The sequence below is a fragment of the Chelonoidis abingdonii genome, chromosome 8 (genome assembly GCF_003597395.2).
Source record: "Chelonoidis abingdonii isolate Lonesome George chromosome 8, CheloAbing_2.0, whole genome shotgun sequence".
In the NCBI taxonomy this organism is placed as follows: domain Eukaryota; kingdom Metazoa; phylum Chordata; order Testudines; family Testudinidae; genus Chelonoidis; species Chelonoidis abingdonii.
In genome coordinates, this window is record NC_133776.1 from 59,787,392 (window position 1) to 59,855,873 (window position 68,482).

The following is a 68,482-nucleotide window of genomic DNA, read 5'->3' on the forward strand; positions in this document are numbered from 1 at the left end:
AAATGGAGGGGCTTCCAGGGCCTTTTATATTCTCTCACTTGTGGGTGGAAACCCCTTTGTTCTTCTGTGCAAAATCACAGCAACAAGATGGAGTTTGTAGGCTCCTGGGCAAGTCACATGTCCATGAACGATTCAGCTTTTTGGAGGCCAATGCCATTATTTACATGTTAGTTTGAACATTCCCAGGAAAGCTCAGATGTGGATTAGTGTCTCCCAAAGTCCATTGTCAGTTAAGTGTTTCTTGACTGGGCAATTACTCAGAATAGTCCTTTCTCAAGAAACTGACCAGATGCTTCACTGATGCTACTTAGAATTAAACACATTGAGATACAAGTACATAGCCAATATTCATAACTTTAAATACAAAAATGATACACACATACAGACAGCATAATCACAACTAGCAAATTACAACCTTTCCATAGACACCCGACTTGACCTCCTTTGTACAAGATTTGGTGCAACTATAGGGCCTTGGTTGTAACAATGATCTATATGGTCACAATTCATGTCAATAATGTCACAAGGATGTCTTAGTGGAGCAAGCATCAGGTCTGAAACGTCTAGGTGCTCTGGAAAAAGAGACTGAAATCCAGGCAGGCTCAGCTCTGCTCCAGGCTTGATTTCTGGGGGTGCTTTTGCATCCAAGGCTCAGGTCACCCCAGCTTAGCCTATCATTCTTCTCAGGCAGGTTGTTGGACGTAATTTACCATGGGGAGGTCTTTTAGAAGAGACTTTAAAAAACAAGCCTGTTCACTGAGGATCCCTGGGCAAGATTTGTAAGAGATACTTGAGTATTCTACTTGGAATTTTCTCTGTTGATTGTGTTCTGCTGCAGGCTGTGCCTTGGCTGGATCTCCCAGAGCACCCAGAGGCTGGCTGTATAGAGCGGTGCTGTGAGGATATGATTTGTAAAGTGCTTTGCCCTGAGGAGTGCTAGCTGAATCTAAACTATTCTCATTAAAGCGTCATGGGTACACTTGAAACTTCAAAGCGCTGCCATGGCAGCGCTTTGAAGTGCGAGTGTGGTCGCAGCACGTACTCCATATCCTGATGGGGTTTAGCTTGCAGCACTGGGAGCCGCGCTCCCAGCACTGCGGCACTGTTTACACTGGCACTTTACAGGGCTGTATCTTGCAGACCCCTGGGGGGAGGGGGGGTTCACACCCCTGAGCGAGGAAGTTGCAGCGCTGTAAAGCGCCAGTGTGGCTAAGGCCTCAGTGTAAGGCAGAGAGTGTGGGCTACATAGCTGGACAGCAAGCGATTGCAAATCAGGACTCATGAGTTCAGTGTCTGGCTCAGCTACTGACTTGCTGTGTGAGCCTAGGCAAGAGATGTAACCTCTCTGTGCCTCCCTATATACCCAGTTCACAGGCTTATTCTGAGGCTTGATTAATCCTGAGGGCAGCATTCTGAGATCCCCCAAGGAAGGGTTCGATATGAGTGTGAAGTTTTAGAATGCTCAGCAGGTCCTGGAGATGGAGTCCATCCCAAGTGGCTATAGTTATAGCATGGAGTGTGCACCACACACCACAATTCTCTGGCTTCTCTTCAGCAGAGAGCTGGTAGTTGCCTTTATATACTACATGCCCACTGGAGCTCCTGACAGCTACTCAGGCAGCCTTGTCCCTACACCCAGATTTCCAGTCCTGCCCCTTCATCTTCCAATTTCAGATTGGTTGGTTCCAGGGGAACTACCAGATACAACACTGGGTGCTGTTAGCAATGTGCCAGACTCCTGCCAGTGTGCACAGGCACTTTCTGAGGTTACCTATAAAACTGCAGCAGGGTGGAATGTGACTGGCTGGGTTATCAAATGGATGATCGGACCTGTGGGTTTCTTTCAAGTGGTGGATGTGTGTGAGATGTACCTGATTCTGGTCTCACTTGTACCAGTGAAAACAAGGAGAAATGCTGAAGCCAATGCATTTCTGGTGTCAGGTTGATCAGAATCTGGGTCTTCATGTTTGACAATTGCACAATCATTTATCTGTGAGATGAGAGTCAATGGGACTTAGGCACATCAACATTCTGCCAGTAGAACTACCGATCTGAGGTTCTTACATATTGCCCCATCAGGGTAGTATCGGTGTGCCTCACAATCTCTAACAGCCTCACAACCATGGTGAGGTGGGGCAGGGCTCTCATTCCCATTGTACAGATGGGCAGCTGAGGCACAGAGAGGCTAAGTGATTTGAACATGGTCACACAGGATGTGTGTGGTGGAGCTGGGAATTGAACCCAGCCCAGAATAGCTAATCACTGGAGCATCCTTCCTGTGTCAGTTAAGGTATCATTTTTCTAATGAAATAGTTATATTGATAAAAGCTGTAGTGTGGGTGCCTTATCTTGGCACAGCTCATTCCCCTGCCTTGATGGGAGTAGCTCTACCAGTGTAAAGCACCTTTTCACCAGTGCAGCGGCATCCACACCAGGGGACTGTACCACTTTAACTATATAACTCATTAAAGTGAGAAAACCTTCTAGAGTAGGCAAGACATCAGGCTTCTAAATCACTTGGGTGTGTTTGCAACTGTTACTCAGTGGATTAAATCTCCCAATCTGTCACCAGATGTATTTTCAGTCCTAAAGTAGAAAGAAAAAAAATAGGTATGGTGGCTGCTGTCTCCAGACACTTATCTTCACTGGAAGAGGAAGACAGGCTAATTGAAAGAAAAATGAATGGCGTAACAGAGACCAGCCATCAAGGATAGTCATACTTTATGCTGCAAGCTTAGAGTCTGATGGGGAAATTTCCATTGCCCATTAGGGTATATGACAGCTAAACATATGACCAATACAGGACCCAACTCAACAACTTTAGAAGTCAAGGTAAAAGTATTTATCTAAAATTCAGACTTAAAGCATCAGGCCAATCAGGTCTCTGCCCTGCCTAACCATGCCTAACCCTTGATATCAACCCAGATTAAGAATTAAAACTGAATTCAGGTGCAGCAAGAATAGCTGATTGCAAACAAGCAAAACTAAAACAAAAAAGTCGACTCTTGGCAGGATACAGAACGACTGGTCTATAAGCAAAAAAAAAAAAAAAAAAAAAAAAGATATTAACACACAGATTTGGTAGTTAATAGAGGTGTGTGAAAAATGAGAGTAAAGACATTTCCCAGTGTTTCTGAATTTTTTTCCCTGTGGGTTTTTTAAATTAAAATTTGAAATATTGACAATATTTTTTTATTCACAAAGTAGAATGCAGAAATTTTCCACCAGCTCCACTGACTCTGTGTTGCACTCTTGAGTCCATGTTTATCATTGCCGTTTGGCAGGTTACTTAAGTGCCCAGCTGAATGTTAGAAAAAAAAATATTAGAAAGATGGGGACGGAGAGAGAGGAGCAGAGCAAGAAAGAGGCACTCTCCCTTTCTCCCTGTACGTGAGCAGCTATTGCAAAGAGAGCTAGGTGAGATACCGAATTTGCTAATGTGATCTATTTCTCTAGCACCTTCTGTCTGAGGCAGGGCTGCCGAGAGCAGGTTAGGACCCCAGTGAAAAATTTTTTTCGGGCCCCCCAGCAAGGGAGGACTGGCTAAACAGGGCTGACGAAGCCAGGTCCTGGGCCCCTTTCCGGACCACCAAGCCCAGTAATTTGTACTGGCTTTCCCCCCATCTCATTGGTCCTGGTCTGAGGATTTCAACGCAATTTACAGTCATTAAAGAATTAATCCCCATAGCCTGTTACCTGTGAGCTAAATCCATTTTATTATCCCCATTTTGCAGCTAGGGAAACTGAGGCACAGATCATTTACATGACCTGCTTAGACTCTTACAGTGTTTCAGTAGCAGAACTGGGTATAGACCCCACATACCTTGACACTCAGTTCTGGGCTTTAACAACTAATGTGTCTCATTTGGGAAGCTGGCACATGCATGGATTTCTCGCTGGTGGGAATTTGGAAGGATTAATCACAAAAGCTGGGGAATTACCCGAGTCCTATGCTCAGTATATAGATAAGATAGCTAATGGTGTGTGTGCTTTATTCAACAGAAGCATTAACAATGGAAAAAAGACAAAAGGCTGATGACATTTCAGTGTAACCTTTGAACAACCAAAGTTTCCGAGGAGACATACAGGGTTTCTCACTTTCTTGAGCTATATCCATGCTGTGCTCAGTTAGAAGCATGTTGCACAGAATTTTCCAGCAGCTATAAGATTAACGACAACAGTAAAATGAGGCATGCCTTGTACCGGTGATTAATAATAGTCATGCCTGGCACTGAGAGACAGAGAGCAACTGCCAAGGCTCCTGTGGTTTTATTCAGATGGGGTGGTGAGGATGTGGGGGAGGCTTCTTTATATTCAGTCTCAGTAGCCGTGTGTTTCCAGGACTTAGCATGTCAGTGTGCAGCGAATTTGCCCGTAGGCCAGGGGTCTGTCTGAGGAGGCTGATCCAACTGCCCCAGAGCTCTGTGTCTGTGCTGGAGGGATTCTGTGTGTATTACAGAAGGCATCATATATGCAAGTTTGAATGGGATCATCACATGTGACTGCTGATTCAGGGTCTGAGATGTCGAAAAGGAGCATCGATACTGGTCCTGCTGTAACATGGCAGCAGCTCTGCTGCCACTTGGGCTCAGGACTAGGCTAAGGCAATTCAGGACCCTCGCTGCACCATGACGCGGGGAGTCCCGTGGCTTCACTGTGCCACCCTATGCCATTGCCCTGCCCCTCATCTGCAGGGGCAGTGGCCTTCCTCCCTCCCACCAGAGCTCTATTCTCTCCCTAGGAACATCAGACAGGTCATCTGCCCCTCACAGAGAGGCAGGCTCCTATTACTTAGCCCAGCAGCTGGGGTGCTGCTCCAGGCCCAGCCACACACACAGTCCTCTCTCGGGCTGCTGTTTGCGGTCCCATCACCATGTCTGAGTGTCTTTAATATCGATTTGAAAGGCTAGGGCTGTTCACACCCCTCAGAGCTCACACCTCTGAGAGCTCTCAGTTCACCCCTCTCCAAGCTATCGGCTTTGGGTTCTGGGTTCATACCCTTCAGAGCTACCGGCTCTTGGTTCATGCATCTCAGAGCTACCAGCTCTGGGTTCACATCTCACAGAGCTACCAGCTCTGGGTTCACACCTGTCAGAGTTACCGATTCTCACCCAGACATGGGCAGTGATTAAAGTGAGGGCCTTCACAGGGGATTGCAGACCCAGACTGGGTTTTTTTTTTTTATGTTTGAGCTGGATGGATGCTGCCTTGTTCTGCTCCACTCAGTGAGTCAGTTCTGCTTCCCCATCAACACATTCCATGACACCCAGCCCCAAGTGCTATCTCCCCACTGTCTGACAGGGGGCTGGGAGTACTCCAGGTTCTGGCGAGGCCCCCCAGCAGTGGCACTCCTCCACCAATAGGGAGGGAGTAACCAGAGCTGGGCAACTTGGGATGGAACCAGAGTCTGTGTTGATGAGGAACAACACAGGAGCCCACGCACAAGGTCACAACACCACTCATTGGCCCCACCACCTCTCCGTTACTTACGGTGGGGTGGGTCCAGAGGTGGCTCTAGGCATTTTGCCACCCCAAGCACGGCAGGCAGGCTGCCTTCGGCGGCTTGCCTGCAGGAGGTCCCTGGTCCTGCGAATTCGGCGGCAGCCTGCTGAAGGACCGCTGAAGCCGCAGGACCAGTGGACCCTCCACAGGCATGCCACCAAAGGCAACCTGCCTGCTGCCCTCGCGGCGACCGGAAGAGCACCCTCCCCCCCCGTGGCTTGCTGCCCCAGGCACACGCTTGGCGTGCTGGTGCCTGGAGCCACCCCTGGATGGGTTGGGGTGCACCTCTGCCAATGGGGAGGCAGTAACCAGAGCTGGCAGTATAATGGTGGATCCCCATCCCTGCTGGCATGACAGAGGAGTAGCTGCGCCAAATTTGAGTGGTATTGGACCTGTTGCATGGGGTCTTGCTGCGCCCAATCTCTGCCTCTGCTCCCTCAGGGATTACTTTTGGCTAAATGGATTAACACACACAACATCTTCTGAAATGCTAGGAGTTTTAGACAGAAACAGCTTTGAAAAAAATCCAGTAGCACAACACACCTTGCAGCAGAAGAAATTATGATAAAAGACAGGACGGTAAGTTAGAAACCTCAGTACATATGAGTAATTCCAGCCATGCAGAAACTATTACCCAAGTGTTTAGGACTGTGTATTATATTTTTAAAAAAATTGACTTTTGTTGATCATCCAAAGCTAATAGTCTTCAAGAGGCTGATGGAATTGAAATAGGTAGAGTTCTGCAAAGCAACATGATGCTGCAGACATTAGTGGTCATATTGTTCTAGAAATAAAAAAGAAACTTGTTAGCTACATAAGGAAAGGAAACTAAAACTATCTATTTTGATGACAAAAACATGGCCATCAGTGATGTTTCTTCTATGCTGATTATTTATCTATGTGGGCTATTTGGGAATGAAGCTAATCCAATTGCTATACTATTTGGTTTGATTGAGCATAGTGAAATGACAGCTGAGGATATCAAAGGGGACCTCCTGGCATATTTTGAAAGTTGTGGTATGGAGAAATCTTTTCTTCAACAAATCTGGGGAAGAATATGTTTTGATGAAGCTTTCAAAATGTTGGGGATAAATAGCAGTCTGGTGAAGCTAGAATTAACCATCTTGATTGTTACCTGGCATTGTTGGCTCACTGACTTCAGTGGCTGTTGAAGATACAGTTAATGAAACTTCTGGTGTCAATCGCTTCATATTTTTGGTAGGATCTCTGGTATTTACTTTACAGCCTGTCACTAAAAGACAAGCGAGCCCTTGAAAGATATGACAGTGAAACTGGATCCAAATTGCCAAAGATTGGCAAAATTCTTGACACCCATTGGATGGCATCAAGTTCTAGAACCGCAAGTGCCACCTAGAACTCCTACTCAGCTTCACATAGGCACTTTGAAGAAGCCCCCCAAGACATATCTCAAGACAATAGAGAGAGAAGCAAGTATGATGGCCTTAAGACGAAGACTGGATCTAATGCAGTTTTGAAAGACTTGGGAATGATGAATGATGCTCATCTAGAATGCACGGAACTAGCAGAGGTTTACAGAAGAATGATGTAAGTAATGTGACTGCACACAAGTTGTTTCTTAAGCAAGTAGACCTTTTTAAAGCCGTGAAAGAACAACCAGGTGATTATTTATTCAAAGCGCAAAAAGCAGCAGAGGATGGCGTGTTTCAGACTGTTTCCATTGTGGAAGGAGGAGCCACAAGAAAGAAACTATTTGCCCCACAGACAGACTCAGAGCTCATAGCCAGTATAAACGTTCTTGATCCAGTATATTGGCCAACTGGAGAACAAAGTGCTTTGCATGGAGAAAAGGAAATAAAGGAAATCTGCTGTCAGTTTCAGCTGTATGTTCATGAGATTTTGCAAGCCTCCTGAATTTACAAAGATTTTGGAGTGAAACTATGTCTTGATGCTCTGAAAAGCCTTTTAATTTGTGTGAAATTACTGCCTGCCATCACTGAACATGGATTTAGTGCTATGAACAACTACTTTCAAGATCATCCATTCATGTTCACATACTGATGTCCTGCAGGTGACTCAAGCTTCATGGTCCTTCTGTACCACGATTTTAACAGTGTCTGGCAAGAGGAAGACATTCTGCAGCTCAGAAGAACTGTATGAACTGGAAGAATACATCAGACAATAATGCTACTCTTGAAGGACTTTGGAAGTTGTTTTGTTAGGTTATGTTGGACAATCTCCACAATTAGCCAAGGACAGTAGGTTAAAATTTAAAATTTTAAACTAATTACCACTTCATTGCAGGGGTGAATTGATTTAAATTGAAGACATTTGAATCACCAATTTTAATAATTATTTTAATCAGCAAGTAGGAAACCTTGATTAAAATAACTATTTTAATCTTATTTTATATTTGTACTTTTTAGTTATTTTTCTAAAGAAAGGTTAATTCTCATTGGTTGGTAAGCATTAAAATATAATGATTTGCACCTAAATGTAGCCTTAACACTAAATTTGATGCTTCTTTTTCTAACCAGGAGTATACACTGTATCTATACACATTGATTTAAGAAATTATATAACTTAACTTACACTTACTCAGATTCTTATTTTTCACATTTTTATAATGTTACAAAATCTGATGCATTTCTTATTTACTAGATGATGATTAATTTTTTACTTGCGTTTTGTGTCAAAATCTATTTGGATGGAAATTGAAATTCAATTAGAAATGTTAAATAAAACTCTTAAATGTATTGGATACAAAAGAAAAAAACATTTATCAAAACATGTTTTGCATTTAAAACTAACTGATTTATTAAACAAAATTTTATCTATAGCTAGGGAATTTCCTGTTCACCCTACCTCAGTGGAAATTCTGGTGCCCATCTCTCCCTGCATTTAAAGTCAATAACAATAAATAGGTATGGTTTTTTTTATGCAGTAAAAATTGAATGTGATTATTATGTAATAATTGTATACATACAATTGTGACTTGTCTGTATCAAGTGCATAAAAATCTATTTTGGCTGGGATCATGAAGGTCTCCCACATTTTTCAGGCCACTTTAACTGTATTGCCAACCCCAGAAGTTCAAAAATCAAGAGACTGGCCCCCAAATCAGGAATTTTTAAAAAAACTGATTATATTGTGATTTTTTGGGATCTGTCGTTTGATGTCTGAACTTGTTCTGCCTGTCCCCCTTGCATGTGAGCATCCGTGTGCGTGCATGTGTGACAATCCATGCTGCCCACTCTCCAACATTTATTGGGTAGGGTGATTTGGCCCTTGCTGAAGGAGCTCTCACCCCACATCCTTCCCCCTCCTTCCCAGGTGTCTCAGAGCTTGGTTCCTGTGTTACCCGTAGTGGGAAATTCAACTCCCCTCCTGCCCTTCTCTGTTTGCATTTTGGCTGACATCTCCCTCTGCATGTTTGGAACCACTGCAGGAGTTTGATTCACCTGCTCCGCCCTTCCCAGAGAAAAAGCTGGATTTGGTTTAAAGTAACACATCCCAAAACACAGGCTTGCACAGAATCCCAGAGCCGTCTGGTGGCCATATTGACTCAGACCACAGGCAGAGTGCTGGGGTTCACCACACCCACATCTGTTTGCCTGCTAGCACTGATAAGGTTCAGTCTCCATGTCTTTCCTCCTGGTTCCCAGAGGTATGCCTTGACCTTCTTGTCCTGGGTGAACCAGAGGCCTTTGTCCTGGGAACCAAGGTCCTATGGCCCCATGCCTGCCTCCCACACAAGCAGCCTTCTCCACATGGCCTTCATGTCTCTGGACCTGTAATCAGTGACCACTGTGGCTATCTCTGCTGGACTATCTGTATGGCGCTGTCTCCTCAGCAACCAGCACATCCTGTAGGAGGAAAAGGGATCTTTCTTCACTCCTTGTTTGGAGGGTCTACCCCATCCCGCCTCAGATCAGATGAGTGCAGCATAGCCACCACCTCCGATTGCTTTGGATCAGCAACAGACAGATTTTGCTGCTCACAAAACTTCAATGGCTGTTCTTTCTGCAGGGGTTCCTAATTCCTGCTCCTGTCTCTCTTTTTGCTATTCTTTTTTCCAGAAAAGATTTGAGATACTTGTCTCTGTGCTTTTCCTTCCACGGTACTTGCTCTCATTGCTGTTGGCACTTATTCACACTGTCACAGATCCCACAAACACTACCACCATATTAGAATCATAGAAGATTAGGGTTGGAAGAGATCTCAGGAGGTCATCTAGTCCAACCTCCTGCTCAAAGCAGGACCAACCTCAACTAGATCATCCCAGCCAGGGCTTTGTCAAGTGGGGACTTAAAAACCTCTGAGGAAGGAGATTCCACCATCTCCATAGGTAACCCATTCCAGTGCTTCACCATCCTCCTAGTGAAATAGTTTTTCCTAATATCCAACCTAGACCTCCCACACTGCATCCCCCACTACTCCTTGTTCTGTCATCTGCCATCACTGAGAACAGCCTAGCTCCATTCTCTTTGGAACCCCCCTTCAGGCAGTTGAAGGCTGCTATCAAATCCTCCCTCACTTTTCTCTTCTGTAGACTAAATCAGTCCAATTCCTTCAGCCTCTCCTCGTAAGTCGTGTGTCTCAGCCCCCTAATCATTTTCGTTGCCCTCTGCAGGACTTTCTCCCATTTGTCCACATCCTTTCTGTAGTGAGGGGCCCAAAACTGGACACAATACTCCAGATGTGGCCTCATCAGCAGGCCCACCCAGAGTGGGGGGCAAGTAGGGTTATTTGCCCCAGGCCCCGGGCCCCCCATGAGAGTTTTTCAGGACCCCTGGAGTGAGTTCCTTCACTCACTCCAGGGGACCTGGAAAGTTCTCACAGGGCCCAGGCCCCCAGAATATCTTCCGCTCCGGGTCTTTGGCAGTAATTCGATGGTGGGGGGGTCCTTCCGCTCTGGGACCCACCGCCTAAGTGCCCTGAAGACCTGCGGCGGAGGGTCCTTCTGCCCCAGGACTGCTGCCGAAAAGCTGGGTCTTCGGCAGTAATTTGGTGGCGGGGGCCCCCGCTGCGGGTCTTCGGGGCAATTTGGCGGCAGGTCCCAGAGCGGAAGGACCCCCCGCCGCCAAATTACTGCCGAAACTGGGCCCCCCCCCCAATGCCGAGGACCCCAGGCTCCGTGAATCTTCTGGGCAGCTCTGCTCACCAGTGCCAAATAGAAGGGAATAATCACCTCCCTCAATCTTCTGGCAATACTCCTACTAATGCAGCCCAATATGCCATTAGCCTTCTTGGCAACAAGGGCACACTATTGACTCATATCCAGCTTCTCATCCACTGTAATCCCCAGGTCCTTTTCTGCAGAGCTGCTGCTTAGCCAGTCAGTCCTCAGCCTGTAGCAGAGCATGGGATTCTTTCGTCCTAAGTACAGGACTCTGCACTTGCTGAACCTCATCAGATTTCTTTTGGCCCAATCCTCCAATTCGTCTAGGTCACTTTGGACCCTATCCCTACCCTCCAGCATAACTACCTCTCCCCCCAGCTTAGTGTCATCCACGAACTTGCTCAGGGGGCAATCTATCCCATCACCAAGATCATTAATGAAGATGTTGAACAAAACCGGCCCCAGGAACAAAACCTGGGGCACTCCACTTGATACCGGCTGCCAACTAGACATCAAGCCACTGATCACTACCTACTGAGACTGACAGTCTAGCCAGTTTTCTGTCCATATTATAGTCCATTCATCCAAGCCATACTTCTTTAACTTGCTAGGAAGAATACTGTGGGAAACTGTATCAAAAGCTTTGCTAAAGTCAAGGTATATCACGTCCACCCCTACCCCCATATCCACAGAGACAGTTATCTCATCATAGAAGGCAATCAGGTTGGTCAGGCATGACTTCACCTTGGTGAATACATCATGACTGTTACTGATCACCTCCTCTCCTCCATGTGCTTCAAAATGGATTCCTTGAGGACCAACTCCATGATTTTTCCAGGGACTGAGGTGAGGCGGACCAGTGTGTAGTTCCCTGGGTTCTCCTTCCCCTTTTAAAGATGGGCACTATATTTGCCTTTTTCCAGTCATCCGGGACCTCCCCTGATTGCCATGAGTTTTCAAAGATAATGGCTCTGCAATCACATCAGCCAACTCCCTCAGCACCCTTGGATGCATTGCATCCGACCCCATGGACTTGTCCATGTCCAGTTTTTCTAAATAGTCCTTAAACTGTTCTTACACCACTGAGGGCTGCTCACATCCTCCCCATACTGTGCTGCCCAGTGCAGCAGTCTGGGAGCTGACCTTGTCTGTGAAGACTGAGGCAAAACAAGCATTGAGTACTTCAGCTTTTTCCATATCATCTGTCACTGAGTTGCCTCCCCATTCAATAAGGGTCCCACACTTTCCCTGACCTTCTTGTTGCTAACATACCTGTAGAAATCTTCTTGTTACCCTTCACATCCCTTGCTAGCTGCAACTCCAATTGTGCTTTGACCTTCCTGATTACACCCCTGCATGCTCGAGCAATATCTTTATACGCCTCCCGAGTCATCTGTCCAAGTTTCCACTTCTTGTAAACTTCCTTTTTGTGTTTAAGCTCACTGAAGATTTCTCTGTTAAGCCAAGCTTATCGCCTGACATATTTACTATTCTTTCTGCACATTGGGATGATTTGTTCCTGCGCCCTCAATAAGGCTTTATATAAATTACAGCCAGTTCTCCTGGACTCCTTTGTCACTCATATTAGCCTCCCAGGGGATCCTGCCCATTAGTTTCCAGTTGTTGCAGTTTCAGAGGAACTGCACCTATCTATGGTCCACTCCAGGAGTGCTCCATCAGGTCTTGGGTCTCCAGCCATCACCTGTCTTTGGACAGGGACCCTTTCCCCCCTCCCTTCTGACAGTGGGCTTTAAGGGTGCACAGCTCCTGGCCTTATGCTGTGATATCCCCAGCGAGCCAGTCTGTCCCTAGCCCTTGGGGAAAAATCAGCACACAGACCCTGATTGTTGGGCAGTGTATTTCCTGCAGTTACAAGTCTCCACTCAGCACTTTCTAAGCAAGCACATTTATTCTTAAGGTAAAAGCATTACAGAGAAAACCTAATAAAAACAACAGAGTTGAACACATGCTAAATATCAGGTTTAAGGTCTTGCTCATTATCTTCAAAGTGCTCCATGGCTACCTAAAGACCATCTAAAGCTTGAGGACAAAGAATATGGTCAACAGCTTGGTTCCTCTGTTCCGATGGAATCCTAGCAATAGGTGTGAATCTTGTCTTTGTGTTAGACACAACTTTCTCTGGGGGCCAGTCCAAGACTGTTGAATGAACATCCCCTAGGGGCTAAGGCCCATTGCAAACCTTCTTGCCTTCTGCTCTCAGGGCAAAGTGCATTTCTTTGACCGGCTTCTCTAACAGAAACACATGGTAACAGGTGTATGTAACAAAACCACCCCATCCCAAACACTCCCCTAATGACACGTTCAACTCCACATACTCTTCTCCTTCTGTGGAGAGCATGAGAGAACAAATAGCACATGACAGATGTGTAGTCACATTGCTTAATGTACTACTGGCAGGCACTCATTACTATGGAGATTAGTATGGTCTAAAAACCTATATAGAAAGACAAGAGAAAACAGGGGAATCAGGTTTGGAGGGATGTTGGGGGCAGGAGGTAGGCTGAGCGGGAGTACAGGGGTATGTAGGGATTAAAGGAAGGCAGAGGAGTGCAGAGGAATGAAGGGTAGGAGGTTGGCTGAGGGAGGCAGTGGTGAAGAAGAGTGTCTCTTCTGAGCAGCTGGGGTGGGGGGCAGTATTGTCAGCTCCTGTGAACTGATCATACATCACGGGATTTTAGTGCCTGCTGGAGAAGCTGTCGCAAAGATGGGACCCTGTGATTTTCAGGGCTGGGCATGCTGGAAGAAAGCCTTGGGGCTGAGGACAGAGACCTGCCCTGCCTTCATGTATGACCTAGCACAGAGAGGATCCTGGGGTCATGGGCGGCAGGGGAACAGGGAGTTGGGGAAGTGGTGTTGCTAGGTGCCAAGTAAAGAAGTCTGAGGGCAGGAGAAGGCAAAGGAGTATTGCTGCTATGTGTGGAATAATGGGGACTGACCAGCAGTTCTCCTAGCTTAGGGGTGAGGGGAGGGTGAGTGAAGTCTCCAGCTGAGCAGTCAGGGAGAGACATGCACTACAGATTGATATTTCACCCTGAAATCCTCCCTCTCCTCTCACACAAGCAGAGGAGTAGCAGGGAGTTAAAAAGCCAGGCTGCAAAAGCCTGATTTGATTTAATAGTAAAATAAAATAAAAAGTCCTCAGGATATTTGGGGCAAGCTCATGATTTTTGAGGATCTGACTCTGGATTTTTGGTCTCTTTAGGTTTGCAGTACTGTAGGCCCAGGGGACATCTACACAGCAAAACCTCCCCCAGCAGCGAGTCTCAGCATCCGGGTCAACTGACTGGGGCTTGCGCTGCAGGGCTGAAAATAGCAGTGTAGACCTTTGCATAGGCAATGAGTTATATGGGCCTGTGGTGCCCGTGCTCCACCAATATTCAGGAAGGTGGGCCCGGCTCCACCAATGTTTGGGCTTATATTTTCAGAGCAGTTCCGTCTATAGGAAGGATTGGGGCAACCACCCTGGGCCCTGCGCTTTCGGGAGACACGGGGTCCAGGGTGGTCTCGGGGGTTAGCGGGGGGCCTGGTTCTGGCAGCAGTGAGTGACCTGGCCCAGCCCACCCCATTCTGTTCCTCTCTGCCCCACTCCACCTCTTCCCAACCCTGCTCCGCCCATGCCCTGCCCCACTCCACCCCTTCCCCTAAATCCTGGCTTTCACTCCTTCCCCTGAGCGACGCCGGGAGCTGGCGGGGCAGAGTGGAGCAGCGTGGGCTGGGACCCATTCTGGGCACCACCAAAAATTATACAAATCTGGCGCCCATAGACCTTTGGGTTGCAGCCTGGCCTCAGACCTGGCAAGTGGGGTCCCTAGAGGGCTTGAGTCAGCCCTGGGGTGGGTTTGATTCATTCTGGCCACAGCTCCTGAAACAGCAATGTAAGGAGACAAATCAGGCTTGTGTGCACTCTGACTCATCTTAAACCCCTTGGTTTGGCTCTCCATTGCTGTCTGCTCAGTGATCTGCATGTTGACTCCTGCAGTTGCCAGATCAAAGTACATAGGAAAAAGCAGCTGAAGCGAGCCCTACTCAGAAAAGGTAGCTCAGAAATATTGTACAGGGTATTTTTATTACTAATACTAATTCTGATAAAACTGAATTGCTGGAGTGCCAAGAAGCTAATTGTACTGGCCTCAGAGAAAAGAGAAAAACGTCCAGAAAGGCAGGGGGGCGGCTTTACTAGCAATGACTGACTAGGAAATGGTTAATCAGTATTTAAATTTCTAGAAAGGCTCTAAATGAATTTGTGTATAAATCACAATGCTGCAGAATTAAGTCCTGCTCTCTCATGCCCTGGCAGGGTTAGAACAAACGCCTTCACTCATTAGACTGGGAGCCCCTAGTCACTCTCTGTTAGTGCCATTTCTAGTCCTGAGACTGTGTTTCATTACCCTGTCATTCAGCCAGGCCTGAGTATTGTCAATGCTGCACTTCTGGGAAGACCTGCATAATTCACATGAAGGCTTCAGCATGTGTTAGTAATGCAGCCATCCTAACCCCAGTCTGCTACAGCCTTGAGTCACAGATTCTAGGACTGGAAGGGACCTTGAGAGGTCATTGAGTCCAGTCCCCTGCCCTCATGGCAGGACCAAATACTGTCTAGACCATCCCGCATAGACATTTATCTAACCTACTCTTAAATATCTCCAGAGATGGAGATTCTACAGCCTCCCTAGGCAATTTATTCCAGTGTTTAACCACCCTGACAGTTAGGAACTTTTTCCTAACGTCCAACCTAAATCTCCCTTGCTGCAGTTTAAGCCCATTGCTTCTTATTCTATACCTTGGAGGCTAAGGTGAACAAGTTTTCTCCTCCTCCTGATGACACCCTTTTAGATACCCAAAAACTGCTATGCATGTTCCCTCTCAGTCTCTCTCTTCCAAACTAAACAAACCAATTCTTTGCCTTCCTTCATAGGTCATGTTCTTAAGACCTCTTAATCATTCTTGTTGCTCTTCTTCCGCGCCCTCTCCAATTTCTCCACATCTTTCTTGAAATTCTGAAGTGCCCAGAACTGGACACACTACTCCGTTGAGGCCTAACCAGCACAGAGTACTGAGGCGAAAGAAGAATGACTTCTCTGTGCTTGCTCACAACACCTCGTCTCTGCATCCCAGAATCACGTTTGGCCTTTTTTGCAACCAGCACTACGATCTGTTGACCCTCTATATTAGGTTGTGGTCCGCACTAAACCCCTTAGATCCCTTCTGCATACTTCTTCCTACGAGAACAGTACAGTCATTCTATCTGTTATATACTGTGTAGAAAGTGATTGTTCCTTCCTAAGTGCAGCACTCTGCATTTGTCTTTGTTAACTTCATCCCGTTTATCTCAGACCACTGATTTCCTCACTTGCCAGGTCATTTTGAATTATGACCATGTGTTTATCTCTCTCCAAATGCAGTTTCATCAATCCTCTTCTCATAGTTTAACGGTAAGTCAAATACTAGCAAACTTAAATGAATGACTTTCTATGCCATATCTAGGAATTTGATAAGATGTGAACACAAGCCCCAAGAACAGTCCATACTGCGGTTCCTCAGGACACAAAAACAGACCCCTTGCGGAACCGCACTTGTTCCCAGCCATTCTTGCCCCTTCTTTTTCTTACCGTTACTCAGACAGGAATTTGGGAACCATTTAATATACTACTCTCTGAGTACGGCTCAATCCATTCGCAGTTAGTACGCACCACTCAATGTATAGTAGCCCCAATTCTACCCATTGTGTAATTTTGCCTAGTTTACTCCCACAAGATATCAGCGCAGACGATGTATCAAAAATGCCTTTATTAAAGTTTAGGGGTGAGACCGACATTCCGCCGCTTCTCCCTTATCCACAAACTCATTATCCTTCAAGAAAGCTATAGATTGGTTGAATGATTTGTCTTTACAAATCCATTGCTCTATCCACAACCTCAGGTTTTGAAGGATGACTTTCCTTAGATTTACTTGCCCATTATCATCCCTAGCACGAGTTAAACTAAACTGGTTGTGTTCTGGTTGCTTTTTATTTCCCTTTTTATAGATAATGTGCACGTATATACCACTTTTCCAGTCTCTGAATCTCTTCCTGTTCTCCCATGATTTTCCAAAGTAATAGCTGAGGCTCCAGATACCCTCTTATTAGCTCTTTGAGTATTCTAGGATGCATTTCATCGGGCCTGGTACTGCGGGCCATCATAAACTTTTCTAAACCGTGATTTTTAGATTGTTCCTTTTTTATATTTATCTCTAAACCTGACCCTTTCCCACCAATAATAGACATCACGTATGTTAGGCGCATTGTCCTTCAGACTTCTCAGTAATTCCGACCAAATCAAACAATATTGCATCTCTAACATCTCTGCCATTTTCCAAGTTTCCTGTACTGGCTAGTGGGCCTTTACCCTTGTCCGTTCGCGTTCTCTCCTCTTGCTTCTAATTTTGATACGCAAGTCGCTCTTAGTTCTTCCCTTTTTCCCATAGCTAGTGAAAGAGCTGCATTTGCTGCCTTTTCGCCCCTTTTCTATCTTGCACTTCCTGCTTCGCAGTTTTCTACCTTTCTGAAATAAAAAGTTGTGTCATGCTTGCATAAGCGACGAACTAACTAAGTTTGAGGATATTCTGGTGCCCTGCTGGTGTTAATTTTATCGCCGACACGCATATCGAGGATAGTTGAAGTCCCCCATCACCACCAAGTCTTGGGCTTTGGATGATTTTGTTAGTTGTTTAAAAGAAGCCTCATCCACCTCTTCCACCTTGTTAGGTGGCCTATAGTAGACTCCTAGCACGACATCACCCTTGTTTTTTGCCCCTTTTAGCCTAACCCAGAGACTCTCAACACTTCCGTCTCCTATGTCCAGCTCCACCTCAGTCCAAGTGTGTACATTTTTAATACATAAGGCAACACCTCCTCCCTTTTTCCCCTGTCTATCCTTCCTGAGCAAGCTGTACTCATCCACACCAACATTCCAATCACGTGTATTATCCCACCAAGTCCCACCCCCACGTACCCCCATGCTTTGTATCTGCATCAAATCATCTGCTGGGAAGCACGCTGGTGTAGACGCCTCAGAGGAGCATCTTGAGTCTTCTCCTTAGGCTGGTTCTCAGGTGCTTTGTAAATGTAACCCTTCTGCCTGTCTGAGTTAGCAGCAACAAGGGCTGTGTTCAGTATCTAGGGGTTCCATTTCAATAACACAATGCAAAACTAGCTCAAGCTCCCACCCAGTGACCTGGGACAATTACATACCACCCCCCGGGTGCCTCAAAGAGGCAATACTTCCCCTCTCACAAACACAGAGTCTGAGTGTAGCAAAATCCTTTTAAAAAAGGAGGGAAACAATACGGCATTATGGTGGGGAAACGTTACAAACAGGATTCATAACACAAACTATGAGCAAAAGATTCCCCCCCGCCCAAGTAAGTTTGGCAGTATCCTTTTCCGCTCAGGGTCTTAAGTCCAACACCCCAAAAGATCACCCCAAAAGTCCAACACCCCAAAAGTCTCTGTCCCTGGTCAGTGCAGCCCCAGAGTTCAAAAGTTTATCTGCAGAGTTTTACCTCTCCAGCCTGGGTGGAAAGGGGGGGCAGAATGGGCACGTGAGATATTAAGGAGCACCTTACATGGTCCAAGGCCAACTGCCCCACCTCTCCATGGGGTTCTGCTGCAGCCTTCACCATGAGCCACTTCACTCCGTTTGCCCTCCCATGGGCTGCTCCAACCATTCCACAAACTGCTCTGCTCTGCCAGCCACTTAACTAGTGGGGGAACCTGAAGGTATATTATTAACACAGCACTCAGTGATCTCAGCTCTTAGTAATTTTAGCTCTTTAGTGATTTCAGCTTGTAGTAGGGGACCCCCAGTGCTGGTGCACCATTGGCCCTAAGCAAATTCAGCACAACAGCCTGTAACTAGATCCTTAATAGCATCAAAATTAGCTGCATTATTTAACAAGAGGGGGAGAAACCACAACTAGTATTTCAAGAACACAAACACACCTGTCCCCAACTTCTCTCAATTCATTGGGTTTTGGAACCCATATCCCTTGTCTAGCGAGTGCTACTTAGTTGATGGTGAGTCTCTCTGTCATAAATCAGTTCCACTGGCCTTGATTCACATAATCAGGGTAACAATGCTTTATTCTTCCTGCCCCAATAACAGAGAAACTGGGGATCCCACAGCTGCCAAAGTGACCATTTAGGCAGCTGTGGGTTCATGCTAGGCGGGGTGGGTGTGCCTATGCAAACAAGACCAGCCCCTGAAGTTCTTTTCCACAACTTGTTACAATTCACACCAGATGTCAGGGTAGAGCTCATCCTGACTCTGCTTACATCAACAAATATGAAGCCATGATGGTCTAAAATAGCCCAGCCAACTCCCACTCCTTCCCTTAGCCATGTAGGCAGCAGCTGTAATACCAGCTGCTGGCAGCCTGAGCCACAGAGCTGTAGCATGTCACTATCACTCTGCTTAGTACTGATTGGTAGAAAGGGTTGTCCAGTGGGGCAGGCACTGGCCTAGGAGTCAGAAGACTGTGTTCAAGTTGCTACTCTGCCCCAGACTACCTGTGACCTTGGCTGAGTCACTTAGCCATTCTGTGCCTTCCCCTCACACAATGAGAACAATGTTTCCCTAGCTCACAGGGGTTTTGTGAGGGTTACTATATTACAGAATGTGAAGCACTCAAATACATCAACACAATAGATAGGTTAATAGAATAAATCCCTGACCTGTTGGGCTTTGCAGCTTAGTGGGGTAGTAACTGCAACAAATTTTTCACAGATGCTGTTTCAGTGGTTTGAGCATTGGCCTGCTAAACCCAGGGTTGTAAGTTTAATCCTTGAGGGGGCCACTTAGGGATTTGGGGCAAAAATCTGCCTGGGGATTCGTCCTGCTTTGAGCAGGGAGTTGGACTAGATGATCTCTTGAGGTCCCTTCCAACCCAGATATTCTATGATAATGTTTCCATTTCTGAAGTTCCTGGCTTGCCAGCCTGACAAAGGGTCTTTTCATGAGGACAATGGAAAGTCTCCAGCTAACTGTGATACAGCCCCTGCTGCAAATGTCCCCACTGAAGATTTAAATAGCATATTCCCCCTGGTCACAGCTAAGTTGGCCACATGGCTAGGTTTTTACTGGCTTGCTGGTTAAAAGCTTTAATGTGCTGTGTTTTTTTCATGTTAGAGTGCTACAGCTCACACCTAAGACTGCATGTCTGTCATGGAGGTCATGGAAGTCATGGATTCTGTGACTTTCCGTGATCTCCATGACTTCTGCAGTGGCCAGTGTGACTGTCCAAGCAGATCAGGCAGCCTCTGGGTCAGCAGCACTGGCCACTGCTGGGGCAGTTTGGGTGTGGGAAGGGGTTGGGGTTGGGGCTGGGGTGAGTGGTTGGGGTGCGGGATGGTGCTTACCTCTGCAGGAGGCTCCTCAGAAGCAGCTGGCATGTCCCTGCAGCTCCTAGGCAGAGGGGCCAGGGGGCTCCATGCGCAGCCTGCACTCCCAGGCATGAGCCCCGTAGCTCCCATTGGCTGCGATTCCCAGCCAATGGGAGTTGCTTAGCTGGAGCTCATGGCGGAGGCATTGCAGGGAACTCCCCTGGCCTTCCCTCCCACTAGGAGCTTCAGGGACATGCAGAGCCCAGTAGGGAACCTGCCAGCCCAGCCAACTCTCCCCACCCCCAGCACCAGCATGGGTCCCAGGCCGTGAGCCTCTCACCATCACCCCTCCTCCAGCACCAGCAGGGGTCCCAAGCAGCGTACTGCCGCCCGCCCTCACTAACACCAGCCGGGGTCCTGGGACGCGTGCCTCCGCCCGCCCCCATCAGCACCCACAGCACCCCTGAACCGCCCCGCCAGAGTACTCACAGCCCAAGTTTTAGTTAGGGGTATATAATAGAAGTCATGGAAGGTCACAGGCTGTAAATTTTTGTTTACTGCCTGTGACCTGTCCATGACTTTTATTAAAAATATCTGTGACTAAAACATAACCTTGGTCCAGACCAAGGTCCAGACTGTGGCACCAGGCACCAGGTTCACACCCATGGTCCAGACTGCAGCACCAGGTTAGGATAAAGTAAGACAAATGCTAAAATAACACAAAAATGTGTGTATGTGTATGATCATTCTCTAACACACTTTAGTAATAATTAGCTGCATCAGCACAAGGCCCCTTTCTGCTGGTGGGTGAGGACTGGCCACTGGCTGGTTTTCCTGCCTTTCAGCGGTTCCAGTGTCTGCTTTTCCTGTATCTCAGAGGTGGAAATGCTGGTCCAGTGCCTGTGGAAGTGAGGCTGAGAAGTGCTTAGAACAACCACGGGCATTTCAGTTCATTGCATTGACTCTGGTCCAAGCAAGCCCTAATGAGCCTTTCCTCTGCAGTTGTGGATGGGAGAACTCTAGCGACCTCTGATGGGTATAAGAGGCAAAACAGAAAACAGGGAAACAGTGTAGGCCAGTCCTCTGGATTAAGGGGCATTGGCCATGTGCAGTCAACGGGGTGTGGCTAAATCAGCAGATCAATCAAATTTATTTCCTTTCTTGTATGTCTCTCTTGCATCCATTTGTGGCCAGTGGGCTTGGAGAAGGAGAGCCCAGACCACGCTGTGCTTGTTGAAAGATTTGGATTGCATTAAATTATTTTTGCAACCCCCCCCCCTCCCACCCAGGTCCTCGACTCTCTGACACAAGTGAGAGCAGCCTCAGGGCATCTCTATTTTATACTGGCTCCCCAAAGCCCCCAGGGGCCTGTTCTGGCAGCTGGAATAGGCAGGGACAGAGGGACCCTGAGCCATGCCACCTTTTTCCAGCCGCACACTAGCATTTCTGTGGAAGATGAGAAGCCACTACCATTGGCTACAGAACATATTAAGGTAGCTCTATGGGATTGTAAACTGTCACTTTTAGAGTGGGGGTGGGGAGGAGGGAAGGGCATTTCATCCTGGTCCTTCTTACAGGCTAGGGGGTTCTGTGGTGAAGTGTGTGATCAGAGATTCAGAGTCATTCTGGGAAAAGCTAGATTAGAAAATCATAGAATTGTAGGACTAGAAAATCATAGAATTATAGGAGGTCTTCTAGTCTAGTCCCCTGAATTCAAGGCAAAACTAAGTATTATCTAGACCAGAGGTCTCAAACTCAATTTACCTTAAGGCCAGTGACAGACCTCAAATCCTCCCAGTGAGCCAATGATGTCACTGAAGATGGTGTTCGGAAAATAAAACGTTTATATTGTATTTTTTATTTCAAATTTCTTAGAAATAATAAAACTGTTATGCAACTTTATACAATTCTCCTCCTGCCAGAGTTTTTAGTGTTTGCCAGACACCTGGCAACACTTCAGTTCTGTCAGTTTGTTGATGTTTGGCCTCAGTGACTGAACAGTTGAAACCTTCAGGATTGCAGCAAGATGTGCATCAGATAGTTGTGTTCGGTATCTTGACTTGTTTATATTCATTGTGGAAAAAACTTTCTCACAAATGTAAATACTGCCAAACAAGGACATGATTTTTCTAAAGGTTTTGCAAAGATTTGGGAAAGATGGTAGTAGCTGTCTGAAGAACACTGTGACATCCTCAGTTTTTCTAAATTTAGTTTTTAAAGATGTGTTGCATTGCATATCAATGAGTTCCACTTGTAAATCACATGGTGCTGTTTCCACATAACCATAAAATGGATTAGCAAATATATCGAAGCTTTCTTTGTGCTTTCTGAAATCTGCAAACCATTGATCAAATTCCTGCAAAAGCAGGTCAAGCTTAGTAGTGTATTCAGAATCACTGAACTGTGTGTCAGAGCTGAGCTCTTCCACAAGTGATTTGCATGCTGGGAAATAAGTGAGATTCCCCGGAGAAATCTGATTTGTCCACAATTTTAGTTTAGTTGTGAATGCTCTCACGTTATCATACACTGCTGTCACACCACCTGGCCTGGACCTTGCAGCTTCAGGTTTAGGATATTCAGCCCTTGTGTTACATCAACACGGAAAGCAAGATCTGTCATCCATTTGTGATCTTCAAACTGTGGTACAGGCATCTTAATTTCTTCCATCAATCTTTTCACCTCTGTTTTCAATTCAAATAATCTCTTTAAAGTAGAACCCCTACTTAGCCAGCGCACCTCAGTGAAGTAGAGCAAGTCACCATATTTAGATTCAATTTCCTCCAAGAAAGCATGAAACTGTCTGTGCTGCAAGCTCCTGGAGTGAATGTAATCCACACATTTCACCACAACGGACTTGACGTTGTCACATTTCAAAGATTTAGTGCACAGTGCTTGTTGGTGAATGATGCAGTGTAATGTTGTTTGTTGCTCAGTGTTTTGCTTGGCCATCTTTCTTTGTACTAGTGCTACCAGTCCGGTTTTTTGACCAATCATTGCTGGAGCCCCGTCAGTGGTTAAGCCTGCTAACAAGTGCCATGATGGCAGAACGTGTTGTGCCAGTGCTTCTGTGAGGCAGTGAAAAATTTCACTGGCCATTGTTCTAGCGCGCATTGTTGACAAGCTGAGCAATTCTTCAGTTACTGCAAAGTTTTCATCAACACCTCTCACAAATATGGCAAGCTGTGCACTGTCAGTCAAATTGGTACTCTCATCAAGTGTGATTGAATATGTGTGGAAAGCTGTACTTTTCTCGATGAGCTGCCCATCAATATCTTTAGAGAGCTCAAGAATATGCTCTGCTGCCATATTTGGAGATAGGAGAGATGTTTTCAACAATATCAGCTTATCAGGACATACAATCTCACTGACTTTAATAAAGCATTGTTTAATAAATTCACCATCAGTAAATGGCTTCCCACACTTAGCAATCATTTCACTCATGACATAACTTGCCAAAACTGCTGATTCTGACTCTTCTCGCTTTCTGAAAAAGCTGCTGCTGCTGCTGCTTTGCTAATTCTTTTAACAGTTGTAAGACCATCTTCTCTCTCTCTTCTCCCTGATATTTATCATATTGCTGTGCATGTTTCGCTGTGTCATGTTGTTTGATATTGTAGACTTTTAAAACAGCAGTTTTGTCTTTGCAGATCAAGCATGAGGCAGTCTGTTTGTACTCAGTGACAAAATAATCAACAGTCTACTTATCTTGGAATTGGCGGTGTTTGTCATCAATTTTCCCTGTTTTAGGTTGAGACATCTCTCTGTAAGGCTGTTTACAAGCAAACTGTGTGTGTGTGTGTTAGTGAGAGAGAGATGAGTTCTTATTATCCTGGCACAATGGGTTATTATTATCCTTGTGTGACAGCTGGGGAACTGAGGCTTTGTCCAAGGTCACACAGGACATCACTGGCAGAGGCAGCACCAAGAATACAAACCTGGTCTCTCAGGGCCCACCAAGCACCTTCACCAAGACCATCCTACCTGAGGCAGTTCCTGCTCCAGTTTCCCACACTTCATGCTCTGTTGTCAGCAGGACCTTGCAGGCTGGGCCTCCTTGGGTACAAAAACAGCTGAGGAGGAGGCACAGTCATGTCTGCCCACTGGTCAGATGCAGGGGTGAGGAGCATGGTTACTACTCTAAAGAGATGGGGCAGGGAATGGTTCTAACCCTCCCTGTGTGTCTGGCATGATGTTCCCATCAGGTTCAGTGCCTCCTGGTGCTCCTGCTGAGATGGCCCTCTCCTACACAACCTACCAACATTACATGGGTCAGTGGGTAATAAGTAAATGTAAGCCGAGTCAGGATGAACTCTACCCTGACATCTGGTGCTGAATTGTGGCAAGTGTGGAAAAAAACTTCAGGGGCTGATCTTGTTTGCATAGGCATACCCATCCTGCCTTGCATGAGCCCACAGCAGCCCAAAATGGTCACTTTGGCAGCTGTGGGATCCCCAGTTTCTCTGTTATTGGGGCAGGAGGAATAAAGTGTTGTTACCCTGATTATTTGAATCAAGGACAATGAAACTATTTTATGACAGAGGGTCTCACTGTCCACTAAGTAGCACTTGCTGGACAAGGGACATGCGTTTCAAAACCCAGTGACTTAAGAGAGGGTGCTGATTTTTCCTACATTTGTATGTTGGGGCTAGTTTTGATTCTATTAGGAATCTAGTTACAGGCTGCTGAGCTGAATTCACTTTGAGCTAAGGATGCACCAGCATTGGGGCCCCTCTACTACAAGCTGAAATTGCTAAAGTTACTAAGAGCTGAGATGACTTAAGTGCTGTGTTAGCTAGTGGGGAAGCCTGAAGCTATATTGGTGAGTGGATCAGTTTGTAGGGACAGCTGGAGTAGCTCATGGGACAGCTGGTGGAGTGGAGCAGTTAGCAGAGCAGTTTGTGGGACGGTTGGAGTGGCCCATGGAACAGCAAGTGGAGCAGAGCTGAACAGTTTGTGGGGAGTATTGGAGTATTGGAGCGGCTGGTAGAGTGGAGCAGTTCGTGGTGAAGGCGAAGCAGAACCCCATAGAGAGGTGGGGCAGTCGGCCTCGGACCACGTAAGGTACACCTTAACACCCTGCGTGCCCCCCCCCCAGGCTGGGGGGGTAAAACTCTGCAGATAAACTTTTGAACTCTGGGGCTGCATTGACCCAGGACAGAGACTTTTGGGTTGTGGGACTTTGGGTGATTTTTGGGTTGCTGGACTCAAGAACCAAAGGGAAAGGACATGGCCCAGTTTCCTGGGGTGGGTCTTTGCTCATGGCTTGGTCTATGAACTCTAGTTGTGGTGTTTTCCCAGTTTAATGCTAATGTCATTTACCTCATGTTATTAAACATTTTCTGCTACATTGACACTCTGTGCTTGTGAGAGGGGAATTATTGCCTCTTCGAGGTGCCCAGGAGCGTGTATAAGATTTTCCCAGGTCACTGGGTGGGGGCTCGAGCTGGTTTTGCATTATGTTGTTGGGAGGGGACCCCTATGTACTGAACCTGGCCCTTGCTGCTATCAACTCGGCCTGGCAGAAGGGTTACATAAATAAAGAACCCAATTTCATTACACAGACCTGCAGTGCCAACAGCTAGAAAGAACCTTTCCTTTCTTCTTATTTTCACCTTATCTTACCTGCAGGCATCAGGCACATTGCCTCCATGCAGGCACCATCCCCCAGAGCTTCCATTGGCCACAGAGTCAGTGCTCGGAGAGGGGGGATGGAGGCAGCATGTCCCCCTGTGCTGTCATTGGAGCATCACAGGTCACATCACTCCCAGCTCATTTCCCACCTGTTTCCCTCACTCCCTTGGCCTCATGCTGCCCCGGCTGACTCTGCCTGGCCACTAGTGATGCTGCCTTCATGGCTGACTCTGCTCGGAGACTAGTGATGGTATCTCTGGCCCTCTCCCCCAGCCAATGGGAACTGAGGGGGTGGTGCCTGCAGCAGAAAGAGCTGGCAGCGTGGCTGCATGGGTCTCACCTCTGCCAGCAACAGCAGGGATAGGAACCACTTGCAGGAAGCCGAGCTGTCTGAGGTGAATGTCCTCTAGCCACAGACCTCAAAAGTTTTATGAATGATATGTTGGGTCCCAGGAGCAGCAGGATGGAGCAACGTTGGGGGAAGGGGCATGTGAATCTCTCCTGTCTGCTCTCCTCCTGCCACCCCACCTCATCCGGCAGTCACAAGGGCCAAGTGAAATAAATTTTTAAAAGTTTCCACGGGCCACAGTGGTGAGGCTCTCAGGCTGTAGATGGCCTACAGGCCGGGACATTGAGACTCCTGATCTAAATGAAGTGGTGGAGTGAATTGTGTATTGCCTCCTTAGGGAGCAGCTTGCTTTGTCTCTCTCTGTTTTGGATTCTTGTGTGTTACCATTCTGAATTCTAAGAAGTACAGAAGTGCTATGTTGCAAGAGTATTTATGTCTTTATCTAAATTTTTTGTGTGTACACAGCCATTTCCAGAAGCCTTTTTTGGCCAACTAAACTCGAATACCCCAAGCTCATCTCTCCATCCTATGTAGCTGCTTTGTCTCTCTGTGTTGCTGGTCTCTTTGGTGCAAATTCAACTGTGATCATATTTGTAGGTGACATCAAAATGAGAGGGATAGCAAAACATGCAGGAGGAGAGAGATTTTTCCCAGCTCTGAAATAAGGATAAAGATACTGACCCATCTTTGTAACATGATTTAAGATCTACAGATAGAAAGTATTATGGGAGTGCTCAGCACTATTATTATTAATTACTTATTAAAGTGAACGGAAGGGTTTGGAGCAGTGGGGCTTGAGACCATGAGACCACTAGCAAATATAATGATCTTCATCCAGAGAAGCGACGTGAACAGCAGAAATGTATAAAACAGAGGATGTAACCGGGCAACCACAGATGGCACATTCAAGCCTGTGATAAATGAGAGTCGGGATAGCTCCTTTTTGTGAACACCCAGCCAGCCAATTAGCTATAAAATCCCTCTTAATAGCTGTTCTCTATTTGCTTTACCTGTAAAGGGCTTAAAAAGTCCATAGGTGAAAAGAAGGGAGTGGGCACCTGACCAAAATAGCCAATGGGAGAGCTAGAACTTTTTAAATTGTGTAAAAAAAACCTTTCCCTTTGTCTGTTTGTTGTTGTTCTCTGGAGAGAGGAGACGCAGAGCAGGAGCCGGGCTGAACTCTGATGTAGGAAGCTTTAAGCCAGGTATGAAAAACCATCAGATCATACCTAGAGATTACTTACCTGAAACCCCAGATATGTAAGAAAGTCAGGGAAAGTCTAGGAAGACCCGATTAGGGTTATTTCTTTTTTTCTTATTGTCTTGTGGACTCCTCTGTGCTAATCCCAGGTGCTTTTGTTTTGCTTGTCACCTTTAAGATAAACCTCAAGAGAGCTATCTTGATGCTTAATTGTTGTAATTTTTTCTTCTTTTTGTTTTTAATAAAATTTACGTTTTTTAAGAACAGGGCTGGATTTTTGTGTCCCTAAGAGGTTTGTGCATGTTGTTTAATTAGCTGGTGGCAACAGGTGATCTCCTTTGTTTTTCTTTCTCAGCTCTTCCCCGGAGGGGGCGTGAAAGGGCTTGAGGGTACCCCACAAGAAGGAATTCCCAAGTGTCCCTTTCTAGGTTCTCAAAAGGTGGGTTTTTTTTGTGCATTTGGGTGGTGGCAGCATCTACCCATCCAAGGTCTGAGAGAAGCTGTAACCTTGGGTGTTTAATACAAGCCTGGAGTAGCCAGTATTAATTTTTAGAATCCTTGCGGGCCCCCCACCTTCTGCACTCAAAGTTCCAGAGTGGGGAATCAGTCTTGACAAAGCCATTTCATCTTCTTATTACCATCCACTAGTCCTTTCTGTTAGGGGCACCATGCAATGATCCACTCACTGTTTGAGCAGTGGGTTCAGTTCTAGGAATAAGGGCACATTGAGGTTGTTTCTTTTTCCCAAATCTGGACACCCATCTGAAACCATCTCCTGGGCACAAGAGTTGGATAAGTATTAATCATGTTTGCCAGAAGCATGGAGATCACCCACCTGCAGGCCACAGCAAGCTCTGCCAGCAGCGTGCAGTGTCCTGTCTTTATTGTACCTGACTTTTATAGGGAGCCTAGAGCCAGGCCTGGCGCTAGGGTTTTGAGCACCCTAGGCGGACGGCAATTTCGCCGCCCCGCGCGCTGGTCCCGCAGCTCCAGTGGAGCTGCCGCAGTGGTGCCTGTGGAGGGTCCGGTGTGCCTGCGGGCGGTCCACTGGAGCCGCGCGAGCAGCCAACCGTCCGCAGGCACGACTGTGGCAGCTCCATCCAAGTTGCGGACCAGCGGACTGCCCGCAGGCACCACTGTGGCAGCTCCACGGGAGCTGCCTGTTGCCCCCTCCGGTGGCGCCCTGACCCGGGGAACACCCTGGGCTGTCGGCTGTGGCAACGGCGCCCTGACCCATATTACAGAGTATTAAAACACTGATCAGGGAAGCCTCATAACACCGCCATGAGGAAGGGAAATATTAGCAGCAATTCACAGGTGGGGAAACCAAGATAGAATGGCTAAGTGACATGCCCAAGTCAAGTGCTCCATTAGCAGCCCTGGACTTCTGACTCCCTACCCTATCCTCTAATCCCTGGAACATACTCTCACTTACTTGGAGTCCTTTTGCAGAGCAACCAGATCAGAGTGCCAAGAATGTTATGTCAGTTGCAGTATGGGGAGAAGCACAGCTCTCCTTCGTATAGAAAGCTCTCCTTCCTGCAGAGGCTAGCCTTTCACTGACAGCCACGCTGAGAGGTCTCTCCTAGAATGTCTCTCAAACTTTTTCATCCTGTGTGTGGACCACTTAGTAAGTGGACATTCCTCCCAGAAAGTCTGCTAGAATCGAGCCCATAAGAGTGACTGAATATTCAGAACAAATACAAGACCCTTAGCACTGGCTCGTGTCGAGTCTGGCATGGGCAACATCTTTGCAAGCTCCCCTCAATCACAGGCCTTCAGTTTTACCTCATTCCTGATCTGCAGCATGCCCTGAGATGCCAGTCCTGGACCTCCACGAAGCAATACCAATGCCCTTTCCTCTTGGCCTGCAGCCCTCTGTGCTATTCTAGTCCTGGGCCCCACAAAATCTGGCACTGACCATCAATCCCAACCTGCACCATATGCCAGCCAGCTGTGCTGTGGTTCTGAGATCTGGGCTAGACTGGGACCAGCAAAGCTATATCACTGATAAGATGTAATCGCCGATCTCTGCACTCTCACCACCTTCTTACCTAGCCCTTTGTGACTGATGTCTGGCTCACACCTTGGCCCCTGTGCCTGTCTGGTCCGATGAAAGGAGTGATGGGCCCCTATCAGAGATATTTCATTCTGTCTCAAGAAATCTGACATCCAGACAGTGGAAACAAATTGGAAATAGAACAGAAATGGATTTAATCAGAGGAGAATAGTCTAAGCTGTCTGGAACTTAGGGGGAGGATGGACGGGTGACGGGCCTCATCAGTCTTGTCTAGGCCTTAGCTGATGGGCAATGATGTGCAGACAAAGGTAATGCTCACTAGTCCAGTCCCTCAAGCTGCTGCATGAAATATGAGCCTCAATTTAGGAGAGGGAGCAACAGCAAATGCTTGTCTAAGAGTACCCCGACGGTGCTCTACCTAATTTGGCTCTTCTCAGCAAGTGGAAGGCAAAATATTTCTTTCTTCCTCGGCTTTTCCCAACCCACAGCCCCTCCAACATCTCTCCTCTCCTCTCCTCTACTGTTATTTATTGTTTGTAGGAGCGTTGTGCTCAGGAGCCCCATTCATGGAGCAAGACCCTGCTGTGCTAGGTCCTGGGCACAAACAGCACAAAAGATGGTCCCTGCCCCCCAGATGCTTAGTCTATGCCAAGACTCCCCCCCACTGCTACACACACACACACACACATACACTATGGGAAAGGCAAGGTGGTCATGAGCCCCTGGCACCTATTTGCAACCCTCTTTGGAGTCAGGCCCTCTCTTTTAGCAACATTTCTAATAATTTTTTTTTATTGCCAATTACTCTGGAAATATCTTAGCACAATTTTTAACAAGCCTTTAAATGTGATGTTACTATGGAATATACACGAGCCTCCATCACAGGTAATAGCCATCCCATAGTGCTCTCTGCTGGCTAAGCATAGTGGAGCTGGCACTGTCAGCCTCAGTTTCCCTCCCGGAGGTTGGTCTCCTTGGCAGTGCATGCACGGGTCTGTGCTGGAGATGTAACTTAGCCTCCAGCCACATCACAGCAAACAGACCCCTCCTGGGGTAGCAAAATCCAACTAAAAAGTCCCAAACAAGCAAAAAGGTCCCTCTGCCATTGGGGACGTCTCTTCAACCCACCATCTAGGCCCTGTCCCTTTCTGGGCTACATCTGAGAGTCTCTCTTTCTCTGTGCTCTGGGCTAGACCCTGGGCCCATGCTGATTCCCATGATGTTCCCTTTCCCCTGCAGATCCTGGCTCGGGAGTGAGCCACTCAGCCTGTGGTTCCCTCTCTAGTCTGTTCACACTCTCAGTCCTTTGATAAGCCCAGGTGTCCATTAATCTATCACCTGACCCCTCTGAGCCCCACCTCCTCAGGCTGGAAGCAACTAATTAATTCAGGCACAGGTGTGGCCCCATTTCCCCTTAGGGAATGTCTACACGGCAAGTAGACACTCCAGCTTGCCTGTGCCAGCTAACTTCAACTCACAGGCTTGGGCTGTGGGGCTGGTTCATAGCTGTGTAGACTTCCGGGGTCAGGCTGGGGCCCAGGCTCTAGGACCCTGAGAGGTAGGAAGATCTCAGAGCTCGGGCTCCAGCAGCCCCAGTGATGACACTTGTTTCTGTAAAGTGGTGAACCTTATGTTTTCCATTCATTAGGCGCCGGGAGCCCAGTGGGGGAGCATGTCCTGGCTGCACAGCAGAGAGGAAGGGGAGACAGTACCACACCTAACTCAATACTTCAACACAATAGACTCAATAGATTGTGTGGATGGGCTTCAAAAAGCCCTGTCCACTCTTCCATGGCAAAGGCTGTGTGCAGAGGCGGATTAAGGTTTCCTGGGGCCCTGGGCCACAGCAAGTGGAGGGATCCCCCCTACCTCTTCCACCTGCAGTCCCCCCCTGTTCCATTTCTTCCATCTGCAGCCCTGCCCACAGCCACACCTCTTTCTCACCCTTCCCCAGGACCCTGCCCCTGTTCGACTCATGGTCCCCCCCATTCTGCCCACCCTACAACCTGTTTGCTCCTTTCTGTCCCCCGCCCCACTGCTGGGGGTGGGCTTCTCCCATCCCGCAGTTTCTGCCGGGGATGGGCTGGGGTGCTGCTGGCGGGGGGAAGGTGCTTCTCCCATCCCAAGCCTTCTGCTGGGCATGGGGTGGGAGAGTGCTGCCAGGGGGCTTCCCTCATCATGCGGCTTCTGCGGGGGATAGGGTCAGGGGGCACAGGGGCTTTCCCCACCCCACCCACTGGGTAGAAGCTAGGGGCCCCCAGTTGGCTGGGGTCCTAGGGCCTGGGCCCTATGGGCTCAGTGGCTTATCTGCCATTGACTGTGTGATAGTGACTGTGGTATGGAACATCAGCCAGTGGAGGCCATGAGTGCAAGAAGTAGGGGGAGAGCCCCAAAGAGCTAACCAGGGACACATGAAACTTCCATCTTTCATAAGACACCTTAGTTTACTCCTAATTTTCCCCAAACTATTTATGCTCATATCCATTGCCTGAGCGTCAGTAGGGTGGAGTGAAGCCAACAATGCAATACTTTCCCTCCCCCCATCTCCTGCCACCACCTCTGCACATGGAAGAATAAATATTAAACTCAAAACTGAAAATGTCCAGAATTTAGAAACAAATGTGAATGGTGCTGTGTGTACAAAATCGCACAACCCAGTGAAAATCCCCTGACATTTTTGGGCATGGACCATCCCAATTGGGGTGTCCCTGGGAGAGGGGACTTTATCAATACTAATCGTGGCCTCCCCTAGAAGGAGACCCTTTAGCCATGGCTTGGGGTTCAGTGAAAGGAAAGGGGGGGCCCCTTGCGAACTTCAGCAGCGGCCTGGAGCTAGTTGTTCCGACCTGTGGCTTCTAGGAGGAGGGAAATGACCACTAACCTTGTGTGGTTGTTGGAGAATGGGGACTTCTGATGTGTGTCCTATGGAAAAGGGTCTGCATTATCACTGACCGGGGATGCAATAAGAGGGGATGTCTCGAAGTGGGGGTACTTTGGCCCAGATCCTCAAAGATATTTAGAATCAATGGGAGTTAGGTGCCTAAATATCTTTGCAGATCTGGGCCTTTATCATTAACCCTGGCTGGAAAGTCCTGATCTGAAAGGGTTTTGGGGAAAATGGCACAGCGATGTCTGCAAAACAGTGTCCTGTGAAAAGGAACTGTGGGTTTTCTACAAATGGCTGTTCTGTTTCACTGTCATCTCTCCTCAGATTTCCACTCAGTGTTGGCTGAAACCTGCTGCATTCATTGTGAGGCTCTCAGGCCTGTGACATCAGGGCGCAGAGAGGGGAACTGCCCCGTCTCCTGTTCAGCATGGCCAAGGTAAACAGTGGGGATCTTCAAAGGCCAGGCAAATGTCTGTTAACACCACCTGTTCAAGCAGCGATCCGGGGGAGATTTAAGGGATGGCACCCGGGTGATAATAGTGATGGCTGGCTCTGTCACCAGGATGGATGGACGGCTAGGAAGATGAGAATCACACTGATGACATATTGATCTCTCAGAGATTGATACATGAGAAATGTATAAAAGAAGAATTCCCTTCTCAGCCCTCCATCAGTCTGGCAGGCTCCTCCAATGCTGATCAAGTTTCCAAGGAGAAGAGGAGTCCGGCAGATGCATCCCCAGGTTCTGCTGTGCTCCCTGGCAGTGCTTTCGGCAGCCTGCCACATGGATGCCTATCCCATGTACCCCGAGAGTGATGGGGTGCAAGGTAAGAGCCATTACTGAATCTTTCTTTCACTTGATTGGCAGCACCGATAAGCCAGGCAGAGTTTAGTCAGTGTCCTAATGGGCAGGTCCTGTCCAGTTCCAACTGGAATCAAACCAAATCTGACATTTAGTTTGGCATCGACCACTAGAAAGTGCATGCAAACCTGCCTGCATCTCCTTGCTTTGGTCTTAGACCTGGTTTGATTTGGCTCATCAGAACCACAAGCTAGCATGCCAGAATTTTTCTACAGCCAGTGAGATGGACTGTCCTGGTCTGGTTCTGTGTATAACCGGATCAAATTAGAGGTGAGACAACAGATCCCGTTCTTAGGCTCAGACAGGCAGTGTGGCCTAATAAATTGGGCAGTGGACTGGGACTCACGAGAGCAGCATTAAATTTCTGGCTCTGCCGCTGGCCGGCTGGGTGACCTTGGGCAAGTCACTGCTGCTGTGTGTCTCAGTTTCCCCACTTGGGGTTAATCATACTGACCACCTTTGCAAATTGTTTTGAAATTTGCTGATTAAAAATGCTACATGAGGGCTAGAATTATTTTTAAATTACTAAAGACCAGTCTATTCATGAGCAATCTGATCTCATTGATGATTGTTTTCTAAAATAAGATGCAGGTAGCTGAGTTCAGGTGAGCTGCTCAGATGCTCCTGTGGTGAGAGCCCTGTGTACCCTATAGGTAGCCAGACAGAAGTAAATATATAATGACCCCATGGAGAAAGGGAGATTACATAGGCATTTCTGGCTTCTAAACGGGAGATCTGGAAAGCACAGCTCATGTATAAAGCAATTTTCTAGAGTTACCACCCTTGCTAATAACTAATGTAACTAATGTCTGACTATGAACAGCATATATGGGGCCAGTCCTGCATCGCTGGATCAGTTCGGTCACACTCAGGCAAAGCTCTCAGTGGGGTATCAGTGGGAATTTTGCCCCAACCAGGGCTGTGAGACTTGGGATTTGTAATTAACATTATTTGTACCACTTAAGTCAGAAACATCAGGATTCCATCATTTGGTATTTTACAGGGCAGCCGAGTAGAAAGCAGTATGGTCTAGTGGCTAGAACATCACACTGGGCATTAGGAGACCAGGCTTCGATTCCCAGTTATGCTACTGCATGACCTTGGGCAAGTCCCGTCACCTCCCTGTACCCCTCTAAAATGGGGTAATGGCATGGCCCACATCACGTGTGACGCGCTTGGTGATCTACACATGACAAATGTGCTGTGAGAGCTGGGTGTTGTTACTGGCCTATTGAAGGCTTGTGTGTGGGGGAGGATTTCAGGCTGGAGTCCAGTGGTGAACAGTGCCTGTGGGGATCAGTAGTTGGCATCTGTTGCATGAATGGCTTCCGCTTGCAGAGATTCAGTGTGTAAGTTCCATTAACGACCAAGGTGGTGATCGTGAGCTACATTCAAAGCTGCTTCTTCAAGATCCCACTAATGTTCTGTGGAAACCTTTGACCAAACGTTATCTGGAGAGACCCCAGGCCTGATTCAGAGTCAGGATCAGATGAGCTAGAAAAATATGTTGAAGTACAGGTCACTTTGGCAGAGAACAAAAGCCATAAGGGAAACTATGAAAACCACAAACAGGCCCAATGCTCAGCATTCCTGAGCACCTGCAAATCCCACTGAAGGCAGTGGGTAAAATCCTGGTCCAAGTGAAATTAATGGGAGTTTTGCTGCTGACTTTAATGAGGCCAGAATTTCACCTTACAGCAGCTGCTGGGACTCAGCTGATGCCAGCCCCTGTGGCCGGTAGAGGACGGCTACAGAAGAGTGATAGCAGTGCTGATGCAAATTGCATTAGAAAGCACTGGACACACACTGATGTTTCTAATTACTGATCTGGGATGTCTTGGAGGCCCAGCTGACTTGTAATCTTTACTTTGCCATACAAATTCCTGCTCCTCAAAGCACTGTGATCCTGCAGGTGGCTATTGTGAGGGGAAGAGCTCAGTTATCCAATAGGTTGATTGCACAGTCACTTGTGTCTTTTTGCTGTTGCCAGTGGCTCCTCTGCATGTCTTTTCCCCTCTGCTACTTGGTCCTTCTGGACACTGGCATCCAGCAGTGTGTGAGAGGGAGCCAAAATTTGGTATCACCAGCTGTGCCCAGCCCTCTCTTTAAGCTTCTGCTGCCCACCCTCCATGGATGCTCCTAAGTGAGCAGGAACAGCTCAGTCCCCTCGAAAGGATCCACTCAGGGCTTCCCTGCTGCACACTTGGGCAGTGAGGGACTTGGGAGCAGCCTGGGGCGAAATACTGCTTGAGTGCCAAGTCTCCACAGCCGACTGCCAAAGCTTTAGATTTCCAGGTGCCTAGAAACACCAGTGACAAAGCCATAGGGTGCCCTTTAGGGCAATAACCATACCCCTTTGGAATATCCTTTCCCACCTAGCCTGGCTGACAGTGGTCACTACAGCTGTGGCCCAAAGTACTTCATCCCACCAGAAGCCAGAGTGCATTTCCTGTGGGGCCTGGGACAGAGATCAGGCCCACGTGATATACTCACAGCCACAAGTGACGAAAGATTCCAGTACTACCCCTCACAACATATCACATTTCTCTGCCTGTCTGTCTGAGGAGCAGGACTGTCCTAGAGTACCAGGAACCTTGTGATAATTTATCTGTTTAACCCAGATTTTGTTCCTACGGATTTTAACTTGGAGGACAATGCAGTTGGGTTCATATCTGATAACACCGCTTCCACTGGGCTCAGGCAGTCCAGGAGTCTAAACTCAGTTCTCTCTGCTCTGGAAGAAGGAATAAGCCAGATTCAGAAAGCTGGCCATTGGAAGGGTGAGTACTGAGTCTTTGGCATCTGTCTTCCTCTCTCCTTGCCCTCATTTGTGTACTGTGCTCTGTCCCCTGAAAGAGGAGAATTTCCTTTGGTCTCATTGTGACATTTCAGGGTGCAATCCAGACCAGTGAAGGGCTGTGTCACTGTCTGCCCTGGGGTGCCTTACAGTGCTGCTGTAGCTCCCACCTGGGCCACTCACAACCAGCCAGACAGTATGCAGGTCACCCGCTCCATGTCTATGAATACAGTCCTGGTCCAGCAACTCTGACCCCAGCAGCCTGTCAGCAACAGACCTGCCACACTCTGGCTCCCAGCAGCCTGGGTTACTACCTGCAATGTGACCCCAACACACTGCCAGGTCCAGATTTTACCCCCAAATATGTGTTCTGCACTTTCTGGCCCTCTCCAGAACAGTCCAGATAGATTAGGTCCATTGCCCCTCTAAGGGGATCAATATACAGCAGTTTGCCACTTTAAATGAAGTTATCCATACAGTTCACAACTCTGGATCAGTTTTGATTAAAGAATTAAACAAGTTGATTTAACTACAAGGAGACAGGTTTTCAGTGAGTATAAGGCCTTAAAATCAGAAACGGTTACCAAAGAAATAAAGTGAAAATACGTTCTAGGGCTAAACTCAACTAACTAGACTTGGCTCAAGGTGAAGTCCCTTACCACATGTTTCCAGTAACTTTGCTGACCAAACTCTCAGACCAAGACCTGCTTCCAAAGTCCAGTGGCTGCTTCTTTTGTCGTCTCAGCTGAAAAAGAAGGGGCTGGACAGGGAGAGACATGGAGTCTCCTCATGAAAGAGGCTTCATGCTGTTGTTTGCTAAAATGCAGATTTGCTTTGTCTCCCTCTTGTTGTCTCAAAGACCTTGGTTACCACTTCCATGTAAATTGAAGTAAATACACATTCCTTTGTTTAAGACCCGCTTGACCGGTCCTCCCAAACTGCGGCTGGTTTTGAACATATGCCACCAACCTCACTCAGGGGTAATTAATAACTTTACAGATAATGTTGCTGCACACATTTCACCATGATCCTATTGAGCAGTGAGTTAGTTTTCAAATGATAGCTCACAAGACATATTTTGCACAAAGATTATTACAGTCATGTGTAGGGGGTGAAGACAAGATGCATTCCGTCACACCCATTTGATTGTTACCCAGCCATTCTATTGGAAAACCCAGTTGCTCTGTGTTCTGTTGATGATAGTATTGCCATAGATATTTTGTCATTTCAGGAGGCAAAGAGACCTCTCCAGAGGACACCCCTGATAACCTGGTGAGTGAGAGAGACAGGCATTGTTGCTGTTTTTCACTGTGGAGTAGTCAGCCTTGTTTGGGATGCCAAATCTCAAATGATCAGACGCAGGCCAGTCATCCTGGAGTAGGCCTGGTGATGGAGAAAGCAGTTTTGAGGTCTAGGGGCTGTAACAGGGCACTGCTGGAGGGAAGTTCACACTGTTGGGAGTTTAATCTGTCATTGGCAGGACCTTGCTGTGCAGGCTCAGGGCATCAATATGAGGGAGCTCTTGCTGGTCCTGCTGCCAGGGGGCTGGAATTCAAGCAACATGCTTGCAGTTTGCAGTGCTGCTGAGGCAGTCTCTTCACTAGCATGTGTGATTGGGAGGTGAGGAGGGAAGGAAAGGGTTCCAAGGAGGGCACTTTCTCCCCAGCGAAGGGCTGTTGTGAGCCAGCGTGGCCCTGTGTCTTTTCAGGTGAACGATGTCAAGATGATCCTGTGGAAACTGGTGGCCACAGACCAGCTCCAGAGCCAGGGCTTTACCAAATCAGAGCAGCCCCGACAGAAACCCAACAAACGAGGTGAGCACTTAGCTCCTGGGGAGCCACAGAGCCGACCTGAGTCTCCAGGAGGAGAAGGGGCAGTTTGCTGAGTGCGGTTCCTTGTTCTCAGCAGCCAGATGTCTGATCTGTCAGGGTGGGATGCTTGTCACTTGCTGCAGGAATCAAGCAGAGCGTTAGTTTTGCAGACTCTGGGAGTGAGTTGGAAGGCCAGTGGTAGGAGCTGAAGGCGCTTTCCCCAGTCATGTCGTGAAAAGGAATTGTAGGGGTAAGTGCAATTCAGGGAGAGTGGGAACTCGAAACTTCAGCTCCCCAAGTACCTCCCATTCCTCTGAGGAGGATAGAAACTCTAGATCCCCTTGCTCTGGCTGGTTGTGAAACCTGCCTGAAGTGACTGCTCAAAGGACTGACAACAGTCAATTACTCCATGGACATCTCAATAAAAGTGTCAAAGGACTCGACTGGCCATATTGAGTAGCAGTGACTTGACATGTGGGGTAATTGGCTCCCTCCTATGCCAGCAAAACCACTGCATCCCAGAGAGGATTCATCCCAGGGGGTAGGCAGAAGGTGATCCCAGGGTAATTCCTCAGCTCCCACAAGGTTCTGTAGATGAACCCAGCTGGGTTCACTAGCTGCTATAGCTATACCCACTCTGTACGTGTCACAGCCTGGACTTGGGGCTGCACTGCCTGTCTGCAGGCCCCTGGGTGAAAGGAAGACAGTAGGTATCTTGCACTACAGCAAACCTGACAGATGCCCTGCACCAGGCCTGGCTCCTGGAGTGAATCTGGCCCAGTATGTTCTGGGAATGTGTTACTTGATGACTAAAGATAGAATATTGCCTGTGATCATTTCACTGTGAGCATAATGTGAACAGCTGACTGAGCACTGGCTCCAAGTCTCCTCCAAAATGATCCTGATAAACTGGAGAACTGGTCTGAAATCAACAATTCAATAAAGACAAATGCAAAGTTCTTCACTTAGGAAGGACAAATCAAACACAGAACTACAAAACGGGGAATAACTGGCAGTACTGCTGGAAAGAATCCGGGGGTTACAGTGGATCACAAATGAAATGAGAGCCAACAATGTGATACTGTTGCAAAAAAATACTGTCATCATTCTGGGGCATATTAACAGTACTGTCATATGTAAGACATGGGAGCTAATTGTCCTGCTCTACTCAGCACTGGAAAGGCCTCAGCTGGAGTACTGTGCCAAGTTCTGGGCAGCACACTTTAGGAAAGATGTGGACAAATTGGAGAGAGCCCAGAGGGGAGCAACAAAAATGATCAAAGATTTAGAAAACCTGACCTGTGAGGAAAGGTTACAAAACTGGATGTATTTAGTCTGGAGAAAAGAAGACTGAGGGAAAGTCTGATCAATCTTCAAATATATTCAGTGCTGTTCTAAAGGGGACAGGGATCAATTGTTCTCCCTGTCAGCTGAGGGTGGGACAGAAGATAATCAGCTTAAGCTGCAGCAAGGGAAATTTAGGGTTAGGTATTAAGAAAAGCTTTCTGGCTATAAGTATAGCTAAGCTTTGGAACAGGTAACCTAGGGAGGTGTGGGATCCCCATCACAGGAGGTTTGTAAGAAGAGGTTGGCCAAACCCCTACCAGGGATGGTCTGGGTTTTCCTGGTCCTGCCTTAATGCAGAGGCTTGACTACAGGACTTTTCAAGCTCTGTGGTTCTGTAAGGTGTATTTATGCCATTGTATGCCCAATGTAGTTACACTGGTGGAAAGCCAGTTTAACAGAGGTGAGAGTGAATCAGGACCTGGGTCTCTTCAGAGATCTGTCTCCATCTCTGGGACAGCAAAATAGTCTATCCTGTGTGAACCCTCAATTTGACAGCCTAGGATCCAAGCAGGAGTTTTCAGGAGCCCTTCTCAAAAATGGAGGCTTCTTAGCTGTTACACTGAAACCATTAATTTCCCACCATAAAGTTTCACCTGTATGGTGAATTAAAGGGTTAGGGAGGTCCATTGCTCCATCAGTCTGCTCAGTTTAATACCTTCAGGAGCTTTATCTGACATTTCCAGATAGAAGCGTCTGTCTTTTCTACTCGCAAGCTATTGTGGATGCAGAATGGTGAGTCCAAATGCTAACAGTGAGCCATCTAACTACCTGGCTTTGGAACTGATTGCCATGGCAACTATAGGCGCCTGGCTAGATAACTGTATCCACAAAGCTCAGCCATGCTGCTATATCAGAACTGTGCTGTATCCCCTCCCACTGACTGTCACACTTCTCCTCCACTCTCCTTGTCCCAGACTGCTTCTGGAAGTACTGTGTCACCAACTGAGGCTGCCTGTCACATGGCCATCCCAACGGAGACATGCACTTTCTGAGTCCTCCACCAAGAGTCCTCCACAAACTTGGCCCCCTTGGATGCGTGTGCCCCTTCCTTGCCTGCCTTTGTGCCCCCCAGCCTCTCTGCAGCTGCCATGGAAGAGCATGCATTGCTTTGTAAATAGCATTACAAATAATGAGGATGTGTCGGTGGAAAGAGGAGAGCATTTGTAAGAGGGTAATTGGCTTAGTATGTTGAGAGAAAGAACAGGGCTTGACTCTGTTCAGATGAAATAGTCCATATTGAAATATAGGCTATAGTCCTGGGGCTGTATGCCCCTGCCACAGCATGCACAGAAACCCACTGAAGTCAAGTATCCTGCAGTGTGAGAATCAGGCATCTGATGCCTTTAAAGGTCCCCCCATCCTGCAGTGTGAATTCCACTGAATAATGCTGAGCTCCTGGAAAGAGACATCCCTGTGCTGCACTACAGGAGGAATGTGAAAGGGCTGGAACTGTTCCAGGCCTGTTTCAGCATTGCAAATTTCAGACAAACTAGGAAGACAAAAAAGCATGACACATGCTGGGCGTTTGTCAGTTTGTACTTGAGCCTGTCAGGTCCATTGCAGAGATCACAAGATGGGAGTGCCCCAGGATCAGCAGACAATTAAGAAGAAAACTGAATGATCAAACTCTCATGCTGAAAACCACAAGGCAGCTGCGCTGGTTTCCTGCCCATCACATGATTGACTTGTAAAGCAGCTAAACCGTTCTTGTGGCTGTGTGGATTATAGCAATGGAATGGTGTAGCTGCTGAGGGATAAAGGCCAGACTTGGTCTGGCAACAGAGACAGCTAAGTGGGAAAAAGAAAAACAAAACCCTTCACTGATCATTTTCCAGGCCTCCAGGATATGCACCTAGCAACTGTTCATCTCACCAGGTTTGCTGCTGTTCATTCCCCCAGCTCTAGCACTTGGTGGCTTACCCCCACTTGGAGCTATTTTATTTAATAAACCCTGACACGTTTAAAACATGGTCTTGATTTCTTGTGTGTTTGGCTCTTTCTCTTTACTCTCTGAGTCCATCTTGTTTAGTGTCTTTGGCCCCTCTACTTCCCTCCCTTACATTGCACAGAGGAAACAGGTGGGAGTAAATGAAGCATAAAGGGCTCACAGAAAGACAGGAAATGCTGCTGCATAGTGCCATCCGATGGCTCTGCATAGAATGCACAGGCAACATGGATGTCCTTGCACACCAGGAACTGAACTGGGGCCCTCAAGAGCTAAAAGCACCAGTGGCTACAGCCTGCTGCTGCTGAACAGACTCATGTTCGCCATGGATGGGGGACCATGGTGAACATGGTGAAATGGGGGATGGGGCCTCCCCCTCAAGGAGGAGTCAGGGACAAGTCCGTGGATGCAGCATATTCCTCTCCCAAATCCAAGCACATGGTGCAGAAAGCAAGAGCAGAAGTTACTGACCAGCAGTAAGTGCCCTATATACTCTTCACCCTTCACGGGTGGCATGGGCACTTCAGATGCTAACAGGGGACTAATATCAGCACAGCAAAGGGACAAGCCAAAACCGAGGGGCCTGGGAGCCCTATGGAGGGCCATGATCTCAACCAACGTGTGGTCAGCAGGCCCCGTCCTTTGCAGTATTCCTACTGCCAGTGAGTGACATCGTCAATAATGCCAAAGCTGTTGCTATGCTGCTGTGGCTTCTCACTTTCTGAGGGGAGTACAGGGGCCATGGAATTCCTGTTCATATGACGCTGCTCTATAGCGCTCGGGATGCAGAGCAGATGCAGTGTGCCACCCCAGAGCGGGCTGCCTTCCAGGTTGTGGCTATAGCCCTCTAGTCTGTACAGTATGTTAGGATCCTTCAGCACAAGGGACTGCACAGAAAATGGAGGTCATTATCACTGTTTATTTTAGAAATGCAATTAATATTCACTTCCTCATGTTCCCAGCACAACCCCCCCACCTTTTCATGCTCTGCTGCCTTCTCTAGCTCTTAGCATCTCCTGGACAGCAGTCTGGGGCTGCATTGTGAAAGTTGTATATAAAATAAAGTTTATCATCACTTGAATGAATGTGAAACTAACAAATATATCAAAAGCAGAATTGCGAGCACACACTTTTTAGTGCAAAAGTACAAGTAAGAGAGAAGCTTAGTGAGTTTTTTAGGGGGCTTTTACCATCTCAGAGTGCAGTGCAGATCTGTAAGGCTCAGTACATTATAAGCAGAATATTTATGGTGCCACTGGTTTCTGTACTATTTTGATGGAGGAGGCAGATTCCTGGGTATAGATTTTGGCAGGAGGCCCCAGCAGCACAATTTAATGGAGGAGAGGAGAGCGTGGCCATGCAAAATGTCCCCAACATCACGTAGGCCCCCGTCGGTAGCCAGCTCACACCAAAGAGTGGGTGACGCTGGGTGGGAAGGGGCAGGGCTGCCATGAGCCCTGGGCCAGCCCCTCCCAGCTAACCTCTGGCAGTTGCCTCCTGGACTACACCAGAGCAAGCAGCAATCCCCTGCAGTGGTAGAAAAGTGCCTCAAGGGTTGTACTTCTTGAGCCAGCATCAGTCACGCCATGCTTATGTGGGCCAGATCCTTAGCTGGTCTTGCCCTTCAGTGTAACTGTGCTAGGCTCACCCAGCTATGGAAGTGGGCCTGGGTGCTCTGTGTACATGCACACATGGTTTGACCTTGATACACTGCACATCAGTTATAAAAACCCTTTTGTTTTAGAAAGCAAATGAATTTTTGTCCACCCTTGTTAGCTGGGCAGGTGGGTACAGCTTTTGTGGGATCAGGGGAAAGTTCACAGTCTGCTGCCCAATTATGGAAAACACCCGCACTGCCTGTACGTGAAAGGGCAATCTCTCCTGATCAAGCTATGTTGCTGCGTGGGGTCATGGAGATCTGGAGATGGAGCACCTGAGTCTTAGCAGTGCACATTCCAGCAATAAGAGTGGGGCAGATCTCTTGCAAGAGTTTCCAAGCTGATCACTGACACTTACCGGGTGAACTTTGTATAAGAAATGGCTCTTTGCTGCTGGTGCTCTGTATTGAGATTGTGATATGTGTGAGCCTGATACACCTTGAACCTACACCTACATGCCTTAGGAGGAGCTCCACTGAAGTCAGTGGAGACAGAGCAATGGAAACCTGGTATCAGAGGAGAGGAAGGCACTGTAGTTCGGTGTCTATTGTTGGTATATTTGTGACTTGCAGAGCCTCCCATGCTGGAGCCTTCACACAGCTCTGCCAGGGCACCTCATTCCTCACCTAGAGCAGCCCCCGCTGGTGCAGCCCTGTGCACATCCTGAGAATACTATCTTTCCATAGCAATTAGATGGAGCGTCTCCAAATTCTAATCAGAAATCAGGCACATGCCTTTTTACCAGTGAGGGTGATTAACCATGGGCACAAACTCTCCAGGGAAGTGGTGGATTCTCTATCTCTTGATGTCTTCAAATGCCTTTCCAGAAAATATACTTTAGCCAAACACAAGTGAGTGGGCTCAAAGCTGGGGTAAGTGGGTGAAATGTAATGCCCTGTGTTATACAGGGTAGGTAAGTCTAGACGATCTGATGGTGTCTTCTTGCCTAAACACTATGCACATGTGAAAACCCATTTTGCTGGAATCTAAGACATCATTTGTACCCCATCCTCCAGATTCAAAATGGGGATACTTAAACCGCACTATGCTGCATGGTCACCAGTTCTCTGCAGTTTTGCGCAATAAATGTTGGTGATCCCACAGAAATGTTGGGAATCCTAGCCTCTAAGGAATGACAAAGCAGCTGCCTCGGCAGATGGGTGGTGCCATTTCACTACATGCAATGATTATAGCTGTAAAATCAGGGTTCAGTCAGCTGCAGCAGCTGGAAGCACAGGGTTATTTTCTGAAAGGCTGTTACTAATTACATCATAATGATTCCTCCAGTTCCTAAATCCCCAAATGTTTGCAGGTGACAAGACTGGGCTGTTCTACTTGCATGGCCATTCAGAAGAAGGGAGCTTTCACGGCAGTGTTTCCAATGGAAAGAGGGGTTTCAAAAACCAGTTCGTTTGGCTTCCCCTAGGTCATCTTCTTGGCAACGCTGGCATAGGTGCGTTCTATTTCCTCGTTGGCTGGGCATGTGTGGCTGAACTCATCACGGGAGTAGGCATTGTGGAGATAGCGCCAGACGCCTGTCATTTCCGCCGGGATCTCAAAGTTACGGTATTTCTTCGCAGCAATCTAGAGGGGTGAAGGGTGAGAAAATGCAGGTGATTATTAGACTTCTGGGTATCCGGATAAGATCTGGCCCCACTGACCTGGAGGCCCGCAGGCTTTATTGTTAAGGCACTGGCCTGGTATGCAGAAACTCAGACTTCACCTCCCAGCTCTATCATTGGTTCCTTGGGCACCTCACCTAATCTCTCTGTGCCTCAGTTCACATCTGTAAAATGGGGACAATAATCCCACCTTGGGCAGTGTCCAGCACAATGGGGACCCAGTCTCAGCTGGGGCCTCTAGGTGGTACAGTAGAACCTCAGAGTTACGAACTGATCAGTCAACCACACATCTCATTTGGAACTGGAATTATGCAATCAGGCAGTAGCAGACCAAAAAAAAAAGACAGTACAGTGCTGTGTTAAACATAAACAAAACAAAAAAATAAAGGGAAAGTTTAAAAAAAATTTCTGACCAGGTAAAGAAACTGTTTCTGTGCTTGTTTCATTTAAATTAAGATGGTTAAAAGCAGAATTTTTCTTCTGCAGAGTAAAGTTTCAAAGCTGTGTTACGTCACTGTTCAGTTGCAAGCTTTGAAAGACTCAGAACATTTTGTTCAGAGTTATGAACAACCATTCCTGAGGCATTTGTAACTCTGAGGTTCCACTGTAGCATCTTGGACCAAACAGGACTCCATGTCCATGGGCAACTAAGAGTGAATCTTGACTTGGAACTCCCAGGGTGTCCCCTAAAGATTGGCCAAGGCAATCCACGTAAGAGAGGGAGTGAAAATCATGAAGTGGATGAAACAGTGAAGTCCACTGAGTTCCCACAAATCTCTCCCATCCCTTTTGGATCAATACCCTCATTCAGAGGAAGAAGATGGCCAGCTTTGCTGGAGAGAGATTGATAGACTCGTCAGCTCAGAATGTCAGCTTTCTTCGCTCATCCGTCCAGCATGTCAGGGATGGCTATTACACACTGTGCTCTGTTCAAGCATCAATGTTCTCCCTGATTTCACACTTATTCTTCATCATGGATGAGATGGATAGGTTCAAGGTTAAATCCAGAAGCAGAGGAGGGTTGCAGGTAGGAGGGAAGCTGTCCACCCAGTCTGGCTTTGAACCAGAGACATAAAGGTGTCCCAGTGCTTCCAAAAGTACTGGCTGTGAAAGCCATACCCCTGAAAATAACATCAGAGCTTCACGCGGTGCAGAAGGGGTGATACTGTGAAGACTTTACTTGGGACATCACCTTTGAGAGCTAGCCAAGAGCTTCTCAGACTTTGGTTACCAGCACTGTGGTTGGGTGTGGCTAGTGCTGTTGGTCCCTCACAGAAGAGCAGGGACTGGAGTGGAGTTGCCCCTACAAGTTTCTCTCCAGTGCTTTTCCTGTTGAGCTTTAGCTCCCTCAAGTGATGGAGCTTCCTTCACTATCCTTGGGATGAAATTCACCCATGTTTAATGATCAGACCTGGCTCACCTCGCCAGCCCACTGCTCAGTTAAATGCCCTACTGAAGGGACAAGCGAGACACAGAGCAGGGGATAGTGCCAAAGGAGATGAGTAGAGACAGGCTTGAGTCAAGATATTCTGAGCTGGAATTGGACAGCGCCTCAGCTCCCCAAAGCTTCACAAGGTCAGATGTGGTGAGCTGGCGCTAACTGGGAGTGTAAAGGGACCTGTACTGCTTTGGGAGGTGATTCTCACAAGCGCCTAAGGCCCAGATCCTCAAAGGTACTCATATGCCTCACTGGCATTGATCTCAGTGAGGTGGTAGGCCTAAGTGACTTAGGAGCACAAGTCCTGCTAACTGTCACAGGACCTTGCACTCCCTGGGCATGAAGGCACTTTTGAAAATTCTGTACTTCGTGTGCTGGCCTGCCCTTTGACCCAGAGATTGTGGCCTCTATAGCTAGTGGGTGGATTTACTTTGATGATGTGCAGCTTGGGCAGCAGATTACAGTCAGCTAATGTTAGCCTGTTCCCATCCAGGAATTTCCTCTTGGAGACCAAGACTTCCTCAGTACTGTCCTGGTCGATTTCTTCAGGGAGCGGGTTGTTCAGGTAGGTGTCCAGGCGTTTGAACTCCCTCAGCAACGCTTTCTCAAAATCTGCACCCAAGGAGAAACCACAGTGTTAGTGTGAAAGACCTTGAGCAGATTCTGCTCTCACACCCACCAGTTTCACTGTAACTCCACTGATTTCAGTAGAGTTACTCTTGATCTACACCAGCCCAACTGAGATCAGAGTCTGGGTCCCTGGTGTCAGATAATGAGCCTGCCCCCATCAAAAAAAAAAAAACACCCCACCCTCACAGACAAATCCCTGATACTTGTACTGTTGAGCTGGGCCATACATGAAGAGGGGTTTCCACCTGGGACCACTGTTGCGATTTCGGTGAAGAAATCTTGGAATATATCCTTTTGGCACCTTCAAAAGAGCTCTAGGATCTGAACATGCCCCTAATACGTATTGCCACCTTTCTCTGAGAGGGAGTGGTTAGAGGGGGTTGGCCAAACCAGTGATAGATTGCCTCCCCAAGCCCAGATCTATCAAACACAGTGCGATGTCCCACTGCCCCCAGTAGGCTGTGCCAGAACTGCTCAGAGTGTGTACAGAACAGGGCTCTATGCAGGTGGAGTTACCAGAGCTGCTCCTTTAGCAGCCACCTATCCTGATGCTGTGCTGCTTCCAGGCATTTACAGCACAAGCTATGGATCATGATCCTCAAATGGTGCTGGGTGAAAGGCAGGGTTGCTTCTGTCCTTCCAATTCATTGCTTTACTTGGGCAGGTGGAGTGTGGGAAACAGCGGGGACTCCAGCCCAGCCATAGCATGCCCTCTCAAACAGCAGGAATCCTGCACATAGGAGTTATCACCAATACTCAGCACCTCTAGATCCCTGCCACTGCTGCTGAGAGGCATCCCCCCAACACCTCTCCTGGAGGTTCTGTAGCTCCCATTCTGTGCACCGACATCCCCACCGTCACGGACTGTGAACAGCTGAGACACCCTCTGGATCCCCCTGGCTGAGTAAGCTATTTTTCTAATAGGTTTTGCTTCAGGATCCAGGGAAATGATGGACTCAGAATAATAAATAAAAATACCCCAGGGTTCCTTACTCTCATTCGCTTCCTTGTGAGGATTCTTGATGTATGCAGAGAACTTGGCAAAAATGTTGCTGCCCACATCAAAGGACTCCTTGTATTTGGGGCTTAGGTGTGGGTACCTTAAACAGATAATTGCATAGAGTCATATACGGAGAATTCATTGCCATTAGAAGGCTACTCAGCTGCGTTCTCCTCTGGTGACTATACAACCCACGAGCACTGAGATGGGTTCAAAAGCATAAAGCCCTGCAATGATCAGCCTCATCTAGCTTCTTGCCCAAGGGATAAAGGGAAGCTCTGAGCTCTGCTGCCACTTCCAGGATGCTGGCCTCAGACAGGAATGCACGGATTGGCTCAAGGGGGATATGGAAACTCATGCAGCTCCCATGGGGAAATGCCTTTTGTTCTTGATTTATCCCAGTATACCCTGCATGCCAACATCATCCCAGCTGTTGTGTTAGGCCCAGCCCTGCACTGGCCCTAAGGTGGGCTCTGCCAGACTCAGGGTCTGTCCACACTGCAGTCAGAGCGGGGACTGCAGCCCGTGTAGACAGACCCAAGCCAGCCCCCCAGCACAGGCTAGCAGCTCCAGTACCTACCCAGTGGTCTGGGGTGATGAATGAGTGAAGAAGGCTGAAGGGTGCCCCAAAATAACACTGCTGCAGGTAGCAAAACCTCTCCTGGCAGGGGGTGCTGTTCTGTAACTAAACCTGACCATCTGAGCAGGTAATATGCTTTTTCCCATTAGTCTGTTTATCATAGGGTGGCTGGCCCCTTAAAGGAGAGCAACCCCATCTCAGCCCACCTGTAGGTCATTAATGCCATGCTCAGGTGTCTGGTTGGCAGCTAATGAGTGCCTGGACCTGAGGAAAGGTAGCTCAGGTGGTGGCGGGTGCACCTAGAGGAGATTCCCCAGGAGATCAGCACTACTGCTGGCTGAGCTTTCCCAGGGCAGGGCAGGGCTGGAAGGACTAACCAGTGAGCCCCAGGAGGGGACCTGGGGGACTCTCAAATGCAAGGGATGTAAGCCTGCCTGAATTATTACTCAGGCCATGGAGGAGGCTGTGGGACTCCTGAGTTTATAGGAAGAGGCTTGAATTAGTTCCCAGAAGAAGGGGAAGACTTGAGGGGCTAAAGAGCTTTGTACTCTGTACATGAGTTAATCCATAAGCCATTGGTCTAAGTGCCCTTGTCTGGGAGAGGAGAGGGCAGGACTGCACCATGCTATTGCACTGAGCTGAGACTCACTTCTGCCCCATCTCTGTGCTGTTCCTGCTGGGCTGAAAGCTGTTAGGTGAGCAAGGATGGAGAGCAAAGCCTCTGTGTTTCATGTGCTCAGCAGTCACCCGGTGAAAGGCTTGAGCCTTGAGTGTTGGTGTGTCCCATGGTCGCTAAGGGCGCACTCCTCCAGAGGCATTTCTGCCCCTAACTCTCACAGGAATCAGGCCTCTCAGACTGGGGCTTTCAGAGGGGCTCAGCCCCTGCCACTGCAGACAGATTTGCAAGAGATTCCAGCACTCAACTTGCGCCCAATTTGCTGAGCTGCTTTGCAGCTCTGGCCCTAGGACCTAGCGGGTACCTTGGATTCCTTTAGCATGAGCTCCTGGAGTGTCCCCATGCCAGCTTGGTCGGGACGTGGCTGCAAACTGGAAAGGGTCACACAGCAATGACCTCTAGCTAGGCATATCCCAAAGTTTGGGTAGGCACAGAGGGGAGTTTTCAGGGCAATATGGAGCTGAAGGAGGAAACCCAGGCTAGGATTCTGCTCCCTGCTACCAAAGAGTGTTGCTTTGGGTTCCATCCAAACAGCCATGCAGCCACCAACAGCTGGTAACTCATCAGGGAGGTGAGAGGGGGGAGACTCGGGCGAGCCACACAGCTTTCTACAGCTCAGGATCTGGCCTAAAGCCCCAGCTGTGAACTGTTCCGGCCCTTTAAGGTGTCTCCTGTTTACAGCTGCAGCGAACAGTCAGGGAGAGAGCCAAGAATGAGTGCATAATAACCGCTGGGCTGGTAGCTGGCTGCATTTCTAACCCCTGGGCTGGAGTGTTTACCTTGGCTCGGCTACATGCACCTGCCCCTTTCAAAAACAAGCAGTAAAAAGGTTTTCAGATCCCTCCCCGTCCCCTGCTGCAAAAATAACGGCATCTGCTTCTTGGGTCTCTACATCGATCCACCTGCATATTCTCACCACATCCCCTACCCCTGTGGCTCGCCTGTCCAGCCCCTTTCCCTCTTTGCCTGCATCCAGAGATCACACAGTGAATTTCCTCCCATTGTGTTATCTCACAGGCCAAACTGTTTCCTTGCTGCTTAGCTAGTCATAGAGGAAGGGGGAGATGGGTCACAACCTTAAACCAACCGTCTCACACTAGGCAAAAGCCTATCTCTGCTTCTTCCCAGGGACACACAGCAGTACCTTGGCCTCAGCAATACCCTCATGAGAGAGCAATATATTACTCAGAGCAGGGGACTAGGGACAAGGGACATTCTACTCTCTGCCACTGGCTCCCTGTCCCGCTCTGTGCCTCTGTCCGTCCCCCCCGCCCCACAAGATGAGTACCATTGCTGAACTGATCAAAGTGCAAGGGGTGAGAGGGGAGGCAGGGGGCAGGGGAAGCCCAGAACTGGGTAAGTGCAATGGCCACTACTGCACCCAGGCCATTCAAGCTTTGCCATGGCCACAGATCTAGGCCCAGTGTTGTGATCTGGTGGCAGTTCACATCTCCTGGCTGGAAGGTTGCAAAGCAGTGCATAAGACTATGATAATAAATACTTAGGAGGCGCCAGTGTCTGCTCCAGGAACTCCTCGATCTTAATGAAGTCTGTTTTCAGCTCCTTGTTGAACAATAAGAACGGAGGGTTGGTCCCTGGAGCGAGAGATTTCAGCTCTTCAGGTTTCCTGAAATGAATTTTTTTTTAAAAAGAGAGGGATTCACTGCTGAGGTGAAGGCCTCACTGCACGTGCAGTGTCACAATCTCATCTCACCACCATGCACAACCACCACAAAGAACATAGAATGGTAGCACCGGAAGGGACCCTGAGAAGTCATCTAGTTCAGGCCCCTGCACTGAGGCAGGACCACGTAAACCTAGAACATCCCTGACCAATGTTTGTCCAACCTGCTCTTAAATACCACATGGTGAAGGCATCGAATAGTGAGAGACACAGATTAGTACATGGAGGAGACACAGAGATGAGAAGGAATCGTTGGCCCTGTGTTTTGAAGCCAGAGCCATGCTGTTCAGGAGAGGGAGCTCCCTGGATAAAGGCCCAAATTGTACCCTGAGTTCACAGCTCCCATTGACTTCACGGGCCATTGGGACATCCATCTTTGGCAGCCCATGGGATATGTGTAGTCATTTCAATTTGCCAGAGAGGGCTCACTGCCATCTTTTCATGGCCCTGTCACTTCAGGATATCTTGTATGAATCTCCATGGACAAACTTCTGTTGTTCACATTGTGTCCCCAATTGCTTAAGACACAATGGCCCGAACTGTTGATTTTAGGACCAGATTTCCTGCTGGCTTATCCCCTGTGTAATTCCATGGAGGTCAGCAGCAGGGGGCAAATAGAGCATAAGTGAGGTGAGAATTTGGTCACAGCTAGACGGATAGCAGGGACACCGCCTTGTAATGATGCCAGTCAGCTCCATCTATGCCAGTGACATGGCAGATGTAACGAAAGGGGACGTGATGCTGACAGCGGGAGAGATCTGAAGTGTAGAGTGAAGAGCAATTGAGTCATATGACACTAAGATTTTGTTGGTGCACACCAGGGGTAAGCAACCTATGGCACGCATGCCGAAGGTGGCACGCAAGCTGATTTTCAGTGGCACTCACACTGCCCAGGTCCTGGCTGCTCTGGGGGGCTCTGTATTTTAATTTAATTTTAAATGAAGCATTTTAAAAACCTTATTTACTTTACATACAATAGTTTAGTTATATATGATAGACTTATACAAAGAGACCTGCTAAATGAAGACTTGGCACACCACTTCTGAAAGGTTGCTGACCCCTGGTGCACACAATCCAAGGGGCAGCCCTGAGCTTCCCTGCTGTGTACTCTGGATGTCTCACTGGCAAGAATTACCTCCATTCCCTTACCTTGTCATGTCCACTGTGGTCACATTGAATTTGACTCCTTTGAGCCACAGAACCATGAAGAGACGCTGGCAGAAGGGACAATTCCCAATGTTCTCGCCATCCAGGCCAGCCTGCAGAAGGAGCGAAATAGACCAATGCTGCTCACTGGGCATATGATGTCTCCCACAACTGGGCTTCTGGCAGTGGCTTTGAGCAAGGAGCTGCTACCACAGCTCTGGGCTTGGTAAACAGGCAGTGGCAGCATAACAGGTGAGTCATTGGTTTCATTGAGAGTTAGGCCAGATTGTCAAAGGTACTTTTCTCTCCAATTATTTTTAAAAAAAGGAGATTCAATGCAACATTATGGTTGAGATTTCAAATGGACTGGAGATAGGAGATCATAGATTATCAGGGTTGAAAGGGACCTCAGGAGGTATCTAGCCCACCCCCCTTGCTTAAAACAGGGCCAATCTCCAACTTTTTTTTTTTTTTACCCTGTATCCTTAAATGGCCCCCTTAAGGACTAAGTTTACAACCCTGGATTTAGCAGGCCAATACTCAAACCACTGAGCTATCCCTCCCCCCTAATGCTCAGCTAGTTTCTGTAGCAACTATAATCAAAGTCACATGGCACATTTATAATCTGTCTAGATATAAGCTCAAGCTGCAAAGTTTGCATCTGTGTTTAGGTTTTTTTAAGGGATATGTTAAGATTCAGGGGTCCAGTCCATCCCATTACACAGAGAGACACCTAAGCATCAAATTCAGATCTAGGTTTGCATCTGTATTTTGAAAATCCCTTCCCAGAAGTCTGGGGTTGGTTAGAGGTTGGGGGTCCATTACAGAGACAGGGCATCAGGCTGATGGAAATTACACGGGGAAGATGAAGGGGAGAGGTGGGGGAAGCCCAGTGCATAGCCAGCCCAGTACTAGGGAAGTGCAGTGGCCACTACTGCACCCATGCCATTCTGAGCTTTGCCACAGCCATGGCTCTAGGCCTAGTGTTCTGATCTGGTGGCAGTTCACAGCTCCTTTGCACAGTTGTGAATGATCACACATGATGCAAAGCAGGGGGTAATTAGCCCCTACTACACTAACTTACACCCAGGCTTGGTGAGCTACATCAGAGGAGTCATGTAAGGGGAGGAGGTATACGTTACAGGTGGCAGGTGGATTCACTAGCCCAGATAGCCTGCATTGCACCCCTGCAGTGCATACAAAAGCAAACATAACATTATCAAGTCACACTCCAGCATCCAGGCATCCCAGCTGAGCTGGGGAAGCTTTGGAGTCCCATCCAAACTGGCAGCCAAACTCTAGTGAACGCGGTAGCAACCCCTTGAATTTAATCTAGCTATTTATACCATCCTTGTCACTATGGTATCTGAGTGCCTGAAATGCACCAAAACTGATTGTCATCAGAGCAGGTGGGCCGTGCCCCTAATGAGGGTGCTGGGTTCATGAACCAGCACCACTCACAGTGATTGTTTTATAAGCTAGTGTGGTATTGTTTCTGTTTCCTGGGCGGGAGCTTGGTCAGAGGGGAAGACAATATGAAAGCTCTCTGTGCCCCTTGCTGCCATGTTTTGGAAAGCCTGTCTCTAGAAGCTGGATTGTCAGGGGCTCTTCAGACAGGAAGCAAGAAAGGGAGGGGGAAGCCAGTACACTCAGCGCTGGTGGTAGCGGTGGGGGAGAGAGGCACAAAAGGAGGATGGAGTTTGATAATGGATTCAACAGGAAGGGAGGATCCTCGCTGGCAGGAGGAAAAACTCAAGAGGGAGGGTGTGGGAGAAAATGCACTAACGTTTTCCAGGAAAACAGTAGTTTGTTTTCTTTTCACTGTTCACTTGCTGATTTAAAGAGACAAGGCATATATTCCTAAAGGCTCAGAGTTTCCATGAACCAGACAAACAATTCCCTTTTTAAAAACAAAAGTCAGTCTTCAGTCAGTGCAACAAAAATGAAGAACACTGCAAGCCTACTGGGCAAATCCTGAGACTACCTTGTCAGACACAGATTACAGCCCTCATTCTCTGTAGAAGTCCTAATCAACAAATACATCTAGACAGGCACTTCCAGGAGTCTTGCATGTGTTTGGAAGGCTCTGAGGTCAGTATAGGAGAGGTGGGATCATTCAGTACAAGGCAATAATAACTCTCAAACTGTGGGCCCCATCTCCAAGTGGGGTTCTACTATGAAAAGTGACTGTAACAATACCACCTGGGGTGTTCCATATTTATAAACCCACGATCTGGGCTCCTGCCTTCTTGTGCATCAGTGGCAGCATAGCAGGGTCTGCAGGCTGCACTGTGCTCTTGAGGTGACATTTTCAGAAGCACCTAAGAGTAGATTTTAAAAGGTCATTAGGCCCCCTAACTCACACAGAATTGGCCAGCGCCAATGTCTACACAGCAATCTTACAGCCCCACAGCCCGAGCCCCATGAATCAGGTGGCCCCAGGAGTGGCGCCAGGGTTTTTGGTGCCCTAGGCGTGGGTCCTTCCATGCTCCTGGTTGTTGGCGGCAATTCTGCGGCGGGGGGGTGGTCCTTCCGCACTCCTGGTCTTCGGGGCACTTTGGTGGTGGGTCCTGGAGTGAGTGAAGGACCCGCCGCAGAATTGCCGACGCCGACCCAGAGCGTGGAAGGACTCCCCGCTGCCAAATTGCCACTGAGGGCAGCAAAATGCCACCCTCCCAAATTCTAGTGCTCTAGGCAACCACCTTGGTCGCCTAAATGGAAGCGCCGGCCCTGGGTGGCCCAGGCCAGCCACTGGGGTTTTATTGCAGTGTGGACATACCCTTAGGCACTGGGGGTCCTGTGGTACCTTATAGACTAACAGAGATATTGGAGCATGCTCCAATACGTCTGTTAGTCTATAAGGTGCCACAGGACTCTTTGCTGCTTTTACAGATCCAGACTAACACGACTACCCCTCTGATATTAGGCACTGGGGGCGTCTCAGTCCCACTGAAAGTCAAGGGCCAGACTTTAGAGGTGCTCAGGTGCCTACAGATACAGATAGATGCCTAAGATGTACTTTAATAAATCCCACACAAGTTAGGCACCCAACTCCCAAGGGCTTTCAGTGGGAGTGAGGCATCCAGCCTGCTTAGGGCTTTCAGAAATGCCACTAGGTATCTGTCTGCAGCTTTAGGTTCCTGCTCCTACATAGCTTGGAAAATCAGTCCCCTGCTCACAAAGGCATCTTTGGAAATTTTACCCCGATCCATCAGACTCTTGTAAAGACAACTAGAGCATCGGAATCAAACCAAGGAAAGCTGATGGTTTAAATAAACAAAATGACAATTTAAAAATGTTCTCCTTTTACCTTTACTATGCTGAAAAGAAACTATTCAAATGAATATTCTCCCAAGAGTATTTTCTGTTACCGTTTCTGATCAAACAGCTGTGTAATCGATTGTTTCCATCTCAAGAGTCATACGGAACAGGAATAAGCCACTAGTAACTACAAGGCCTCAGCACTGCAAATGCATACATGCCTAATTTTAAGCCCCAGAGTATTTCCACCCAAGTCAGTAGGACTATTCAGAGACTGAAAGCCAAGCCCATGTGTTTGCAGGACTGTGCCCTCTTGCTGCTGAAGCAAATATCATTTACAGAACAGGAGGTGATCAGAATAAAAGAATTAAGAGAAATGGAGCAACTTAGGTCCAGATCCTCAAAAGTATTTGGGTGCCTAACTCCCATGGGTTAGACAAATAACGAAATTATGGGAACAAAGGTAGGACAAATGGGATGAACTGATTTAATATGAACAAATGAATTAATATAACTTGTAAAAATCAATTTGTATATCTACCAGCACTCAAACAGTCTTCTGCCTCACCTCCGCTTCATGCCCTTATCTGCTGTGTTTGTCACTCCCTCTTTTAATAGGTGTGTAAGAAAATAATTTGGACTGCTCACAAAATTCTACTTGTTGATTTTAAGAAAGGTAATAACTAAAATCTTTTCAAATAGTCATATTTACAAACGAGGAAAATCTTCTGAGTGCTGAAAGCTTAGAGGGCTTTATTACCTTTCTTGGAGACCTTTACTACTGCAGAGAATTGAAAAAATACCAAACCCATAAACCTAAGATGGAGATTGGCTACCTTATAGCCACCGATAATGGGAAGCTGAGCTTTTTGGTGCTAGATGGCTGATTTGGATTTAGGATAGGCCACAGACAGCTGGAAGTCATTACTGCTGATTTATGGAGACCTACTTGCAAGGAGCGAATGTTCTCCTAATTCCACAGCTACAATACAAGTGGTACTGAAAGAATGGTGTGTGTGTTGACACTGTTATCACAGAAGCCAAGGGCTGAATGAACTGTGGTGGCAGCCCTAGATGTGATCTCCCTAGATGAACGTTCAGATGCACTGGGAGCATATCAATAGGGCAGGGAGATTCCTCTGCTATCTCTACTAAACTGGCCCGTTAGACATAGAAGATTTTGCTCCCCAGGGTTGTCCTCCTCCCACGTTCACATGCAATTACCTAGCAATCAGACTCTAGTAGGAGATTGGCTAGTGGAGTTTGACAAATGCCCCCTTACAATACACTTCTGAGCTGGAAGGAGCTTTCCCTGCCATTGCAATGGAGGCAGTCATATCATCCAGGCTTGAGAGTTCAGTGACAGCTAAGGATCAACCTCTGGGGAAGGAGAGCAACAGACACAGAAAGACTGTTGATTGTGTGACCTAAAGAGAGGACCAATATTGCAGATCAAGGGGGAGCGAAGGGATAGAAATTGAAAGGAGCAAAGTGCCAGAGTGAGGGCACAGGAAAGATCTAGGGTATATTTTTTTTATTCTTTTAAAAATTAATCCAAAGCTGGGTAATGTTACACAGAGCTGAATTTTAACAACAGAATGATGACTGTAGAAAAAAGCAAGTCCAGTGACAGACAGACAGCTCCTTAACTCATATAAATGGGTGTAGCTCCACCAACTTCAGTGGTGCTGCACTGATCCATAGCAGCTGAAGATTTGGCTCTTAGTTTAACAGTTAAGGTGGTGGCCAGTCCATCACCAGTTCTGACACAAACTTCCTGCGTGATCTTGGGCAAGTCACTTTGAGTCAGATTTTTAAAGGTATTCAGGCACTAACCCCCCTGGAAATCAAGAGAAATTAGATGCCTTTAAAATACATCCCTTAATGTCTTTGTGCCTCTCTTCCCCATCTATAAAATGGAGATAATCATTTCTTTCTCCCACCCTTTGTCTGTCTTGTCTTCACGGCAAAGTGGACTCAAGTTATAATTCGAGTCCTGTCCAGACACAAAACCCCTTGACTCTAGTGCGGTGGTGCTTTTACTTCCTGTAGATGAGCCCAAGTGTGGGTATAGGGTAAAGCTCAAGTTAATACAACTTGTCAGCTGCTGGTATGACCACTCTGCAGTGTGGGTGCAGGCTAGCATCATTCGAGTGCTGATAGTTCTCTGATGCCTTCCCACAATTCCCCGTGTGCCCAGAAAGGAGAGGCAAGTTTCCCCACAACTCACTGATAAAGAGACCATAGAGTGGCACAGCCTACAACAATGCAAGGAACCATGGGATGGCCCCCAGTAGCCGTAGTGACACAAATGAGTGAATGCAATGCATGCTGGTATGGACACAGCAGCTCAAGTGTTAGTTCTCCATGTGGCTGCTCTCACCCACGCAAGGCTAACTCCAGAGGGGTAAACTGAGTGTGGCTAACTCAAGTGAACTGCAATGAAGACATACCCAGGGGCCATGCCAGGGACTGTCTCTTCTTGTGTGTTTGTATAGTGCCTGTCACAACAGCGTATGCCTCAGGAATAGAAATAATGATCACAAATAATAGCTTTTACCATCTAAAGATGCATGAGTTACAAGGAAGAAAAATCAAGATCAAGAAGTTCTCAACAGAGCTTCAGGAACTGCCACTCTGGGAACAATAGCAGAGACAGGTAACAGGGCAGCGGCATCACATCCTCGATGTCCAGTGGGTCAATATCTCTGCCAGGAGACTAGACCAGTCCTGTGAGGTGCTTGGAACTAGGTGTTCAGCACCTTGTGGGAAGCACTCAGCATCTCATGGGATTCTTTTCCCCCAAAAGACAGGGTTGAGGTTTAGGGCCAGATTCTCTCCCACCAACACTGGTGTGAATGGGGTGTAATTCTAAAGTTACTCCAGTGTTAACTGGGGAGCAGGATCTGGCTCCTGATCTTAAGAGGTGCTGAGTGCCTACAACTCCCATTGGGATCGGTGGTTGCTCAGCACCCCTTTAGATCAGACCCTGTTTCATTAAAGACTGCCTGCCAAAGATGGTTAAAACACAGAAACTGTTATGGTAGGGGACTGTTAGTTTACCACCATACTACTTGTTCCAACTGGTTTTTTTTTTGCTGCTAAATTAAGTAAGTTTTAGGGGAAGTACAGACTATGTTTGTTTTCTGTTTCTCTTCTCTAATAAAAAGCCCCTTGACTCTGATGCAGCTTTGAAACAATCTTGTGTATCATTTTCCTGCCTTTCCCTAAGATAGTTAGGGACTAGCTAGGTAACAGTGATAAAACAGGGAACCACAGAAGCATTGAATTCACCAGCAAAATACCCAGGGCCAAGTTTGGTTTTAACAATTGAAGGACAGTGAACAGGAGATGATCTTAATGAAGTATCTATGTTCAGCAACTTAGCTTAGGCTTTGAGAGGTTAAGGACAGATAATATCTTTTACCTGACCCCGGAATAGTTTTACTTTGGACAATCCTGTACATCAACAGCGAGAGTGGAGTCTGAGTCCCTAGATTTCTAACATAGACCGAGGTAGCCTTCTGTTATTTGCTGTGGGAAGGATTCGTTGTAATAGCTGGAGAATAAAACCTCCTATCTCATTTAAATGACACTTTTAGAACATTAAACATTTCTTTTTAAAAGACTCAGAATCTCAACATTATTTGTATCCTGAAATCTTGAGCATTTGCTGTTTGCATCAAAATGCCCTAGACAAAGTCACTTGTTATTCTGTTACTGTGATGGTGTAATCAATGGCCAGCCAAGTAACAAGCACAGGGCCGGGGAATTTAAAGTTATGGAAGTTGTTTGGGGTCATGTCTCACTCTCAAACACTCATTTGGAAATTCAGGCTCTCTAATTTATGTATTGCTTTCTCCACTTTTGCTAAGAATGTTTTGAAGAGGGGAGTTGAATGTTCCAAAGGAAATTGTCCCCAAAGCACTTAACTGAAGGGAAAACATTTCTACAGCAAAAAAGCCTTCAGCTGAATAATCGACACATGCAGAGTAAAAGAGAGACAGAGCAGTTCAGAGAGTCTGTCTTGCAACCACAACTTGGTGAGAAGCTGAAATTGAGTGTGTGTTTTTGTGTTATTGTCTGTTATCTCTTCTGGACAGGCTCACGCCTTATTTGTCTCAGTAAGGCACATGCCATATTTACACTGCTGTATATATGATTTATATCAGCATAACAACAATTAATAAGACAACATCACACCAAAGGAACTTGATCCCCTTGATAACTTCATAACCTTTCAATTCCTTTGACACTATGCAGTAGAACGCATACCTCCCTGCAGAGCCCGGACTGGGAATTCCCCTTGTCTGGGCATGCTTGGCACCCTTTTCTGCCAGCCGCTGTGCACACATATGTGTAGTCACGGGTCTATCTGCCTATATGTACCGCTGACAATTGCAAATGGGACAATAGCCCCCACTCTGAAACGATAAAGCACTTGTAAAAAAATCTGCTGGTAACTTCACCAAAAGTAACTGGCGAGTTTAGTGAGTCGTTGTCCTTCCTGCTTGGGGTAAATCCAGCATGCAGAATTCATAAGCGTACATGTCTCTGAAACTCACCTTCACGAAAAGCTCTATCTCAGGCTCCTTCCGAGGGCTGTGCCGCTGGCTTGCCATCCTCTCTGCTTGTTCAAACTGCTAGCCACTCTCCACTGGAGCAACTTGCTCTGTTCTTTGCTGCTATTGAACCTTTGAGTGGAAGCGGGTGGCGATCCAATGGGAGAGCCGCTGGTGTATGCTGAAGGACCTCTCTAATGAAGATACACCAAGCCCTGTTGCCAGCTTCACTCACCAATGGGCAGTTCTATCGCGGTTCTTTTCCTTCCTCCTCCTGAATTCTGAACTGAGGGGGAGTGACAGAGTGTTTGCAGCAACTGCTGGAGGGGCAAGGGTATTTCCACAAGGGCCTCCCAGTTGTGACTCAGCATCCTAATCTATCAGAGAGCATGCATGAGGTCCCCCTGTCAGCTATCAAGCAGACCAGATGCTGCCCTGGGCTCTTTCTCAGCCGTGGGCTTATGTCCCAGAAAAGGTCCTTCCACTTCTGTTACTGTAAACTCCCACCCATGAGAGCTTTTATGACAGGAAATGGGACGGAAGTGTCTTGTGCTTCATCAGTTGGAGAGATCACTTATCTAATTATCCTGTCCAGGAGGCAAAAAGTCCACAGCTCCCGAGCACATCTCTCCCCCCACAACACTCACTAAGAGAAAGCAAGCATTGTTGGGAAAGACCCTAGATTCACCGATAAAAAAGGCAAACTTCCCTCTACTCGGCACAACTTTAAAACACATAGTATCTGCCTTAAACAATAACATCTGAGCAGGGCCCACACTGGCAGCTCAAATCTGAATCCCTCTCCACCCTTTGGGGAAAGCTCCAGCAATCCAGGGAAGGGTCTGAATTTCATACCTCTGGCCTCTCACTTTTGTGGGCTGATTTAGAACCCCAGATGTGAGCAGCCCCCAAATCAGCAGGAGTTTCAATTCCAATCCTGATCTGAACCCTGTGGCTCCGGCTCATCTCCTCTGGATCCAGTTCACTTTCCATGTGTTATTCTTCCGTTTCCTTAGAGAGTTTCATGGATTTGTCACAGATATTTGTGTGTATCATCAAGGGCTGTGTGACAGGGGAGAGGTGGGGAGCTGCTTGGTCCATAGTGAACAAGGGAATATCTCCAGATGTCCTCTGCCCTTGCACAGGTCGCCCAGGAGAGGGAATGCTTGGTGAGACAGAGTGGGAAGAATGGCTTGGGGCAGGTCAGGCCCCCCACCCAGGAATTTAAGAGAAACTGGAGAAGTTTACTGTCTGCCTTCCACACTCTGTCCTTTGCTGATTGGGAGCTGCTGGGACAAAAAGTTTGGTTTGGCCCAATGGAAGTCCATCACAGATAGATCAGCTCTTCAGACAAAAACACAGAGATTGAGGATGGGTCCTTCTCTTTGGCCCAGAGACTCCCAGGGGCCAATGGGAGGTGTTGCTGCTTTCCTGGCAGCAAGGGAGTGGGGGAAGTGACTGCCCTATCTATGCCTTAGCAGGGAATCTTTCAATCAGACTCAGCGTAAGAGCCTAGTACTGGAGATAAAGTCATTTCATTAGAAAACATGACCAACTTGCTTTTCCTTCAGAAGGGAAGGGTCATGAATGTGTTGTTACTAGTTGGCTGCCCTTCTCCCCCACTCGCCACCCCCTTGCCCTGGGATTCCTGATTAGAGCTAGAGCACCCACTAGAAAAACAAAAGCGAGGCCTCTCCATTACAGCAGGGGGCAATTTATTGGATTAAACTTTTTTTCAATGAATTCAGGGTGACCAAACCATGTCGTGAATTCAGGTCAAATTAGGATGACTAGACAAGAGGAAGAAAATAGGGGGGGAGCAAAACAAAAAACAAAAAAAAACTGAATGCTGCCAGCGGAGCGAAATATCGGGACAAATTGTGTCCTAACCAAAGATCGGTCGGGACACGTGACAAAAACACCTAAATATCGGGACAGTCCCGAGTTTATCGGGACATCTGGTCACCCAAGGTCAAATTCACTGAATTGTTTTGGTTAAAAAAAAAACTTGGAAAGAAGCCAAAAAAATTCCATTTGGGCTTTGAACTGACTTCTTTGTTTCAAATTTCACTTCACGTTGACTTTAAAAAAAGTTAAAAAATACCCCTGTTCAAAACCAAGCCATTTCCTTCCATCTGAAACTAAACTTCATTGACTTTTCCCATATGGCCAGTGAACCAAAAACTCAGTTATTTTCACAGATCTCCGGCCAGCCCTCATAGTTCAGGACATAGGCTGAGCCCCAGCGAGGGTTGGAGAATAATACCTCTGTCTGGGACAGCATTGCACACTTCAGTATTGTAGCAGCAGGACCCACTGTCGGCCACAGTGCAAAATGCTGGTTCATTCTGCTCTGGCTGCATGTATGGGCCAGTGTCACAAGCTCTAGCCTTGGAATCAGGGGAGCTGTCTTCTGTAATGATATCTGCTTGCAGTTCTGCTATTCAGCAACTAGGGGCTATACTGAAAATTTCAGAAAGAGTGTGGTCTGTGGGACTAAGCAAAAATGGAGGCTTCATAGATTTCAAGGCCAGAAGAGACCATGTAGGCTACATCTACACTAGGAGCCTGAGGTGCAGGGTCGGCTGCAGGCACCAATGTAGGAAGCAGATGCTTGGGGTGGCCAATTCAAAGGGTGGCACTCCATCCAGTATTGGGGCAGCTCGTCTGGGTCTTTGGCAGCAATTCGGCAGCGGGTCCCTCATTCCCTCTCTTCCTCTTTGAGCTGCCGCCAAATTGCTGCCGAAGAGGAAGAGAGGGAGGACCCGCCGCCGAACTGCCGCAGAAGAAGCGGCGCGATTGAGCTGCTGCCGAAGTGCTGCCACTCATCTCTTTTTTTTTTTTGTCCACTCAGGGTAGCAGAAAAGCTGGAGCCAGCCTTGTTGGGGTGCGATTCCCCTGCTCGTATACACAAAATCGAATGGTATACATAGTAGCATAGCTGCAGTAGTATAGGTAGCAGCAGTGGGGACACGAATTAGTTGTGTACCCACCTGTTTCAAGTAGGTTTGTCCTAGGCATGGAAAATCAGTGCCTTTGCTGTTGCTACTATGGCTATGCTGCTATTCGTGCTCATGCTAGCTCACTGAAAGCTAGCGTGTGTGTGTATGAGGGGTGAATCACACCCCAAGTTCCATTACCCTGGTCTAACTGCCTGTGCTACACAGGCAATAAAACTTCCCCCAAATAATTCCTGTTTGAACTAGAGCACATCTTTTAGAAAAACATCCAATCTTGATTTAAGGATGAAGCTGGAAACTCCGATGGAAGGCAGCTTGTTTGTTTTGCTGCTGTTTCCCCCAATAAATGCCTGTTGTTTACCCAGATGGTGAATTCATCCATTCTGACACTGACACTGAGTGTGATCTTGGGCTAGTCCCTTCACCTCTGCATGCCTCAGTTTCCCTATCTGTAAGAACATCCCTTTCTAAAGAGTTCTGAGATAATAAGTGTCACGAAAGTGTTAAGTATACTGAGGATTAGCACACAGCCCCTGCTTCCTATCTTGAATGAGTCACCCCAGAGGCGCAGAGAGAGTTCAGAGATTTCTGAAAATGAGCATGCCCCTGGTCAGAAAATAGCTATTGCAAGGACATTTTGGTGACCAATGTTGTCTGCTGCAGCAGAGCACATGGGAAGCATTTCTGCTGGGAGCTCCTGCGTTTATGGCACGGAGCCATAAGACTCAGTTACTGGTGAGGAGCATATCATCACCTGCCTGGTGATACCCTGCAGCTCTGAAGTTCTCCTCTGCTGTTCACCTCCTGCCCAAGGACAGGAAGAAAGAGACACTCTTTGAGGTATCTCACCAACCCACCTCTTGGGGCTGGTCTTGCAAAAGTCTAGACATAGGAGATGCTCTTATTGTATAATAGGAGTATTACTTAAACCAACTGTAATGCTGCCCACTCCGAAAGGAAGCCTGTGCGTAAGGCACTGAGTTTGTTTCCTTTAGAGCTGACAGCCTAAAGGAAACAAACTCAGCCTGCCTGCAGTGGAGCTGGGGTAGCAATGAACTCAGGTAAAACAGATGCAGGACATCATCTGTATCCTGAGGTAAGTTGGCTATGGGAGACATGAGTTCCCTGGTGTGTAATTTTAACAAGTACACTGACAGGCCCCAAGCAACATTTCATTGGGCCCAGGGCAAACTCCTAACACAGGCCCCCATCCCATCCCACACAGACACATTAGTTAATGAAAGAAAAATTACTCTTTGATTTCCGAAATAGCAGAGATAGGCCTCGTCACTTTATAACTTGCCTTTTCTGGCCTTTTTTGTGGCAAAATCACGAACGACCTCTCTGAGGTCAAGTTTTCTTGCAAGTTCACACTCAACAGACAAAACAGCAAGGTGACCTAAGCCTTCCTGAGTCCTAGTAGATTGGCTGCAATTTCTGATGTGTGCTGGCTTGCTAAAACGTCTTTCAGCTTCTGCCACAGTCACTGGCAATGTGCAAAAAATTCATAGGGCTATGCACACCTCACTGAAAATTAGTTGTTGTTTTGTGCTGTCAATCTCATTAAGTAAGATATATGGTGCAGCTCAAGTTCTTTTCCAAAAGTAGACTTGAAACCAGTCTTTTCTCTGTTGTAGGAAGTCCTGCATTTGAGAAGAAAATCAAGGAAAACTATGTCCGTCAGCATCTTTTGGTATTGACTTTACTAGCTTCCGCATTTCTCTGAAATTAGGTGCACGAGACAGAATAGGCTTTTGATGAACAGAATCTGTAATGTATTTAGGCCACAATCCTGGAGCTTTTAAAAAACATGAAACAATATGGATTGTGACCCTATTCTCTCCTGTTTCTTGAAAACCTTCCTCTGAGACTGATGGTGCTGGTGGCAATATTACTTGACTATCTTTGGAAGTCATTAGATTGGAATCACATGATTCATCTGGCTGCTTGTTTTTATCACTTTCCACAGTCTCTATATTGAAATCCATTTCACCTTGCTGGTTCTTTCATCCTGTTCCCCAGTTTGTGCAATGCTCAAGCTAGACTGTTCACAGGTCTTGTTTGTCTGGAAAAACTGGAGGCTTGATTGGAGACCTTTCGCTTCTCCCCCCCCTCCCACTCCCCTTTCTTTATGCTCCTGACATTCCTGGCTTTCTGATTTGTATTGATAGCCAGACATGGCAGTATGGCACATACATTAATGATACGCCAATGACAAATGCTCTTTAGGCAACCTGGAGGTACTGTTCCCTGTTCCTGGGATCTTGTCTCAGCCCTTCTAGGCACCCTGGAGGACCAGATCCCTATCTGGAATATTGCTTCTGTTAAGTAGCTCTGGTAAATCTCAGCAGATCTTGCTAGATCTGGACACCGCATGGAAACAAACAGACTCACCGGGATGATATAAATAACATATAAATAACATTTAGTCATTTTGTAACATATAAACATATTTACTAACATACAAATAACATTTAGTCAAATGCAATTTAGCCTGAATTTTTTTTCTCATGGAGACAGATTTGTGGCCCTCTAGCCAGGCCCCTTGTTGGACCAGGCCCTGGTAGAGTACCCATTTTCCTGCCTTTTCTTGGGCCTGCCCACAGACGTATAACAAAGAGCGGAGCACAGTACATTTGGGGTGAATTAGGAATCAGTACATTAAGAGACAGCCTGGACAGGAACTCCCATAAATGACACAGAATAGCAGCAGGGTATCACAATGTGATGGAGCAATGGGTGTGCTGTGGGCAACAGTACACAGTGGTCTGAAGTAGGAGTGGTGAGGACTGGCTGTCTAGTAGAAAAGGGAAGTGCACTAATCCTGGGGTGTTTATCTGGAACTTGAGTCATGGGAAGGTGACTACCCATCCAGAATTGGGTATGACAGTCCTGAAATGCAGAGTTCAAGTCCCAGTCCTGGGCTGAATGACTCTGGGACAACATTTGTGCTGGATTCCCTGTGGCACTTCTCCGTGCCTGCCTGAGGCACAGGGGTGGCACCAGCCTCTTTCCAATGTGGGGAGGTGCTGAAGTGGGCCTTAATCCCCCTTCACCATGAGGCCCTGCTCCTCCTCTTCCCCCTGATGCCCTGCTCCCTGGCCAGGCCAGAAGCCAGAGCCGGGCTGTGGTAAGAGCTGCCCAGGGAATACGGGCTACTGTGCGGAGCCACAGACCCTCCACATACTCGTAGGGTTCAGGGCTTCCCATGGAGGCCTGAGCTCCCAGGCAGTTCTTACCATGGTCTACTTCTGGCCTGCCCAAGGGGTGGGATGTCAGGGAAAGAGGAGGGGCAGATGGTAGGGGGGCAGAGCTCCAGCTTTTGCCTTTTAAAAAGGTGGCCATTCTAGCCACAGGGGTGGAAATAGCCAATTAATATTTGTAAAGTGCTATAGCTTCCAAGGTGAAATGCATTAGAGAAGGCAAAGCATTATTATTCAATGACATTGATGTTCACAGGAAAGGGCAAGATGGGAAAGAGCAGCCAGGGACCATTGATCTTAAGGCTGTTAAATTAATACTGGTGGATTTTCAAAGAGCAATATTAAAACATAAACCAACCTTTAATTAATGTGAGTTAGGAAGAAACTTTCTCTATGGGCAGGCTATAAATAAATGCCTTTTGCAGGGATGTTTTCACCTTCCTCTGAAGCATCTGGGACAGAAACAGGATTCTGGGCTAGATGGACCAATGGTCTGAACTAGTCTGGCAATTCTTTAAAAAAAGGCAAAGAACTGTCCCCTTCATCCAAGACCACTGGAGGAAGGGAAGGGGAAACATTTAGCATGAAGGGCAACTCCTTGTACAGCCATTAAATAAATATCATAGCTAGAGATAGGCAGTGCTGCAGATATTTGTTTGACTTTGGAAACAAATATTTCCTTGTGCTTGTGCCCCTTTTGTGGGTGCATTTTGCAAATATTCCAGCCAATAAATTCACTGACAGGAATATTCCCTGAAACAGATAATGCTACACAAACACTGCAGAATGTTCCAATTTGGTATCTGTAATCAGGGTATCCACAAGGGGAAAACCCAATTTTAAGAGTTATACTTGTCCAGTAGGGGAACAGAAACAAAACGGTGTGACCAATCAAAAGAGCACAGCTATTGAATACTCCAACAAACTGCTCCACAGGAGGTGCTGACCCAAATTATTTGACAAACAATTTAGAGTCATAAACAAATCTAAGGACATTGCAGTCAGTTCTTGAGTAGTCCAAGAACAAGAAAAGGCGATTTTATGTAATGTATAGTGGGCATTAACATGAGAAGGCTTCTGATTTCTAAAACTAACCTGGTTCTTAAAAGACCTATTTACAGAGATGCTGCAGCTGCAGTTAGCATGCCAACCATGTGCACACAAACTGACTTCGTTCTCCAAACTCTTCCCTCCTGCCCCCTGTGCTCCCCTCTTCAGGTTCCTTCCAGGTTGCTGCAAGTGACATTTTCCAGGTAAATTGTTTGATACCATGGAGTCACAGATTTTTAACAACCCTTTGAGAGCTCTTTATAGAGTTGTGCCAGTGCCCTTGTCCTTGGCACTGTTGTCTTGTCTTTCTGGTGCTGACCTCAGATTCTAAGCAGCTGGGTCTCTGGACTTTGGAGGAGGGAATCATTTGCTTTGGGCTTATCAAAGTTCTGAAGTGACTTTGATAAGTTCTGTTGTAACCCTCTCAGACTGCCAGGCACAACAACGTGTTGAAGATTTTCCCCGACTTGTGAAAGTGTTGTGTGTCCTGATTGCCCCAAAAAGTCAGTTCAATGCCTCAGCCCAATTACTGATTTCTCAGCAGGGGAGGATGAGGAAAGCAACTGTGGATGGATAGAGGCAGCTAGAATTGCATATGGAGCGGTAGAAGCTGTGGGGCTTTACCGCTGTCAGGGAGAACCAGCCCACTCGCTCTCCCTGAGTGAATTTTCATGCAAGGGATCATTTCATGAACATTTGTGAGGTTGATGCAGGGTGCACATTTCCTGTGGAAAATGCCTCTTTGTGTGACAGGCAGCTGCCTGGCACCATTCCATTCAATGCAAAATCAAGACTAACCAAACATTTGCTGAGATGGAGATCATATATATTTAATATCTTTATTCATGGTTTTAACAGGGAAAATGGCTTTTCGTCTTTTTGAGAAACTAGAGGAGTAAGCTAGAAATCTGGCAAATACATGAAACCCTGATTTGTGGAGAGATGTTGTCTGTGTTTGGTTTGTTTTTGCCAGTTTCACTGGCAGTGAAAACTCTGTGCACCCTGTTCCATGGTACAATTCCTCACCAGGTCTTGCTGCAGAATTCCAGTGAATCTTTGTTGTGGCTTATTCCTCCTTTTAAAGTGTGTGTGGTGGTGGTGGGGGGGGGGGAAGATATCCCAGTTCTGCTAATGAGACTTTACTGGTTAATTAATGAGTAATTTTCTCATTGAAGGGAGAGAGATGCACGCACACACACGAGTTCCTAGTAATTCTGGCAATGCAAAGAACCAACCCATTGTTAATGGACAATAGGAGCCTCAGAGCTACAGCACCAGCAGCAACGAAAGATGAGATCTCACCCAGACTGGAGTCACAGTGGCTCTGGGACCCAGGCAACAGGAAATCTGGGACAAGCTACATGATGACTGTGTCTCAGCAGCTGCTTGGGGCTCGGGACTCATGTTTGGGGGCAGTGTTGGGCTTCCTTTGCTTCTCAACGGTGCTGAAGGCAGCCCCTGAGTTCTCAGGTGAGTTTGTGAGATGGCGTAGTGGAGGGTGAGGGTCGGTTGGAGGGAGGAGAATCTTCTTAAATCTTAGCCCTGTTATCGCTACCACTTCTTAGCAGACAGTGAATGAGGATGGGGTGGGGTGGAGATGGGAGGATAATTTCCTCTAACTGTACACCCAAGAGATCAGATTCTCAGACCTATCCAGGGAGAGGTTCCCATCAGTGAAGATGCAGGGGTAGGGCAGGGCTTTATTTGTCAGAGGTGTGGGGGTGGCACAGTCTGTATTTAGTTCTGTGAGTCAGGGAATGAGTGACACAAACAAACACATCCTGCTTGAGTTCAAGCTGGCTGTGATTCACCAGCAAGACTATTCTTCTTCTGGCCCAGATCAGACCCCGAAGCAAACAATGCCTTCCTTGACCTGTGGCCATTTTGTGTTTGCTACGAATGGTCTAGGAACAGGGTCTTGCCTGCCACTGATGCTGCAGGCCAAGTTAGAATGGTGAAGTCACAAAGCAGAAAATGAATTCTAGGAAGATCCCTTATGCTTTAACCCTGGTGACATTTCCTCCCTGCCCCGTGGAGGTTTGGGCATAGAACAAGTGAGCTGTGAGGCTGTCATAAGTAGATAGGTAAGGGTTAATTTTCTTTTACCTGTAAAGGGTGAACAAAGGGGGAACCAAACACCTGACCAGAGGACCAATCAGAGACCTGGATTTTTTTTA

At 47.4% G+C, this 68,482-nt stretch overlaps 2 protein-coding genes across 4 annotated transcripts in view; one reads left to right on the forward strand and one right to left on the reverse strand.

Moving 5' to 3' along the window:
• Nucleotides 1–41,734: 41,734 nt before the first annotated feature.
• CLIC2 (chloride intracellular channel 2) lies at nucleotides 41,735–59,636 on the reverse strand. Of its 2 annotated transcripts, XM_032772339.2 has the most exons (6): nucleotides 59,096–59,636; nucleotides 51,273–51,382; nucleotides 49,941–50,066; nucleotides 47,177–47,283; nucleotides 45,984–46,165; nucleotides 41,735–44,077 (listed from the first exon to the last, which is right to left on the reverse strand). In XM_032772339.2, exons 1-6 carry the CDS (start codon nucleotides 59,150–59,152, stop codon nucleotides 43,916–43,918), a joined length of 744 nt encoding a protein of 247 aa, XP_032628230.1. In that variant the 5' UTR covers nucleotides 59,153–59,636; the 3' UTR covers nucleotides 41,735–43,915. The 2 variants fall into 2 exon arrangements, with proteins under 2 accessions (XP_032628230.1, XP_032628231.1); XM_032772340.2 differs by lacking the exon at nucleotides 49,941–50,066 and having other exon boundaries at nucleotides 59,096–59,408.
• Nucleotides 59,637–67,572: 7,936 nt separating this feature from the next.
• The window catches only part of LOC116820097 (protein eva-1 homolog C-like), a 49,263-nt gene continuing 48,353 nt past the window's right edge, over nucleotides 67,573–68,482 (forward strand). The window contains exon 1 of one of the 2 annotated variants that reach the window (XM_075068999.1): nucleotides 67,573–67,775. In XM_075068999.1, coding sequence (XP_074925100.1) covers nucleotides 67,667–67,775 — 109 coding nt within the window. In that variant the 5' untranslated portion in view covers nucleotides 67,573–67,666. The remainder of the gene's footprint in view (nucleotides 67,776–68,482) is intronic. The other variant, XM_032772338.2, reaches the window with a different exon arrangement.

Excerpts from the sequence above, each read along its gene's own strand:
- CLIC2 (XM_032772339.2), bottom strand. The coding sequence starts at position 59,152 with ATGGCAAGCCAGCGGCACAGCCCTCGGAAGGAGCCTGAGATAGAGCTT. Across the intron at positions 51,383-59,095 it reads AGATAGAGCTTTTCGTGAAG|GCTGGCCTGGATGGCGAGAA; the intron begins GTGAGTTTCAGA and ends CTCCTTCTGCAG. Across the intron at positions 47,284-49,940 it reads CAGACACTGGCGCCTCCTAA|GTACCCACACCTAAGCCCCA; the intron begins GTATTTATTATC and ends TATCTGTTTAAG.